General features: G+C 41.5%; 1 protein-coding gene across 2 annotated transcripts; it reads right to left on the reverse strand.

Annotated features, from left to right (window-relative positions):
• Positions 1-543: 543 nt before the first annotated feature.
• Positions 544-50518, reverse strand: myt1la (myelin transcription factor 1-like, a). 2 transcript variants are annotated; one of them, XM_026341466.2, is made up of 24 exons: positions 50382-50518; positions 38153-38257; positions 37267-37321; positions 37012-37045; positions 33690-33752; positions 25218-25708; positions 23262-23889; positions 22363-22778; positions 20264-20398; positions 18037-18127; positions 15968-16078; positions 15215-15435; positions 13127-13416; positions 12483-12707; positions 8561-8712; positions 8114-8182; positions 7944-8006; positions 7752-7835; positions 6379-6600; positions 6006-6097; positions 5738-5841; positions 5223-5366; positions 3923-3985; positions 544-2657 (listed from the first exon to the last, which is right to left on the reverse strand). In XM_026341466.2, the coding sequence occupies exons 3-24, from the start codon at positions 37319-37321 to the stop codon at positions 2517-2519; spliced, it is 3894 nt and encodes a 1297-aa protein (XP_026197251.1). In that variant the 5' UTR covers positions 38153-38257; positions 50382-50518; the 3' UTR covers positions 544-2516. The 2 variants fall into 2 exon arrangements, with proteins under 2 accessions (XP_026197251.1, XP_026197250.1); XM_026341465.2 differs by lacking the exon at positions 3923-3985.
• Between the last annotated feature and the right edge of the window lie 17527 nt (positions 50519-68045).

Raw genomic sequence — 68045 nt, forward strand, 5'->3', positions numbered from 1 at the left:
TGCAGACACAAAGCTTTGGCCAAAGATGTGAAGTCAGGGAATGAGGCTCTGCTGTAAAGTCCCCACAAAAAACATCTTTAAAGGAAAACTCCCCCTGTTAGCAGTTTACTGTTTAATTTAACCTTCCCGTGGAAAACTGGACTGTAATCTTTAACTATCAAACTGCTGTTCTTGCATCACTGCATCAGGTTTTATGTCATTATAGATGGTTAACTCGTGATGTCCTTTTGAATCTCTAATATATTTTCTACTTTAATTTGAAAAGTTTGTTTATCCAAATTACACACATTCACACAAACGTGGTCTCTCCTGTGATAATCTTGCTCGCTTAGTGGCTGGCGTTTAAATTATATTTGTCCACTTTTCAAGATTTGTCTCTGATTCCAACCAAACACAATTTAGAGGATATAAAATTAAAAGATCATTTCATACTGAAGACATAGTCTCTATGAAAACCTGGGATTCACAAATCCAAACGGCCCTTTGAGGACCGGGGTAAATACATATATCCATCTTTGAAATCAGTTTATTTATTAATCTGTGTTTTATCTATCAGTTGTTTTATTTAGTCATGAACAACAATCCTTGGCAGCCTTGTGTCACATAATGTTAACGAATATTTTCACTAACCCCTTCCTGTGTTGATTTTGAACCTGAACCCAACCAGACCACTTTTGTAAACTTGCGTTGTTGACATTTCAGTACTATTGTAAGAAATAGCATCTGTCATTGTGGTGCTTTGTGCCAAAGGGGTGCGATTCCAAAATAAGCCTGCTGCCTTGGAGGAGGTCTTTCAACAAAAGCTTTTTGGGAAACTGACACATGGTTGTTTAGGTTGTAGTAAATTTAGTTTTTCTTCCATTACTTTTAAAAGATATAACAGAGTAGCAGAGGGGGAGTGTTCCTTTAAATGACTAAGCAGCTCAGTAAACTTTGCTCCAAGTTACTTTCAAATATGCATCACCAGCATGTCTTATTAAAAGTCAGCTTCCACAAACTCACAATACAGTTTCTGCTTCATTTGCCACATGATGATACTTTGAGATACTCCAGTAAAGTGCATGCATGATCGGTATTCAGAAAACCTGCATCCTGCATTAATCAGTACTGTGATTTCAGACCAAACGTCATCGTAAGGCCAATTCAGATCATATACTCAGTCAGTAAAATCAGTGCACAGAGATCACTTACAACTGCTGGCTCTAGTTTTCATTCATGTTTTCAGTAACTATCAAAGACAATAAAAAAAAAATGTTGCTTGGTCATCCTGTCGTCTGGCATCATGTCCCACTGTGGCTCAGACAATAAGATGCATGATTGAAAAGACGTTTTCTACAGAACGAGTGCAATATACAATGACAGATGGGGACAATTGACCCTGTAAGTCCAGTGCAGCCATCAGCCTTTAAATCATGAAAAATCATGTCTACAAATCATCTCACCTGCCAAGTGCCTCTTAGTCAACAACAAAAAACATCAAAACATGGAAACAAAGGTGTCCCTGTGCAAAGTTGAACATGACAGAACCAAAGTCCTTTCACCCGTGTCAGATTCCTACAGCATGATTGTAGTAAAAGGTTTATACAAAACGCAATACATTTATAGTTAGTAAAAAGACCTGTCAGCTTGTTGCTAGTTTATTCATAAGAAATTGCATATACCCAAACATTTTTCAGAGATTGCATCCCATATCTAAACAAACAATTGAATATTTATGATACCAATATTGCTGACACATTGTCCTATTAGCTAGTCAAGATTAATGATTAAAATAAATTCAAAATGGCAGATTGTCTCCTCCATTTTCTGTAGCCATTGGTCTTTCTGCTTCATTCATCACATGAACAAAGAAAAGCGACAGTTTGAAACGAAACAACTCCGAAAGGGATGATGGGATTTGCACCAGTACGTTTCCGTGTCATGATGTTTGTAATCTCCTTGCTTACAGCATTGGTTCTTCACATTAATTTTAGATAAACATTTACAGTAATAGTGTGTCACACGGCCCACTTTCAAACATTACAAAAATCAAGAAATGTACATCCGTTTTACGAGCTCCAGCTTTCCAGCTCATCAGAAAAGCCTGTTGAGAATGATTGCTCTTCATGTTTCCCCTCGCTGCTCTGCTCCCTGTTAAACCCGTGATGCCCAGTTTTTCAATGTATGTAAATCGCATTAACATAAGGAATGATTCAAGCTTACAATAAATAAATACATACATGTACACTAGAATGTGCATACATTAGCAGCTATAAACATTACATCACATTATATTGGGTCATATGAAAATGTACAAAACGTGAATGTTCATTTAAAATGTTAATTGTTTTTCAAAGCAAGGCAACAACAATCCAAAAAAAAAGAAAGGATACCCATGGAGTTGAGAGCATAACAGCAGAAGAAATAAAAGAGCTATGGCAGATTACAGAAGCAAAGAACAACCCATTCTCCCTCTTATGACTTTTTTAAAATCGTTGTTTTTGCTTTGCATCTGATTTTTCTGGCCCCAGACAGGGCTAGACCTGGATGCCCTGAACGGCCTGTCTGATGTTCTCCAGCAATGCCTTGTTCTCCGGGCTCTGGTACTGATCCTGGTGGGTGTACATGTCTGTCAGTGTACTCACATAAGTGTCAAAGTTCTGTTCATTCATTGGCTCCTACAAGGGGAAAGAAACCCATGAAGACACAAACAATCAGAGGGTTAAGAGAAGGTGCACATGGGTATATCGTCTGTAAAACAGTGCAGGAAAGGTTTGGAAGACAGGTGGGAAGCAGGGGAGGAAGGGAACACCGTCAGGAAAGCATGGCCCTGTTATACAAACTCACTGAAGTACGCCTCTTTTATCCTATAATAATTCAGTATCTATACCTAAGTCTGCGTAATGCAACTCTAAACCATGCAAAATCAGGAGAGGAGGGATGGTTAGCTGATGAGTCGATGGAAAGTTAATGTTCAGCATATGGAGACAAAATCAGGATGTTTAAAACTAATGGGAGGTTCATGGGTGAATGAAGGACACACAGCTGGTAGATTCTGGTTGTTCAAAACGTGTTCAGGTTGATAAACCTGGTTTTAACTGTGATGTACCTCGATGCTTAAAGTTAGGCCCAGTTCTGTTTGGCGTGTATCTGCCTTCTCAGCACAGTATGTCTGGGATTTACATTCATATTCAAAGGTTACTCATCTTAAACTTCTAATGCCATGGTTTAGTTCCAGTGCTAGTCTAGTGTGGCCTGTATATATATTCAGATGATCACTGATGTTGTTGATGTTGGCCCTTTTAAATTGTCCACTGGAAATTATCTTGCAGATTTGACCAGTGTCAACTGTAAAGTACGACAGTAGGCCTGGCCTTCTGCATTGTTATCATTACTTAATCAGTTTTCCCTGGAAAATGTTATTATACATTATAATAATTACCTAAAAACAATCTAAATAATCGGTTTATTTTAGTTGTATCCATCCACAGTGTGGTCTCAGACCACCACTTCCCTTTGCTCTTCCCTAACCCTAACACTTCACTTAATATCGGTGCTTTTACTTTTTTATCTGACTTTGAATTAATTTACTTCATTATGTTACTAAACTCAATATAATGCACTCTATATACCATATCTACTTATGTTCTCGTTTTTGTAATGTCCTTCTTATTTGTGCCTATTTAAATATACTATTGCTCTTGTTAGAATATTTGCTCTCATTATAAACAAGGTCCATTTCATTAAAACTAGTTGATTTTTAGTATTTGGGACGGGGGAGGTCATTTTAATAGTAATAGTAATAATAACTGAGTTACACACTGCAGTACTGAGTGATAGTTGTAACGTGCTCATACCACAGTAGGCAAAAGGAGTTATAGGAGGGAGGGATGACAGTGCAGAAGAGAAGGATAATTGGATAAAGGATAAATGGATCTCTTACTCTGGGAGGCATCTGTAAACAGCAGTTATGCTTTACTGGGGCCTCTTTCTGTGGCAGCGGTCTCTACAGGAGAGGGTGTACAGAGAAGTCTATTAGCCCGCTAGACACACGTTGGCGGTCACAAGGCTTCGTAAACTACACCGAGAAAAAACCCAACGTCCGCTTTAACAAGTTGTCTTTCCCCTCACGCTCTGTTCAAACTGCAGCTGAAGGTTTCACATTTCTGACAAAGTAATCCTCAAAGTTAACTTTAATAAACGACTTTATCGAAACAAAAAGGAGTCATTCTGTGATTTACTCTGCAAATCAGAGTTCTTATGTCATTTTCTAGATGGAAGGTGAGATCAGAGAACGAAGTCTGCAGTGTGAACAGAGCCGTAGATTCAGTTTGGTATTTTCCTGCAAATAAGAGAAGGAACATTCTAGCAGACACGTCCTCTCTGTCAGATGTAAACCAACGTATTTAAGGCCACTTGATTTAGAGCCTGTGTCTGGAGGGATAAAGATGAACTTCCTTGTTAAGACGGACGTTTCCCTTGTAGTGTTACATGAAGAGATCCCGCTTATGAATGAGAAGAGGACAGGAAGCAGAGAGCCCAGTTATCAAACAACTCAGAGATTATCCAATTAGCCCCAGTCTTCTTTCTACACTGAGACAACATGACGTCAAAACAGTCATGAGGACTTCACTCAAACGGAAAAACGGCGGCTCCGTTTCTTTACGTGAAACTCTGTGAGGTGTAGTAAAGCACAGAAGAAGCACAGCATGGACTGCTGGGAAAAAAGGAAGTGGCGAACAGAAAGAAGCAGATGAAGAAAAAACCTGAGTTTCACTACAAAAAACGACTGAAGACGACTTTAACAGCTCCCTGAGCAGAATTCAAGTCTTCAGTCTCAAGAAAAAAACATTTCAGAGTTGACAGAAACACATTTAGCACATTACATATGAGACAGAAATGTGACTGAAGCCCAGAGTGAACAACTAAATAATCAACTACTACCTGCTTCAAACAAACACATTAAAGTCTTAAGAACCTTTGTTGAAGCTGCTTCCTGACAAACGACAATCAGGGCAAAAAAGTCTTTTCCAAAATAAAACTAAATACAAAACACAGTTCTTACAATCAATAAGTGAATTTCCTGCTGATATATATATACAAACAAAATATTACATTTAAATGTAAAAAGTACTTGGTGAGTGTGTTATTTGCTTTCCTGTAAAAGTTCTATTCAAACACTCAAGTGTTTAGTCTTAACTAACTATTTCCCCTTGGTTCAGTCTTGTCGACTCCCCTCTTACCATGTGTGGAAGCTGGATGTTGGCTAAGCTGTTGATGAGGGACTGGCTGAGGTTGGCCAGCTCGTGCAGCAGCGAGTCGTTCTGCTGCTCGATCACCTTGTTCTCTTCCTCAATGGACTTCAGGTTGGTCTCCATAGTGGTGATCTACAACACATGTCAATCAATCACTGGGTGTTTTTACGCCTTTGCTGGATCACAGGACAAATGTTGAGTTTCTTAATCCCTCAGCAACAACGTGACTCAGTCACATCACAAAACCTGAAGCTGATCACAAAAATGATAAAATCTAATTATATTAAACTAAACTAAACTATAAAAGTGACAACGTGCCCTGAAAATGAAATGTTGGTTTTAGTGCTGGTGACAGTAACATCCAGCTCCAGACTGTGTGATACTCTGTTCTGTATATACTGTATTGTAATAGTCGATAGGTGAAATATAGAAATATTTATTAGGAAACCTGTGAATGAAATCTGAGCGGAGAACGTAAACCTGAACAACACAGCCGGTCTTACTTGTGTCCTCAGTTTTATCATGTCAGACTCCACTTGATTGTTTGACTCGTTCAAATCTTTGATTTCTTCATCCAGCTGTTTGATTTCTTCATCGTTTTCTATTCCTGAAACCAAAAACAAATTATTGGCAGCAACTGATTTTATTTCTTTGAAAAGAAACGTTTCTCATTCTGTTTTTTGCTGTAGTTGATTTCACAACAGCACATAATACGAACTATGAGGCATTTAGGGCAGTAAAGGTTTTTCTATGTGTCTCTGTAGCTCTGACCTTTACTTGCTCTTTGCTTGATTGTCAGCATCTCCACCCCACTCATCCTGGCCTTCTTCATGGCGGAGGTGGCACGGGGACAGCCGGAGAGACTGGAATCAAACAAATACACAAACTGATGAAGTGTTGCTGGTTGATGTTCATAGGAATGAAGATTTGGGTGTAAGTGTAAATATGAGGGTACGATCTGGTTAGTAGGATCCACAGCAGGTAACGTAGTTATTATATATGAAGTTATTAAGATCACTTTTTAAATCAAATCTTATTTAGTTAAATGATGTGAGCTAAAGACGGAGCTCAAGAAAACCTTCGGGAAAGATTTTTTAAAAGTGATTGTAAACCACCAGTGATAAATCTAAATTGGAGGTCCCACCTCCGATGAGTCAGGAAGCTCCCGCTGACGTGTCCCGAGCCGTCGCAGCCGGGGGTCGGACAGGTCATGCCGTCTGTCTTGCCAGATTTCCAGACAAACTGCGAGCCGTTGACGTAGCTGTCCTTCTGCCTCTTTGCAGCCAGAGGGCAGCCAGAAGCGCTGCGGTGGGAGGCGTACTTCCCCGTCACATGACCCTGTCCATCACAGCCTGGGACTGGACACCTGAGAGGAAGAACAAACACAGAGGTCTCACTTTGATCGCTTTTTCACGTTCCAAACACATCATCCCAGCGTGCAGCTACCTCATAAACTGAGGTGACGTAACATCAGATTATACATGACTCTTCAATAAACAAATAAAATGAGCACAGACGTGAAGAAGCTTGATGAACTTCTCATGTCTGAGCTAAAACATCCAGTACAGTTCTTTAGCTGGTGTCCACCAAAGTTCTGTTCAGGACTTAGTCACAGAGTTAAGACTCCACGACCTCCTCACCTACATCCCACTCTCCTCCCCCTTTCTTCTGCTCCGAGGCGTCCAGGCTGCAGCAGTGTAACCATGAGCGGGATAAACACCGCTCCATCTGCATATGACACCTCCTCAGCTTTCAGAAACTCTGCTCTGCCCCCTGCATCCCAAAACGCCCTTCGCAGTGACATTTGGGCTAATTAGAATGAGGCGAGCGTCGGCGGGCTGCTCCCCAGCCGAGCCCAGGTTAAGTTTAATTATTATTCCACTGTTAATGATGATGGTGGATGGAACAGAGGTGGCAGCAACAGCTGGCTGCAGACTGACACCGGCTGAACTTTAGATTATTCACAAGGTCACTGGGCTTAACATTAGAGCTCTGCTTTAACAAAAAAGTGTCACATGTTCACTGGTGTTAACCTTTACTGGTCTCAGCCTGCTGGGACTGGGAGGTAAAGTGGAGGAGCTCCTCTCTAAAATATTCATTCCTAAAGTCAGAAAGGTCAGTGTACACTGGCAGCATTTTAAGAGACAGAAGATGGAGGAATTTGTCAAACGCTTGATGGACACAGTGCCTTCATTCCAACAACACCATGTATCAGACCACATACAGTGTCATGTGTTTATCAGGTTATAAAACTGTCATGTTTGTTCATTTTAAATGACTAAAAACTTTCTATAAATTATTTTTGTGTTCAGAGATGCTCACTCTGTCAGATTAAGTGATCAGAGAATCATAAATTCTGTATACATGTTGGACCCTAAACCAATCAGGCTTCATCAGAAAGGCATAATTAGCAGACTGACTATAAAATGTGCTAATGTGAAGGAATCAGTTCTCTAAATATCCTCCTGACACCTACTGACTCCATAACAGAGCCATGAAGCCCCTCAGGGATCTTACTTGATTGGCTCCTGGTCGTCCTTGTCCTCTTTGCTATGGAGGATTTTGATGCCGCTCTTCTTAGCTCGTGGACAACCCGACAGGCTGCAGGACAATGAACAAAAACAGGCATGGTGAAGTACGGTGTGTGTTTGTTGTGGCTTCCTGTGTGTCTAGAAGCAGCAGTACTATGAATATGTGTTATTACTGTACCTCCTGTGGGAGGCGTAGTTTCCAGTGATGTGTCCAGATCCATCACAGCCGGGAGTCGGACACCTGAGGGACAAACAGGAAGATTAAACAACCTCACATTTATCACCTGATGGTAACAACAGTGTGAGGACTGTTCTCACTCTTCTCATTTACTGACTGCGTAGACTCACTTGAGTTCTTGTGTGTTGGTCGTCATCATCCCGCGGATGTTCTTGTCGCTGAGCTGGCAGCTCGACAACCTTCAGGAGAAGACGAGAAGTTCACCAGGAAAGAACTGACCCTATGTGAATCCTCTTTACTGACTCGATATTTAGTTTTTAATTACTAGGATAGTTTCCATGAGAAGTGCAAACAACAAACAGTTCTTAAGTACCAGCTAGTTAAGTTAATAATAAACTGCACTATATGCAAAAAACAAGTGAAAAACCATCCATAAACAGATCAATATCCATCAGAAATTCCCAAAACTAAGACAAATGTATTCTTGATCAGAGGGAAAATGTTTCACATTTCATGGGAACTTTTGAATGGTAGTGATGTATTTATTCAACATGTCGTCTGTTTAAATGAAGACAGTAAAGAAAAGCTGTGTCGTGTTAATCGGGATGGAGCCTTACGTGATGAGCTCTTTCTTGCTCTCTTTGCAGGGCGGGTACTTGTGGTGTTTGGGGCTCGGCATGGTCACCTCGGCCGGGTAGCGCTGCTCGTCCAGCAGCTCCTGGAAGGGGTCCAGCTCGTCGCTCTGGTGCAGGGACGAGAAATAAGCAGACTACAGCATGTTAATACAAACTCCACGAAACACAGTTTACACAAGGCACAAAACATTCTGTCTATTTCAATTTGAAAGTGTGTGAATTTGAACAAAGAACCAAAGTAGATTTAATTTGCGAGACTAACAGACGACAGAATTACAGCATTACAAGTTTACTGTCATCAAACCATTCATTTATTTATTGTTGTTAAATTAAACAGGCCATTTAAAGAAGTTATACTTCTATACATTTCATTTGTGTATTTTAATTTATAGTAATGTCTAGTTCTAGCAGTTTGATTATCTCATCCTTTGAGTTTAATCTGAAGTAAAGAACAGACCACAGAGTAAATGTAAATTCAGTGTTTGATGCTTCAGCTTCTTATTGTTGCCAGCTGAACACAACATCCAGATAAAGTCCGCATATAAATGTTTCTTCGTTCTTCCAGTGTTCCCATGATCATCTCAACACACCAGCACCAGTTCTCAGGCTTCTGCAGGCGCTCCACCCCGTTCTGCAGTCTACACATCACACCTCCTCAGTCAGGTGCAGAAATCATTCAGGACTGTCTGGAGAAAATCCCATCAGCCGCCGAGCTCCAGGCTCCGGCCTCCTCTGCGATGTCGTGCTTCATTAACAAACGCAATTACTCTCCTGATTAAAACCTTTCACTTCAGCGCTCTAAAGCCAAGGCGGTAAATGTAGCAATTTGCTGCATGGATTGCTCTGTGTGATATCAGATCTGTGAGGTTTTAAAGCGTGCAGACGATCTATCGTGTTTTACTAATGTATTAGAGGTATAATTCAGCATTTTAATGCACCGTGCTCGGGCTCCTGAAGTGTTCACTCACAGAGCTGCTGAGTCTGAGCTGACGCACTGCTGCTTCTGTCCACATGGGAGCGCACTGAGCCTGTTGAAGACTGTCTGCATCTGTTCTATCATCAAACTTCTAAAGGAGGAATTATGGACTAATTCAGAAGCTATTGTTCATTTGATGTGGATAATAAAGTATGTTTTACTTTTTAATTATAATATATTTATATGTATTATTTACCAAGACACGTGTTGCTGTAATGTCCAACTGGAACATTTTAGATTTCAGGTTTAATGTTAATAATTGTTCTCACTGAACTTTTGAACAGTTTGAACTGGGACGATAGTGCAGAAATACAGAGCACTGTCCTCCAGAATCCATTAGTTTGAGCCAAGAAAAGCCTTTTAACTGACTGCACTCTAAGCTGCAGTCATCTGTTGTGTTTCTGTTCCTTTTAACATGTAAACTCTTTTTTAATCAGTAAAGATTTATTTTATTTAACATCAATTTACTGTATAATGTTGGAGCAGTGTCTCCACTTATAGTCTGACTGGGGAACATGTCTGTATGTTAAACCCTCCTCTGTTCTCCCGACTGCATCTCGACTAATACTAAAGGTAAAAAAATATTTTTAAACCAGTGTAATCTGGCACAAATTGTTGGGAAAACATGTATTGTGCTGAAAATTTAGTCCATTTGACAAATACCCATCATTACACTGTAGTCTGTACTATGAGTCTGTACCAACAGTACTGACAGTCTCAGAATCTTCTATTTATCCTAGTTAATACCAAATGACAGAGTTCACGTCTTAAAGAAGGAGATGAAGCATCTGTTACTAGTTAATTGAACTTGTGTAAATCTGTAGGACTTTAATATGGAAATTAAACTGCAATAAATAATAAACAATTTAACCCCTGAAGCAGAAAAAAGTCCTTTTACTTTCCATGTCTGCACACGAGTGTGACACTAGATTCAGCCTGTCGTATTATTTTCTGATGTTTCAGCCAATTTCTCATTAATTCCTCCTTATTTCTATATCATAAATAGCCTGAATGGTTAAGTTCAAGTGTTAACTGCTACTGGGGCTTTTCCAGATTTCACACATAAAATGACCTTATTAAAGAGTTTGAATTACATACGTGTTTTCAGAAAAACATATCACTGAGTTAAATTAACAATTTCGGCTGTTGCTGCTCAGAGCACATGTGTTTAATTACGTGATCACTTGAGAGCTGCTCTTTCAGGTTAGTCGTACACTTCACTGTAAGTAGGAGTAAGTCTCCTGATAAATGGGCTTTATTCTTCACACTTAGCAAAGAACTTCTTCACTGCTAAGTTGTTTTTGAGCAGTCTTCAGTGTAATTAAATTTGATAAATACAGAGCTAGATCTGATTAGGAGTAGCTTCATGCTGCCAGATTGTCACTCAGAACTTTAATCAACATTATTTATCTCCTTGAGAATAAAGTGAACTCATCTCTTACCGCACCCTTTTGTCTCTAGGTTTTCATTATTATTTGGCTGTTTGCAGTGTTGAACTGTTTTGTGGCTCCAGGGTGAAGAAAAACAACAAAAACTCTGCTGCAATTTACAACTTTACCATTGTGTGCTGTTTTCATGGCTTTTGTGAAGGTGCACAATACTACACACACACACACACACACACACACACACACACACACTCTCTGGACATTTCCAAACTCACAAAATTCACTCTTATGTATGTAAAGTGATGCAAAAATTATGCACACCACCAGCAACCAGTAGAACGCCCTCGCAAAATAAGTCCACAATTTCTCTATGGTGCTTTCTGCAATGCACCAGGGGACAAGCATCCCTTTTAACAGCTTATAAACTGTAATCATCTTTCAATCTATGCCTGCGCCCTTTAAAACAAACTCTGGGTTCCTTAAATCTCTCAATTTCATGCTTACTTTGCATGGTTAGCGGACAGGCTGCCAAAATACACCTTAAGTTAAGTGGTTAAAGCCTCATCACAACTGTAAGGACACAGGAGCATTGAGCACGAGCAGAACTGAGAGTTTTTTTTTTGTCACTTTATGATTTATTCAATGTTGGTTTAATGACCAAAAGATAAAGATGAGTGGCGACAACCAAAATCCATTCACTGATGGATGAACGACGGATCTACAGACTGATGTAGACTGATACAAGTTCTATAAACATGAACAGAATCCGATGAAATTTGAACACCTGGTAAACTCTAGTAAATTTAAAAATGTAAACTCAATATTCGTAAGACGCACATAAAAATGTGTAAATTCCTTTAACAGTGTTCAGTTTTGCATTCCTATAATAATATTTATGTATTATTAGTTTTTTTAGAAAATGGTTTATTAAAAATACACAGAATGTAAAATAGCCCTTTGCAATAATGAGTTTAGCTTTGAGTATAAAGCAATAAAGCAAAAACCAATTAGTTGTTATTATCAGATTGTTCAAATAATCAGTGGAATAATCGATTGATGACTGGATTACTAAAATAATTGTTAGCTGCAGCCATAGAATTAACTGCTAGCGTCTCTCATTCACTGCACAGCAAATCAGCTAATTACCCAGGCAGCATTTATTTGAACAAATACAACGATTAACGTGTCGTAGAATGGAGGTGAAATAAAGTAATATTCATTTACAGTTAAATAGAGCAGTGCTTTCATAACTTAGTCATTTCCTGGAAGCTTTCAAGAAATAATTTGAGAATTATTAGGAAAAAAAAGGACATTTAAAAGTGTTCCAGGTAATTTAACTTCTATTACCTGTTAAACTTTCTGTAGTCTGTGACTGATTTTGTTAAAAAAGTATAAATTAAATTGCAAATTCTACATGAAAATGTGAAAAATGTAAACTTTAAAATACTCATTTAAAATTTTCTTTTTATTTTGCTCTGAGGTCTGCAGTTTCTGCTGGATGTAAACTGAATATGAAAAGTGACGTAGTCCTTCCCGTTACCTCTTTGTGGTCCTGCTCGTCTCCCAGACGTTTGATCTTGGTGTAGTCGGCAGGCAGATCCCAGCAGTCGGTGTCGCTCAGCTGGTAGCAGCGGCTGCTGAGCAAAGCCTGCCGCTGAGGTGACATGGGTTGCAGAGGGGTTAACACCGTCCCGCTGCCCTCCGGACCCCCGGGCTGACCGGTCCCATCCACAGCGCTGCTGTCGTCTAGATCGCCAACTGGACTCTAGGGAACAAAGACACAAACAAATGTGATGACTGCTGGACTGGTAAATAATGGTAAAGTCATCATGAGTCTTAAAACCAGTTGGACCTGGTCTCTGAGTATGTAAACTGCTCACAGATTAACAAACATGTTGACTTTAAAACAGACTGGATCTTGTTTTTGTAGCTTTGTCCTAAACTAGGTTTAAACTACGTAAAGACAGCTCACTAACTGTAATACTGCCCATGCTGGTTTTTACCAGCCAGTTGCACTGGTTTGCACATTATTACATTATTATTTTAAGTTGTAATAAACCTGACTCACTCCTGAATGTCTGCCGTGTAATTTGGAAAGCTCTATCTGATATTTATGGAGTGCATCCTAAGAACATGACCTATTAATGCAGGTGTCTTGTGTTCGTGCACCCTCCCTGAGACTACCTGTGTCAGCAGGTCCTGGGGTTTCCCTCCCAGAGCGTGCGGGAGCTCCCGGCACCTCGTCGACAGGTTGAGGATGGCCGTGGCCGCCATGTGGGCCGCCTCCATGTCGTGGGTGTAATCAAAGCTGCTCTTACTGCAGGTGCTGCTGGCGCTGCTTCCTCCTCCACCCCCTCCACCACCTCCTGCTCCTCCACCTCCTCCTCCTCCACAGCTCAGGCTGCTGCTGCTGCTGGGTGCGTAGCTGCTGGTCGTACTGCTGGCCGGGCTCGACGTCTTACAGTAGCGTTTGGCTGCGGGGATGCACACACGTATGGTTAATTGGTTAGAGTGATGCTGGCCTGTGGCCAAACTGTGCAGCAGATGGGTTGTTACTGAGGATCTGAAAGTACAAAAGTAGTTGTTTAAAATATGCTACAAATAGACACACCTGAGAGGAAAGGAGAGACTTTTAAAGTCTGATGATTTTATATTAAAAGGTAAATATATCAGACTCAGTGTTGACATATCACATCTTACTGGTCATTGTCTTAGAGCTCCACTGTCCAAACACACATCATTGATCCACACTGATGCACTGGGTGACATGTTCCTTCATTACTATGAACAAACACACACAGAAGTTTCTTTTTCTCTCAGTCCCACAGACACCATCCTGCTGTGACACATTCTCACCAAACAGACACTAAAACTAGTCGTCAACAGAGCAGTAATTCCTACTGTTTGAGTAAGTTTAATGAAATAACGGAGCCTTTCTAATCTCTATTTATTCCATCCTACCTTTGGTGTAAGTTAACCTACCAAAGTAAAGTAAGTCTTGAAGTGAACATGCCATCGATAGGATGGATTCATCACTACTGACTGGTTCAGAAAATGTGAACATAGTTCCCAACAAATCCACAGTTCTCTCCTGTTTTAGCTGTTTTAAACAGAGGATTTATATGTTCAGCATAGACTAATGGGTCTGAAGTTGGGTGCCAGAGACCAAGTAAGGACATCAGGCAGTATGAGAAGGAGAAGACAGATGGACTAACACACTGTTGGCTGGTGTCGGGTAAAAGATATATAGAATAAGACCAAACGCTGAGATGCAGAGGTTCATGTGGAAGAAAAGCTCAAATTGAAGAGAGGGAGCTGTATCCACAAACAAAACTAAAGACATAGCAATTGCATGATGGAGAGATGGTGAATCTGGGCTCTGGAGTGATGCTGATGGAGGGAAGGATGGTGGAAAGGAGGGAGGGAGTCGTGACGGAGGAAAGCGCAGACACCTCGTCTAAAAAACCTCCCTCCTGCCTGCTTCTCACTAATGGCTTCCAGCCAAAGAAACAGGGCTCGCCTCCATTATCTCTCTCCTGTTTCACAATCCCTCCATCTGCACCTCCTCCCTCCCTCCATCCCTCCATCCACAGCGCAGAGGAACCAGGCTCTTAGCTTTGCATTTCCATAACTCTGGTCTGCTTTCACTACAGCCTTGTGGAGAGGTGGAAAACACCAGGTTTTCAGTGCTATAACAAAGAGAACATACAGAGAGCGTGTGTGTGTGTGTGTGTGTGTGTGTGTGTGTGTGTGTGTGTGTGTGTTATCATGCTTTTATCATCAAGTACAAAATGTTCTCTCCAGAATACAAAAATGAATAGAAATCCCCCATAGTGGGATCATTTTGCAGGTTTTTATTCCCCTCAACAAGACAAAGGCCTGACAGCAAACCAGCTTCTATCTATTTTTTTTATGCTCAGTTTAAATTAAAGGTATAACCACATTCAGAATGGAGACATCATGAATCTGAATACATGCTTTTAAGGTTTGCAGAAGGTGGATAATCTGGTATATCAACAGGAAACTGAATAAGAACTGAATGCAGCTGATTTTGCGACAGACTGCTTCTGCTAGACGTCTTCTTCCTTGTTTAAATTCCAGCACTGTACCTCAGACACAGCCTGTGTATATACAGCTGATACCCACTGTGACATATTTATTTCCTCCAGGAGCCAATAAAAAAGTCTGTAAAAGAACTCCACACCTTTCATTATCATATTAACGTGAGTATTATAGGAGATGGGCCTGAAGATGTGTGTTCATTTTCCTTACTGTCGTAGCCCTTCGGGGAGGTGTCTCGCCCGTGGTGGGACTTGGTGGACGGACCTCTTTTTCCATAGCCGCCATGCTGGCCATCATAGGCGTCGTAGTCGTAGCTGGTCTTCGAGTATTTCTCCAGCTCCTTGGCCAGGTTAGAGCGTGGCGTGCTGGTGGGAACGTTGTTTTTGTAGCCGTAATGAGGCATCTCCAACTGCTTGACGAAACACATCGGCCTGAAAAGAAATCAGAGTCAAGAGAGGCTGCGTTTGTACCTGAGCATTATAAACCAGTCTGTGGAAATGCGGAAGTAAAAACTGGTTCCAGATCGTAGGAAATACTGAACAAGAACTCTCCAGACCCCTCAGAAGGGCTACATCTATGTGCTAGGGACAGCTTCGCACAATTTGGCATCATTGATGCTGAAGACAAAGAAATCTAAATCTGAAGCCTTTTTGTTGGTTTATTCTTCATTTACATTTTACTACACTCTGGTCTCAAATTTAGAATTTTAGCTGGTTGTGTTATTCATATTTGGCAGCCTGGCTTTAAGACATCATGTCTGAACTGTCCCTGATTGCATGTTGGCTTCCCAGACAGCCCAGAAGACAAAAAGACCTGTGGTAATGGGCTTCCCAAATGGAATCTATGGACATTACCCAAAGCCTTCATGTCATATACAGTAGAAATAGGAAGGCCTGACTTATTGCACTATTCAGCTTCCCCATGTTATAAATATGAATATATGTAACTCAGAGTGGGCAGTACCTCAGGACGCGGTCTGATGTCTGACTGGTCTTGCTGCCGCTGTCAGTCAAGTGACTCTTCTCATGGACCTTTGCCATCTTCTCTGCAGCAGCGATGGGACAGCCAGACAGACTGCAGGGGGAGCAGGGGGAGACAACAGCACAGAGCCTGGTCACAGACTGTACTGACACACACACAGCGACACAGACACAGCATCTGGTTCCAAATGAGGAGAGGTTCAGCTGTCAGTAGCAGCAGTTCACAATGAATTATAGATTTCAAATGGCCTAGTTCACGATGACTGGTCTTCAGACTGAGTTGGACTCGTCTAATAACTGACTGACTGTTGACAACAAGTGCTGGACTGTTTCATGGATGGTTTTACTGTGGGTGGTTTAAATTAAATGACAAGCTGACTGATTTACTGACTGAGTGTTTTACAACCCAAGACTGGGTTAAACTGGTTCAGTGACTGATGTATTAGTAAGATGTACCTAATAAACCTGCTACATTCATTTAGCTCCTGGTCTTAATTACTGATCTCATCAACGTCCACTAAAACACTGACTGACAGCTGAAGGAGCTTTGCTTTGTCAAACTGAAAACAGACACACTGACCATCTGCCTCTACCTACACTAGTTGCTGGTAATGACTTGATGCTTTTCTCCCACTGAACAGACCAAGAGTTTCATAGTCAGCACAGATCGGTTCAGATCTGGGTTGACTGAACCGATCTTTGCGTAAAGTTTCTGATGTGAAGCGCAGGGTAAAGTAATTCCAAGCATTTTCTAATTACTTGAACAGAAGGGATGAAGCACTGTTATTACAACACACATCCATTCACACACATATGAAAAGGATGGTGTGTGTGACAGATCGGTGCTGCTGCTGCTGCTATGAAGGTGTTTCCATGGCGACTGCCAGACATGAAAGCTGTGCAGGCTGGTAGCTAACAGAAGCTAAGCTAGCTAGCAATTGCTTTGTTTCCTCTCCCAGTGGAGCTGTGCTACATAACACACCCTGCAGCCACGTCTGAGCCTGTGAGAGTGTGTGTGTGTGTGTATGTGTGTGTGTGTGTATGTGTGCATGCTTCGGTCTGCCAGCGCACGTGTGCTGCTGTCTGTGAGCTAATTTGTAAGTGTCTGACTGCGTGTGTGTGTGTGTGTGTGTGTGTGTGTCGGAGAGCAGTGCGTCTACATATGTGTGGGAAAATGAGAGTGAATCCTAATCACTTTACATAATTTTAAAATATGCTGGTGTGTGTGTGTGTGTGTGTGTGTGTGTGTGTGATCTGCCTGTGAAGCAGCTGAACTGCTGATGTGACGCAGACACCCCACCATGCCAAAATTCAAAATTAAGCTCCTTTCCCACATTCATCTAAATCTGGAATCGTTCCAGCATTTTGTATGTTGGTGGTGAAGCTGAGACAGTTTGATCCAAAGGAAATTAGTTAGATCAGCGTCAAGGAAACATCTCCAAATCTTTTTTAAACAAGAACTTGACAGGTAACAAAGATCCATAAGACTTTATGAAAACCTGCTTCTATTGTAAAATCCACACTATTTACTCAGCACAAAAACGTATTTAAAAGTTAACCTATAATCATACATCATTCAGATTAGTCACATTAAGTGGACATCGTCCGTAATTGAAGCCATTTCATTACAAAATTCCCTCTTTCTATTACTTCCTCTACACCAGAAGGGAAATAATGTATTCATGACGAGTAGGTACAGGTACTGGATACTGACTCAGTATTCATACGGACACCTGACTGTTGTGGAGATTTGTGAAACTTTTCTTTAAAGACTTGCTAAAGAATGCAGGTGCTGAGTTTCATTTTCATCATCTGTGTTACTTTTATGTGTCAAGTCACATTTCTTCAGTCTGTAAAATAAATGGGACTGACTCTATTTAAGTGCTTTGACATTCTGCTTTTGTGGTTGAAATCACATCTACTTGTGAAGCTAAACATCACAAATGTTCCTCAGACAACACAAAGCCACAGCATTGTACTGTTAACCAGCTGATTTATGTGTCGGAGGCGGGACTCAGCTGTTAGCGGCCCGGCTGAAGGCCGCTCACTCACCTGCGATGCGAGTTCCTGTTGCTATTGACATGACCCCGTCCAGAGCAGCCAGGAGTAGGGCACTTTAAAACATTTTCATACATGGCAAGGACTTTGACAGACAGGAAAAGATGAGAGAGACAGCGAGGGTTAGGAACAGAGAGGAGAGTCACCGGGCGTTCAGCTACGATCGTTAGGCGTGCAGAGACTACAGCTGCATGACCCACACAAATATGGAGCAAAATATTCAGAAAATGAGCACGAACACTGATTTAGTGCTGTTGCGATAATGTGTGATGGCTCCATTTTTCACTTTAGCCACTTCAGCAGGTTCACTTCAGGTTTTGACTATCAATAAAAAGAAACGTCCGTCACAGTAGAGAATATTAAAGTTAAACATCTTGATTTCTTCAATCTCAACCTACCAACTTTCCATCACAAACTACTTTCTGTTTCTACACTTGTCTGCTCCATGTAATCCTTTGCTGCTGGGGAAACACAATTCCCATTTCCATTTTGATCACTGTGCTCATTTCATGAAATTTCATGAGACAATAAGACGAAGAAGAAAAGCTTGTCATGCACCGTCAACATCAACTGATGACTCAAATGCAAATGTAAAAGGAACCGTGTGTGGGGAGAAAGATGTATAGTGTAGGGTTAAGTTAGCATATAAACTAAGAATATCGGGTTAGAACAAAGGTTATTGTACATTAATATTAATTCTATTGTTATTACATTTATCTACAAGATACCTTTCTTCAGTGTTGTGATATAGATGCTATTTCAAATCAATCAACCAATAATGGAACATTAGGCGTAAACTTGGCTTTAGACACAAATAGGCATGAGAGCCATAAAAAGAAAACACTTTTCATTATGTCCAATACATCAACACAACTGTTGATTCTATTATTCTTTCATATTTCATTCGGATCATCTTTGTATTTTTATAATCTATAGGTTCAACAGCCCTATGACCCATTATTACTAATGTAACACATGCATTACCTGTGAGTTTAGTGCCCGATTAAAGTGGGTTGGGATGCTCAGAGATGTTCTCATGCAGGTTGTGTTGTGAGAGTTTTTGCAGCCAGCAGCTGGATCACACTGATTCTTCATGCTGTTCACGTTACATCAGCAACACAGACACCAAAACCAGACATCAGGCAGGTGTGATGAGGAAGAAAAGAAAGTAAAGGAGGACACACAAGCTAAAGCAAAAAGAAGAAACACTTTGTGCTGTGCCGCAGTAAACAGAAGATGACCAACCTTAGAGACAAGCTGATTTGCACTAGATGAAAGTGAAATTGTTTCTGCAGATATCGGAGTTCATCTTGAATTTCACTCTTCTGATCAGTATAAAGATGTTAAAACCAGTCGTCCTAATGTACTGCACTCCACACTGGGTTCATTAAATTCAGATTTATAATATCCCAAATCCTTCATTTATAAATGAAAAGGACATTTATACCTCCACGTCAAACCCAGTGTACGTGTACGTATGAAACACAAGAAAACACAAATGTCATGCAGGACAGATGCATGATGGTGGACGGCTGACATGCCCGACACTGTCCTACTCTCACTGCTGCACGATTCACCCAACAAGTCATTTAAAGTCAGTATTAATACAAATCAAATCAGATCTTCTTTCAATATTTATCTATAAACTAACTTATGCTAAAGTAAGTAAGTGATGCTGCTAATTAACTTTTTATGTAAAGATTAAAAGGACAGTATTGCTGTGTCTGAGCTGCCAGTTACTTCCAAGCACCGTCACATCAGACATTTGCTTCTGGGCAGCTTAGTTTTTATTTATTCATTTTAAAGGGAGATCTTTATTCAGATTTCTGCAAACATTTCACAGACGCAGAAATATTCTCATTAGTTGAATAAAACCTCAGCAGCTACTTAGCTGACTGACTGAATGTGGTGTCTTGTTGTTACAGTGTCAGAAGTACAGGAAGACGTGTGTTCACACACATTAACAAGGTGCACCAGTTACTGTGATCTCCCGATTGCTAGGTTTAGTAATAATGTACAATATTTTTATGTAACTAATAGTTGTCACTTATTTATTCGCACTTTTGTGGTTGTTTTGGCCAAATGGGAGTTACTGCATCTAGAAATAGTATCTAGCAATACATTTAACCAACCATCAAACTGAAGTACTGGCTGAAATGACTTGTTCTTTTAAGTCTGGATGTGTTTTCAGTGCAGCAGGACATCAAGCAGAGGGACCTACTCTCAGGTGGGACTCTGTCTTTGTGGGGACACCCTGACAGGCTGCGATGGTGTGGGTACAGACCAGTCACGTGGCCCGTCCCGTCGCAGCCCGGCGTCGGACACTTGCTCTCCTTCTTCTCTCCCCTGGAAGAGTCTGGAAAGAACAGAGGATAAGAAAGAGAATCAGAAGGTGATGTTCAAGGTGTTCAGCAGGTCACCAGCAGCTGAGTGAACAGCTAGATTATACTAGTCTGGTTCCACAACCGTGAATCCCTGCCAACATCCACACTTTGACTCGCTTTATGAAAGTTCAGCCGTACTGAATCAACTGGACGACGGTCTTCCTACAAGCTTAGCTTCCTCGCTTTATTCTTTTGCAACCTTACAGTTAGTACCCAGCTCCACTTTGACTAATCACGCTAAAGAGTATGTCTCATGTATTAATACATCACTAATAAATAGCATTTGTAACATTGAGTGAGTACTTTTCACGTCTGTATGTTTTATTTATACCTTTTTCCACTTTTAGCTACTTCATTTATCCCCATGTTGAAAATATTGTTGTACAGCTGAACCACAAATCAAACCATCAATCTAACTTTTACTTTAGTTAAACTCTGCAACTCTAACTTTGGTTCGATTGAAACAAAAATGATGTGAACTCAGTATAAGGTTGAATGAATGAAGTGAAACAAAATGGCAGATTACAACTTTGTTAAGTTTTGGGCTGAGAATCAGCTCCAGTTAGCAGCACTCAGCTTTGGGGCAGGAACTGACACCTTGAATTGCCCCGAGTCACTGTACTCGGACATCATAATGAAAGCCTTCCTGTGGACTTGTAAAAAACTCTTAACAAAAGCATCTGCTGTGCTAATGAAGAAGTCTGAAGTCAGTCCGAGTCTGCTGTGAGGCTGATAACTGCACGGTGTTGGCTCCCTCCCAGCGGCGGTGGGGTTGTATTTGAGTGGATTTAGAGAAATAGGGCGCAGATAGCGTCCCACAGATGAGATTTGCTCTCCTAACGGGCCGTGCAGATTGCCATTACTCATGCCTGACAAGCTGGCCGTCTGATGTTCCCACACCGGCCTATTTTAACAACATAAGCTGCTGTCAGAGGAAAACCATGCCTCTGCAAAAAAAAAAAAAAAAAACTGTGCAGGCCCTGAATGCAGAAAATGAATGCCCATTATCTCATCGGCGGCCATGTATAGCATCTCAGAAATAACACAATGGGGTTTTAACAGGTTTTAAGAAACCAAAGGTCAGAAAACTCCTTCAGTCCACGTGCGGAGAAACGCTCGACTGAGAGAGAAAAAAGACATTGAAGTTACTTTTTTACTGCTACAGCACTGCTAGCCTCAGGCTACTGCAGTATTGAGGGTTATAATAAGTCATGCAGACAAGTTCAACTTCCTCCCTGCTGATCTGAGGTCAGATTTTTGGAGTATGTGCTGCTTCAGGTCAAATGTGATGCGAAGAGGTGATGTGAAATTGGCAGAATTTGGAGAGGAAACGTGATCTGATGATGACTTTGTGAATATGGTTCAAACACTGTCAATTTTCAGGAGTGTTTGTTGTTGAAAACCAACTGTGTTTGTGCTTTTATTGTCTAAAAGAGTGAATTTCCCTGTTAAGATTCTGTACGCTGCAGTGTAACTTACTACTACATTAACTGGATGATTTCCTCGGCTGCTTTGTTTTGAAACTGTTACAAAATGGTTTTGTTCAGGTGCTTTTATTACTCTTGTAGGTTGACGGCATAAAGCTCCACACTGACTGACTGAACTAAATTTGTCGCTGGAAGTCCAGCCAGCATGTAAAAATAGCCCCACTGAGAAAAAGATGTTTGTAAAACATTTGAGTGTGGGACCATGATGATGATAAAACACAGAAAAAACAGCATATATAGCAATAAGAAGTGAATTATTAGCTCTCATACCATAAATGTGTCCACAGAGACGATGATAACCATAGAGAGTTATCAAGGTGAGACAGATTTATAGAGCTGGAAATGTTCGTCAGACATTTTTTTAACTAACACGGTCTTAAAACTTTAGACTTGAAACTAAAATCTGAATCCAGATCAGCAGGGTCACCATGTGTGGGTTTGCTGCCTACCTTTAGGGTAATACGCCCTCTTTAACCCATCATGGTGCATCTTGGACTTGCGCTCCTCTGCAGCGCTGCTCAGCCTCGGGCTGTGCTCACCGTGGCCGCGATGATGATGGTGATCCCGACGGGGCACCGAGTGGTCTGAAGCCATGCGGTCTCTCATGACCTTGGCTCTCTCCGACTCCAAGGCGATGGCCTTTTCCAGCAGCGACAGGTTTCCCTTGGCCATGTCAAAGGTCTCATCCGAGCGGTCAGAGGCCACAGAGGTGGTGTCCTCGTCGCCCTCCTGGCTGCAGCTGGTTGGGTAGCCTCGGGACGCCGGGCTCAGCTGCTCCTCCAGCTTCATCAGGTTCACCATGTCGGAGTAGCTACGCTCCAGAGACCTGGGCTCCTCCTGTGCACCTTGCTGGCAGCTGTCATACCTGTAATGTATACAGGTTAAGAAGTAAAAGTTATCTGTACAGTATATCAACAAGAGCCAAAGAAGAAGCTGTAGTAGTCTGAATCCCAAACTACAACTGACGCTCACACGTGAATCATATACTGTATGATTCTGCTGCATTTTTTACTCTTTATACAAAAATACTAATACTAGACTTTTACTAACTTACTCACTAATTCACTAACTTTAATTGGTGGAATTTTTACTTTCACTCAAGAAAAGGAATTCGATTCTTCTTCCATCACTCCTAGTTCCAGTGTTTTTAAAATCAAGACTAATTATCCCTTCTTTAACCTGAACAGATAAAAACGTTTTTGTTCCACAACTTCTGCAAAATCAGAAACTACTAATAGTTGAACTGCAACATTTCATCAGTGACGCAATCTTGCAGTCTTAAATATACAGTATATAAAATAAACACGTGGATTAAAATAGAGGCAGCAAGACAACAAAGGTGATGTACCTGTTCAGGTGATGCAGCACCTGCTGGTCTGCTGCGTTTTGGAGTTCGTGGTGAAGGGCGTGCAGGCCGGGGCGATCAGACGGCTGTGTCTCGCTCAGTTTCCGAGCCAGGTCAAAGCACTGGTTCCTCAAACATTCCAGACTGCTCAGACACACCTCCTCCTCGCTCTCCTCTGCCTGAACCCTGACCCCGATGCCGGGCCGCCCGTTGGCATGGCTGCCGTCGTCCACCATGGTGCCTTCTGGGTAGCCGTCCTCAGGCAGCATGGCACCGTGACCCTGCGCAAGAAGCTTCAGGGAGTCCACCGTCTCCCTGACCACGTCGCTGTCCAGGTCCACGCTCAGTTCGCCCTTCCTGTCGCCCTGCTCACTGCCGTCGTCGTCTTCGTCATCTTCATCCTCCCCAGCACTGTTGGAGGAGTTGCTGTTCATCTCTGACTCGGTCATGGCCTGGTAGGCAGCGTCCTCTGCGATCTTGCCCAGGTTGAGCAGCGACTTGGCGACCAGCTCGTCATAGTTCTCGTACTCCTCTCCGGTGCCGTTACCAGCGCTGCAGCTGTTGTTGTTGTTGTCGTCCTTCTGAATTGAGATAAGCTTTGATTGTATGCTGGGTTTGTAGTGGTTCTCTACTGCTGGGAAGAAAAAAACAAACCTCTCAGGCTTTGAATTGTTTGGATTTTAAAACTAAACCCATCTAACATAATGTAAAAGCCAGTTTTTACCAATCATAAAAGTTTCATCAGTATTTTGCATGGTAAACAACATAAACAGAAGGTGATTGGCTGATTGGTCAAAAATAAAAGAGGAAATGGAATATGACTTTTGGTTCATTTATAGAATCAAAATCCTGCAGATGAAAAGGAAATGAAGCTTTTACAGCCTGTAATCAACTCAGCAACGCTGATCAAACCAAGTTTTTCTCATATATTTCTGAATACATTAGCTGAATCCCTCCCAATTATCATCCACTGTTTACTCACAAAAAACACACAACCAGGAGCGGTGCAGAGCAGCACCGCTCTCCCCGCTAAGCCTCTCTGTTGATTTTGGGGACAGCGACAGTGAATGAGAGCAGAGAAATTGAAAAGGGAGGCGTGTGAGGTGTTCCGATTCAGGAGCCATAAATATCCTCAGGAGGAGAAGCTGAGGCAGAGCGCATTTGACACGTCCGCCGAGACAAGGAGCTGGGAACTGGGAAGGGAGGGTGGAAGTTAATAACTCAGCAGAGCTCCTCTCCCGATTATTAGTGAAGCGCTGTCAGAAGCGATTGAGGACACGGGGGGTGTTGGGGGGGAATCGAGGGAAATGTGTTGGGAGGGAGAGCACAGAGCATCTGGTCTACCAGTGATTGGGCTCAGCAGCTCTCATCACTTTCTCCTCTCCCACTGCATACTGCAACCACGAGTGGACACCAGCTTTACTGAGAACAGGAGAATATGAGCCCCTTCCAAACATGGAGTCTGTAACATCACTTAGCGGTTCATGATTTATCCAGTTGCCATAATGTTAAACTGTAGGTGTCCTTAACAAACATGATGTAACTTTTATAGATCAACCTACAAAGCTCACAGGATATTTAAGCATCTGGCACAGACAGAACAGAAATGACAAAGGCCTCCATCCGTCTTAGTAATGATCACATGTGCAAATGAGTAAGTTGTGTGACTCTGAGCCAAAAAGTCTGCAGAGAAAGAGAGTGTGCTGCTCGTGTGGGTTTTAATCAAACCCTAACTAAAGCTTTCATCCTACTTCAGTAAGGGTGCATGGTGTGTACATGCACTTCTATACAATCGGGATTCTGCATGTCTGCAGCTCCTGGACTCAGGATGAGGAGCACGTTGTGTATGCGTGCAGATGATAAAACACTGGACAAACATTTTGTTGTAGAAAGGTGAACATCTATGGAAATCATTCATTAATCAATCGCACAGAGCAGCGTGAAGAACAGCAGACTCACCATGCTGACGATTCTGTTCCTCCTCTTCCTCCTCCTCTTGCTCGTCTTCCTCTCCCTCGTCCTCCTGCTCCTCCTCATCATCACCATCGTCCACTTCTTCCTCCTCCTCGTACATCCCCTCTTCCTCCTCCTCCTCCGCCCGCTCTCTTCCCATTGTCGTGTCCGCTCTCTCCACCTCTACCTCCTCTTCTTCCTCTTCGTCCTCTTCCTCCTCTCCCTGCTCCTCGTTATCCTCTGAGAACTCGTCCTCCACCTCCCCATCTTCTTCCTCATCTCCTTCTCTATCCTCCTCCTCCTCGTCCTCCTCCACTACCTCGCCCTGCTCCTTCTCCACGTCTCCCACCTCCATGGCTTCGTTCTCATAGCTAACATAGGCACGGGCGTCCTCTTCGCCAGGGCAGGAGGTGAGGAAGGACCTTCTCTTGGCAGCTGGTTCCAGAGGCTGTTTTTCCAGAGCTTTCCTCTTCTTGGCCAGAGGGCAACCGTAGACGCTGAGACAAGAAAGAGGGCACGCACATGATCAGTGGATCAGATCTTTGTTTTTGTATTTAATAATTAAACATTTCAGCAACTTCATCTTCAGCTTCACTGGCCTGAAGCTCACCCGTCCACTGGTAACTCTACTCTCAAGTCAAATTAGTCTGAGCCTCAATGTGGCAGACACACACACACACGGACCAATTTGACTTGAGCCAGCTTAGATGGCGAACTTGCCCGTCTATTTTTCATTTAATGTATTTTATAGTGTCATTGAGCAACTTTACAACAATATTGCCAATGTTAACTATGGAACAGCCTTTTGTTTAGTTCAAATGCTGGCAGAGAATGTAGGTTCTTTTACATGTAGCATATCATGAATAAAAGTCATTAAAATGAGAATAGATATGCTACCAAAAGCGCTGCATGAAAAGGTATTTGCATCTACTGCTATGCAAATATCTTCCCGTTATTTCAGTAAATTTGACCACATGACAGCAAGAGAAACTCAAGATGCCCTCTAGTTGTGGGCGCCACATCTGAAAACTACCATTCTCATTAAAGACATTCTAATTGTTGGTGGACAGATCCAGACCCTTTGGAAAAAGATTATTTAGTCATCACAAATCTGTATGAATCTTGTCTACAGTCATAAAATCTTGAGACTTTCACGTTTCTAATCATATAAATTATAAAACTAAGACCTATCTGCGTGTACTGTATAGTCCTGAGCACCAGCACACTGTGTTACTTTGTGGACTATGAAATCTAAGTGTGTTTGTTCTGAGTTTCATCAAAGCGCACCAACCACTGTGAATTAATGACCCACCACTGTTTGACACTATATTGCTATGTGTGATGGCACTTATTGTGAATGTTTCAACCTGTCTAATCACTGGCAAAAACAGGAGAAAATTACAGTACCTGAGAAAGAATTAAGTAAATGTCACATTAGAGTGCAGTGAAATTTCATTTTGTGTGTGATTTAGTTCATTCAGTGAATTAAAAGACGATTAAGGAAATAAACAAAATCTTAACAACACAGTGTCCTCGTGTCCATCGTGTGTCCTGCCTCTCACCCAGTGACAACTGGGATTGGTTCCCGCACCCCAGCAACCCTTAATGGGAAAAGTGGTTAGGATAATGGAGGAAAACCGTTTTGCTATTTAGACATACCATAAAGCACTGCATGTTGAGACCCGACGTCACCAAGCTGAACACTAACAGCGATATCAGATCTACATGGAGCTTGTGATTTGCCTGAATAATAGTGTTTTTATGTTGAAAGATGTGTACTAGCTCGAAGAAAAACTGTTTTTATTTCTTTGTCTGTTTCTGTCCTCTGAGGTCACAATGACTTTGGTAGCCACAAGAGTCATGAGAAGGAATGGCTTTGTGAAAGTCAAAGGTCAAGGCGCTGCGACTGTCTGCGGTGCATCACATGTAGACACTGTAGTGGATTTCTAGTTTCTCTCGCTGAGCAGGAGAATCAGCCTCTAAAAAAACCAAAGCTTATTCAACCGGGGCCTCAATTACGCAAATCCCATAATAGTCATTAACTGTTGGGAAAATTCTACTTTAATTGCTCCAAAACAGCAAGCACAATTATACAAGGCTCTAATGTGGATTTTAGGAAATCAATTAGTCCATTTCCATATGAAAGAGTGTACTTTGTGTTTTGAGGGTAAGCTGGAGGAGGTGACAAATGTTTAACATTTTACTGAAGTCAGAACATCCCAGGAAAGAGAAGGTTAAAATATGGGAGAGACAAACAAACAGCAACCGACAAAAAACAGTAATAATAGAGTAAAAAAAAAGCACAACAACACTTTAGAATATGTAAATAGTTTTAAAAAAATGGTTGAAAATGTTTAAATACCCCTTCATCTTCAGATGTAATGTCTGAAGGGATCAGTATGCATCAACCAAAGTGTTTTTGATGAATCTCTGCTGCTAAAGTTTAGGAGAAATTAGTCCTAAAGATGAGAATGTCTTGTCTGGTCTGCTGAAAAAAAACAAACTATATTTTAAAACAGTAGTTACCTGACAAAAAAAACAATAGAGTACTAAGACCTGTTTCTCTATGGTGGAACTCCACAGGACAGGCTAGACTTGAAATATTTTAAAGAAAAAGCATTTAAAAACACACTGCATCCAATTCGGATAAAACTATATCACCGTAACTGAAATAATAATAATAAATGGAAAATATATAAACAAAGTGCTTATTTGTATTATTCTTATAATCCATTTATCAGATATGCCAAACATAGAGACAGACAACTGGTCGCACTTTCATTCACAACGCTGGTGCTCACATTTAGAGTTGGCAATTAACCTGACCAACATGTCTTTAACGTGTGGAGGAAAACCAGGGGAAAACCAGACCTATGAGGAACTTGTGCTAACCACTGTCCACTGCTATTAAATGTTTTAGATCAGGATGCCTTTGCTTCAGGAAAAGAGTTCAAATTTCAAATATATTTTCTGTTTTTATGTGTGGCCTATATTTACATGTTTCCTATTCTTTCTAAGAACACATGCATTTGACTTCCTATAATTAAGACAACAGCAACACTGACAAAATGAGTTAATCAGTTTGAAAATCACAAATGTGTTAATGTAGAGCAGCAAACATGTCTTCGGTGACGTCTCAGAAATGCAACAGCAGCAGAATAACTGGTGTTAGAGAGGCTGAGAGGATTCTTCACATCATAATGTTCGATAAAGATAAACTACTTCTAAAATGCAACATAATAAAATCTGTGATTATGACATGAATAAAGCAAAATTAAGAATGAATAAATTTTTTTATATAATTTTTTAAAAATAACTTCAACTGACAGTTTCAGAGTTGTGGTTCGATTGACATCCAGCAGTGAATAATTTCTTGTAGAGTAAATGGATTACTTGTATACTAAATGTTGTATACTAAATGAATTACTACATGAAGCATAGAGTATCCAGTTAGTAACTAGTATGGATTTGGTACAAAGCAAATAATTATGTGTACTTTGAATCCCGTGTTGGAAATTTAGGCTCCACAGTCATAAAATTTCCGCTTTATCTTTTTATTCACTCGGGTTTCTAACAGCCAGCCTTCTGGTTTGAGGGACCAATCACAGCATTTCACCACATCACCCTGCAGGGATCTATAACTTCTTCAGACACAGTTAGTGCTGTCCCTGGTAATGAATGAGTTGGGGAGAGGGGCGGTGGGCTGGGGGTGGGATGGGGAGTTCAAAGTCACAGTTTCTCTCTCTCTCCTGTTTCTCTTTCTTCCTTCTCTACCTTTCTTTGTCTCTCTCTCTCTCTTTCACTTTACCTCTCTCTGCCTCACGTTCTCTCTCTCTCTCTCACTCTCTGGAGGATGTCACCATGGCGACAGCACTGTGCAGTTGCTGCAGTATGAGGACCAGGAGGGATGCAGCCTGTCTCCCATGGCAACCACTAGTATAGGATGTGAACATTGTGTCGCTCAACCCCCCCCCCCCCCCCCACCGTCTCACTGCCAGCACCCAATCTCTCAATATATATTTCTGTACAGATATAGATATATGCAGATACACACCCCTTCAACTTCCCCCGCCCTGGTGCCAAAACGTTACCACGGTGATGAGTGTTGGCATGTGGCGTTGCCAGAGGCAATGATCTCACCTAACCACACACACCTATATGTAATTATCACTCTGTCGCCTGTATCGCTCTTCGTTGACACAAAGAATCCAGATTTTTATAGATGGTGTTTCAAATTACTGCTAATCAAATCCTTCAGCCTGTGTCCGTTAATGAAGAAGTCGACAGCAATTTGACAAAACTAATTTAAACTGACGTCTTATAACACAGTTACACGAGGTGTTGGTCTCACATGTAGTTCTTGTTTAAATAATTGTTCAAGGTAAATGAAACTGCACGTAACCGTAGCAACAAGACTGATGCTTCAGGCTCTCATAGCAGTTAAGTGACTGGTGAAATTGACATGACCATGGGTTAAACTGACTGCAGACACACTCTCTCTTTGTTGGTTGATAAGTTGAGGTGGTATAAAAAACAATAATGGACACTAGATGTACTCATAAAGTAGGTGTACACGTAGAAGCACACATTGATTAAATCTGTCCACTGTCATGTGTCCATGTAGACTAAATGATGCACTTCCAAGTGTCCTCATAGAGACATCAATGAACTCCAGTTGTCCTTGTCAAACCAATTGTCCAATAGAGATGAAAAGAACTCGAGTCTTAGTAGAAGCAATAATAGACTCAGTGTCACAAATGCACAGTAATGTACTTCCAGGTATCCACAAAAAGACAATCAAGTGACCACACAGAGAAAATAGGGAATTAGATAAAAAATGGGGCTCCAGCTGTCCACATAAACCTAATGATGTGCCGCCAACTGTCCATGTCAGGTGTCTACCAAGAAATTGCACTTCCATGTGTTTGAGGAGACAAATTGATCCCAAGTGTCCTCAGAGATCTTCGTCACGACATTTAATGGCAGTGGTAGTTTGGCAGCTTTACAGATGATTCAGTTCACTCTCTGTTTGTGCACTAACGATATAGAGAAACACATTGAGCTGGTTTTCTCAGGGTTAACTAAGGACCGTTTGAGGTGACTAATTCTGTAGAAAAACAGAGCTATAAATGGACTTGAAGTAACTCACTCGCGCTCTCTGTAGAAGTCGATGTAATCGTACTTTCCTCATTAAATGTTGGAAAAATGTAAATCTTAAAATAAAATGATCTCCACCTTTTAAAACCCAGTTTACTGATAATAATATTGTTACATGAATGCGATTGATTAAACACACAGACATAATCATTCATAATGTATCATTTCACACTGCAGCAGATCAGTTTAGAAGAAGAGAAAATGTGATGTGTGAACCCCCCCTCCCTCTCTCTCTCCACATAATTACCATGCGTAGTCTCTCGCCCTTGTCTGCAGCATTCCCTCGTTTCTGATGTGCTTTAATTACCACTGGAATTTTAATTGGCGGGAGAGAGCAAGGTGGCCGAGGTCACACACACATACAAGCGAGATGGCAGCCTGACAGCCTATAAGGTAAAAGATGGAGGGATCATTCCAGGTGACGTGTGTGTGTGTGTGTGTGTGTGTGTGTGTGTGTGTGTGTGTGTGTGTGTGTGTGTGTGTGTGTGTGTGTGTGCAGCACAGTCAAACCTGAAGCCGTGTTTCTGTTTATTATGTAGGTTACTTGTTGATGTCAGCATTAGCATGTTGCTAAAGTGGCTAGCTTCCATTCAACACTAACAGGCTTCAGAAATATTTGTAGCACTGAGGAACAATCAGACCTTTTCACCACATCATCACTGGAGTTGTTGGATGATCCACTTCTGTCACCGGACTTTCAGCTAAACACATTCTGAAGGAACGGTTGTCCATCTTTTTATCTGACTGGGAAGTCGTTTATAAAAATGTAAAATCGGAATTCTCAGTAAAATCATTCAGACGTATTTGATTTGTCTGTGGAAACATGTTTAGTGCTGCACAGACTGATGCAGCGTTCTGCCTCTGCTGTGTTTTTGTAAAATCAGACCTTTGTTCACTCTACACGTCTGTGATCAGCTGATGAGTTGCTGATTAAGTAATTCAGCCGTCTGCCCCCCAGAGAGGAACCAGCAGACGACCTACTTCTCTCTGTCTGTCTGTCTCTCTGTCTGTCTGTCTCTCTGTCTGTCTGTCTCTCTGTCTGTCTGTCTCTCTGTCTGTCTGTCTCTCTGTCTGTCTGTCTCTGGCTCTTTCCTTTACTTCCCCTTTCCCAGATTTTCAGATGATGCAGAGAAAAACAGTCCTGAGTTGAGTCTGTTCGTTCTGTGTCCAGTGTCGATAAGGAACTTTAAAGCCATCACAAGGTTCTAGGTTCTAGATTTGTTGCAGCCCTTTAGCCCACAGCAATAATGTGAAGACACACAGTATAGAAAATGGATTAAAACAGTTTAAATCAGCTCTCACTCCTTGTTCTCCCACTGATATCATGTGTTATTCTGCAAAAATCTGCATATTTATATGAAGGTGTGATTTTTCTTCTGGGTTTTTAAGCTCTTATTTTGGAGCCTGACGTTGGAGCATCAGTCTGCTCTGCCAGCGATTCGCCATCCTGCCCATCTCGTTATGTTTCTGTTACCGCAGACGTCAAACCGCCGCTGTCTTGAGCCGTACAACCTCTATACTCCAGCCTCTAAACTGAAACCAATACCGTAGAGATACTCCAAAGTAACCTCAGAACATCTCAGCAAGCACTTTGATTTTATAATGGATGTTTAAATCTGAGTCTTTTTTACCTAAATAATGAAAAATACTTCAATTTTCTCCTCCACTGTCTCAAAATCAGGCTTCCAACATTATTTTAGTCGAGTGAAAACCTCTGTAGACCACTTCTGCTTCAGTGCAACTACGGTTTGGATATATATTTAATCTGTTTTATACAGTTTTAGTGGATCTACGTTGTTTTAGGGGGAAAATGGACCAATATATTATAATGAATGAATACGATATTTACTTTAGTACTTGATGAATTCCTTTTTAGTGAATACATATTTCTGTATACAGTGTATAATACCATGTTTCCCACCTGCACTTTTACCCCACAGACTCCACAGAGTTGAACGTTCAACACAAGCTGAAATGACTCATACAGAGTGTCCCTTCTTGCAGTGGTCCCCTGCGTTGTTGGTAATTCACTGTTTCCGAAGGCGACAAAGATCTGAGGCAGGAGCGATCCATCCTGCAGCCTGGAGCGCTGGAGCGCGGCAGGATGGACATCACATTCGCTCCGAGCTTGGCCTGATTGGTTTTCTATCTGTGGTCCTGCCACCGAGCGGTGGATTTACTGGGCTGGAGGTTTGAAACCGTGACATGTGCTCATTTGGTTTTGTGGCTTCAGATTGAGACGTTTGAAGCCCACAGCCAGGACTATAGCCAGCCTTACCTCCTTAAAAAGGTTTTTACAGTCCAATAAGAAAATGTCTGTACTTTCTTTAACACATTACATTCATCATGTTCATCTAAATATTAACTTGTATTTCCTCTGATGTTTTATTTTTATTAACATTATGCTCTATAGACTTATTGCAAAGAAAAGATAAATCATTCCTTTCATCATCATCTTAATTTTAAATTAACGGTTTGAAGCTGGTCTTTTTAATATTGATGTCCATCCTGTCATGTATGTTACAGAAGGTCTGTAACCGCCTCTTTCTTTAAACACGCTCGTCTAGAACATGATTACACTGGAAGGAATGGAGGCCAACATGCACCCCAAAGTTCAGCTGAGGTTCAAACGTCGTCAGTCAAGCGACGAGAGTTACAGCGTACAGTATTTAAAATTAATTCCTTCTTTGTGCTCCTCTGATGTTCTGTAGTTTATTTCTTGTGAGCTGCAGCAGAAGAATATTTTGCACTGTGCAGCTTTAGTATGTTGACAGTCTGTAGTTTAAAGACACAAAAAACTCGCTCTGACTGTGTTTGGATTACTTTTGTGCACATGTAACTTCTCAGAGTCACTCAGTGTTTCTCCTGTTGCCGTTCACTTCCCCAGAGAAATAAGACCTAGAACATGGTTCACATTTGTATTAAGCCATGTTGTTCTGAAAGAAAAAGTAATGACTGCAAGTGTTGCATGGATTTCCCCCGAGACATCCTGAAAGAACCAGGTTCTGGTTACTTTTGGACAAAATAGACATAAATACATCTTTTCCAAAGAGACAGTTACATGTATGTGGAGCTTTTTCTCAGAGGACGATCACAGTAGATTTGCTGTAAGAAGAAGTTAGAAGCTAAATCTGATAAGAAGGTAACACGCAAAGAAACATCTGGCGTGTCGGGTCAATGCAGATGTGTGTGTAAGATGTTTTAAAAGGTCACAATGACTTCATGAGCATTAGCAGCTCAAATAGGTTAAACAAAGTATTAGATCTTACAAATATCCAGCACGACTTATGGATTAATAACCAGCACATCCTGTGTTCGTACCTGCGGTGTCTGGCGTATTTCCCACTGACGTGACCGCTGCCATCACAGCCTGGGGTGGGACAGCTGAAGAGGAAACACACAGTTAAAACATGTACAGCAATACATACAGTTAACTGCACAGTATCTATGAGATGCAGGTGACTTGGATCCATCTTTAAAATCATGGCTCTATGACTAACCGTCCGTCTGGATTGTATTCTACTGTCTCACTGGTCTCGTTTCTCAATTCTCTTTCTGTCGTTGAAACCTTGAAGCTGTTTTGTGTTAGATTAGCACAAAGTGAAGAACTTCAAGTCTTTAAGACTTAGAACAAGACTGTGTTGGGGATGAAGATGAACTGCGTCGATTTGAACTTGGAGAACATCAACATTCAGCTTTCATTCAGCAGCAGGTTCAAGTGTTTCTGTCTGGATAGTTTTTGTATCGTGGCTGCAGTCGGCAGCAGAGCTCTCCAGAGCTCTGAGTCACGCTGCTGCAGCTTTCAGGCTGCTCTGCCCTGAAGTCAGGCAGACCATCGGCCAACGCACGCCGCTTGGCTTCAGGGACTCCGCACCCACAACCTCTGACCCTGAAACTGAAGAGCACCGCCCACCCTCCACCCAACATCACCTAAGCCAACTGATGTATACACCATGTTACTGCAGGCTAAAATGAGAGCTGCACAAAGATAGAGGTGAGCGTCACGAGTGCAGGGAGGCAGAGGAGGAATGGGTGGAGGAGGAAGAGAATGATGATGATGGAGATAAAGAATGTAAAGAGAAGTGAAGAAGATTAAAGTACAGGTAAAGGAGGAGAGGTGAGGAAAAAAGAGAGGAGGACAACAAGGAAGGGGAGGAGAAAAAGGTGGAAGTGGACATACTGTATGAAGGGAAGGAGGAAATGTACAGTAGAGAAGGGAAAATAGGTGGAGAGGTGGAGAGTTGACACGACAGCAGGGAAAGAAAAAAGGAAGAAGAACAGAAGAAAGTGAAGAAGGAAAAACATGAAGAGACATAGGAGGAGAAGGAGGTGGTGCTCAAGGTGAGGAGTCTCATCAGTTAGTGTGGAGCAGAGACCGATAGTGCTGCTTTGTTGATCTCAGGTGTGTGTGTGTGTGTGTGTGTGTGAGGACCAGCATGAATTTTAAACAGACATTGTTACAAAGGTTTAGAACTAGGTTTAGGTTTAGGTTAAATTAAAACAGAGTAGATTAACACGGATTATGTATCAGTAGGGGGGAAATGTCAATGAGTCTCCTCACACTGAATGCCATACAAAAATGTGTGTGTGTGTGTGTGTGTGTGTGTGTGTGCCGTCTTCACTCCCTCAGTACGATGTCAAACACTCTTTACAGTCACGCAGCACTGTAATCTTAACCCTAACTACCTCCTGTTCTGAGTCTTTAAATCCTTCTTTTCTCTAAAATACAAAATGTTTTTTTTTCTGTGGTGAGATTCTTCAAATCAGGAAATCGGACTTCTCTATGTCAATATCCTTAAGGCCAGAACCTGCTTCCTGCAGTTAGAGTGCACAACCTCCTCTGCAGGAGGATGCTCGCCATCCACAATAATCAAAGTGCTCATACTCGTGTGTGTGAGCCTAGTTCTTGTTGCTCTCCAACACTGCAGTGGGCACTGTGGACAAGAAGAAGCCAGGCAAAGTCAAAGGTTACAGTACACATACATACTTTAGGTATATATGTGTATCCGAGGCACCAAGGACGACCCTGGGGGTCGGTCCCGAGCCCATAAAAAATGGGAGGGTTGCAGCATCTTAATGATTTTGTTGGTTGCATGGATCGGTCCTAATTAAATGGGAGATTCCAATGAAATCTAACCAAGAGGTTTGGACGAATGTGTTGACTGGTTTATGGTCTCTCAGAAATACAACTAAAAGATTACTAACGATGCTTAGGGGACCTTTTATGTCTACAGTAGGTCTAAAGAAAATCTGGCCTCTAGTCTTACTCATTAGTCACCTGAGTTAGCAGGACAAGAGCAAGTTAGAAGCAAAAGCTGCAGCACTGACTCAGAAGAGTATTAGTAGAAATTTAAAGTTATAAGACTTTTACTATTACAGACACTTCTTCATTTTCCAACCACATTGACAATGTTGTATGTCCTCGCTGCAGATTAGTCAGATTAACATAAGGAAAAATAAAACTGATGGAGATATTTAATGACCGCTCATGAAGTACAGTACTTACAGCCTTTCACAGTATTTACACTATGACTCATTTGGATCATTACCACTAACTTCAAAGCTTCTCTGTCTGTGTCTGGCCCTGAGTGCACAGCGCTCGCCACCACCAGTCAGATTTGAATTCCGGGTGAAGCATGCTGAGTTTTCTCCTCCTCTGTTTGGGGCTCGTGCAGCAGAAACAGGACATGTTGTTTACAGTAAAGCGCTGACCTGGATCAAATCAGGTTCAACCATAATCTGCTGCACGTACCAATATTTGTCAGTTTTACTAAATGAGATTAAGTGAAGCAGAAACTCCCCCTTCACAGACACAGGTAGCAGTGAAACTCCGTTCAGCAGCGGCTGGTGTGTGTTTCTCCAGCCACTACGCTAAATGTAGTAAGTCATCAAAATGTAATAAATAATTGGTGGAATTTGACTGGCAATGTAATGAGCTGCTGAGTAGCATAATAACATGGCCCACTGCTGACCCACTACTGTATGTTATAATGTCATGCTTTTCTCTCAGGATTACAAAATCCATTTACCCCGTTTGCCCTCATGTTCAGCTCAGGAATCCAGTGTAGCGTCTGTAGTATATGTCTTTACGGCCCTACAGTATGGCTTGTAGACTCCATTGTCTGAATTATGAGCAGCCTACATAATAATATGAACATTTCAATTCATAATTCTCACTCTAAATTGCAGTATGGGTACTTTTAGGATTGTCTCCACCTTTACTGATGCACTCCCAGCTGTATCTGCTGCAACATCATTATCTCACTTGACGTCCATCTCACTTTTCCCCTCAGTCTGTATCTGTAGGTTTAATAAGGTGCCTTGGTCTCTTCACTTTGCCTGATTAGCTATGAAGCCTGCAAGTTGTGGGACTACAGCAAGCGATGGGACACGTCCTTAGCACAGAACTTCTTTCTAAATTTGGTGGCACCTTAATGGGCTACTTAGGTTGTCTATGAAGTGGAAACAGGACTATCTCATGCACCACAGATTAGCAAAAAGACTCAGGGTTTCTCCATCACTGCAGTCGCTTAAACGGACACATGTGCCTGGAAACATACTGGAACACCAAGTTACGGTAGGCTCACATTCCAAGAACTGACTGAAGATATCATGTTAATCATAATTAAAAACAGTGGCCTACCTGAATAACTCCTGTGTTACTGCTTCCACAGCGGCTGCAGACAGAAGACAGAACAAAATGTTTGCTCAGAACTTCAATTATATTTTAAAGTCGGACAAAGATTAACGTACTGAATGTCCATTTGGTTAATCATCCTACATTTTGTACAAATGAGTGATGCTGTAATAAAAACTGTGAATAATACCTGTGGAAATCAAAATAATGTTGTTTAAACCAAGACAACAGAGTAATGTTGTAAATAAAACAGGGTCACACCTCGGACTCCTTTGGATCTTGTTCGATGGCGTTTTTCAACTGCATTCACCTCCATCTAGGAAAAAAGAGCCATCAATCCAGACTGTAACAGCTGCATGAGAAAATACATTTTTATTCATTACAGACCGAACCCACAGTACATTAGCCACTGGAAAGCCATATCAGTGACAAAGCAGCCACTTGCAAACCATTACCGTACTGCAGTCACCTTAGAGACCACCAGATTAAAAATTACATTTATCATAGCAGCGCACATTAGCAACCAACAAGCTGCCACTTAGGAATGAGTTAGAACAACTTAACTACTTCTAGTAACCACCAACTACCCGTCATGAAGCCTCCAGGCTTTGTTCTAACGGCCAAACCTATAAAACCCATGCGGCAGATGAGTTTTATTAAATAAGAATTTGCCATTGAACAACTTACACAGTGGATGTTTTTTTGATCTGATATGCAAGTTTCTCATCCATGCTCTGAACTGGTACTTAGCAACCAAGTAGTCACTTAGCAACCATTGTGAACAACTTAACAACACCCTAGCAACTATCTTACCCCTAAAACTATTTATTATTAAAACTTTTTATTTTCTCCACTGCCTTTGACTGAAATATAATCACATTTTTCACCAGGCACTTATTTTACTCAGTATTTTTCTACTTTTTCTTTCTAAATTTAACTTCTCTTAAAATACAGGAAAAAAAAAAACAGGAGACACAGATCACACAGGTACAGTCACAATAACCTTAATAAAAGCATGTATGTAGGTTTCAACCTGCCCCTCATCGTGTGTGTTGATGTATTTCTCTACTAGTTTATTAAAGATCATTTCTCGTACTGTTCTACTTTAACAATACATGGAGAGAATTCATTCAACTGTTGAATGTACCTGGTCGGAGCTCAGTGCGGCACCACCTCGATCTGTTGCTGGTCTTGTAGCTGAAGAGTCTTTATACCAAACAAAACTTCAGAAGCCTTCTTCCAGAGTCATGATCTGCACAAACAGAAAACACAGCAACTTCTTACATCTGCTGGACGTCAGGTTCCTGCTGCAGAAATCAAATCTGTCAGCAGCTTTTTGTTCTGCAGTTTCCTCGGGGCGAGACACTGAACCCTGGCCTGCTCACTTCTCGCGGACATTATTATCTCTCTGAGATATATAATTTTGACATTCTAATGACATTTAAACACTTGAGTGCCTCCTGCCGAATACAGTCGACATATTTTTACTGATATTTACAAATGTGACATTTCATTCATTCAGTCAATTAGGTGTTACTCCGGAGAGATTTTACAGATTCACAGCTAAGCACACTTCAGTAACCTGCAAACTTAACCTGCAGATGACACATAATAAGACCAACAACACCGATAAAAGAAGTAATTTGCAGCATTTATTAACTTGAGATTGGAAGCTTTGTATGCTACAGTCAAAGTGGCTTTATGTGGAAATAAACAGGAAGTAAGAGTGGATCAGCAGTTCGCAGAGTGTTGGTGTCAGAAATGTAAAAATCAGTTAGTTCCAGTACAAAGAACACATATATAGATGTAAAGTAAAATAATTATTCGGGTGTCAGGGTCATTTGGTGCATAGGAAAAAGTTACTGTTATAATGTGATACTGTCCTGGTTGAATAATCACAGCAACACTGTGACTCTAAAAGGTAGATTTCAGCAAACATGGCATTTAGTTTATTAATTAATGCTAAAAATGTCTTTTAATTAACATTTCCATATTAATGTTCTTAATGCATTATGTAAAACACCTGAATTCCCTTTTTGTATGTTTAAAAAGTGCAACGAGGGAGCGACTCATGGTGGAAACAAAGCTACAAGCTTCACTTGAATCAGCTACGTTTGTTTAATCCCAGCTACAATGGTGAAGTTCTTCTGAATTTCCAATAACTTTTCTGCATAGTAACGGAAGTTGGGGCTCATCGGGGGTATTAGAGTATCTAAAGAGTCACAACTGGCAGAAAAAACTAAGTTTCTCTTCTGTCAAGGTTTCTGCTGTTACCTGCTGTTAAATAATCCACGAGACACACGACCATTTTAATCTGTGTTGACATTCACACGAGAATAAATCGCTGTTTTGTCATCACTGATGTAAATTAAATGTAACGGTGTACATTTCCACACTGGTGGTTTTCACATCTTTGTCCACTGTGGTGCCTCATATTTTAATTAAATATCAGGTAATTAAAAAAATCAACAGGGAGTTAACCAACAATTTTTAGTTTTCCTGTTACTTTTGAGGTTAATTAAATAGTTGGGTGTTTTTTAATGTCAGTTAAACAAAACATGACTTTTAGAGATGTCTCCCTGGGCTTTGGGAATGCATGATGCATATTTATTGTTTCTCTTTAGTGATGATAATGTCATGGAAATATGTATATATGAAGCGTACACTACATTCTGCTGACAATCTGCGTCAAAGTCCATAACTGATCTGTTTTGGGCTCCAACATTTACTAAAAGTTAACCATCCCTCATATAATCAGCAACCCAGAATAAGTAAACTAAAATAAGAATAAGTATATTATGACTAATTTAATGTAATATAATAGTTGTAAAGTGATTTTACATGTTAGGTGTATATAGGTGTTTCTTTACAGTCTGATAAATATGATCAAAACAAAATTACAGTTTTTTTATTCTCATTTTAAGCTGAAGTAATCACAACAAACCTCAATGGGAGCATTTCAATGTACAAATAAAAGAGAATAAGACAACAACAGTTTAAGGATAAAGACGTGAACACAGCAGCGCTGTGTGCTCCTCTCCCCTCAGCTGCACTGCAGCTCAGGGGGTGGAGGTTTGCAGCGTTAATATAAATGTAAATTCTGGACAGCCTCGCCTGAACTCCCAGCCATTATGTTCCCACAGCATACCGAAGCTGGGTGCATCTGAGGCCGCCACTCCACTGAGCGTGCTCCAACACACCCTACATCAAACACAGTCTCCCCCCCCTCCCTTCGCTATGAAACGCTCAGCCGATAAAAAAATCTTCCCCCTCCCTGGAAAGTATATGACTGAGTGGGCCGCTGTGTGTGTTACAATGAGTGCATACATGTAAGTGTGTGAGTGTGTGCAGATGATGTGCTAATCTCATCACCGAGTGTGTGTGTGTGTGTGTGTGTGTGTGTGTGTGTGTCTTCATGAATGTGTGTTTCTATAGGCTGGGGTCTGCCTCTGCATCTCTGTGTCTTTTCTATTCTTGTGAGGACCGATTTCAGCTTTAGACCTTGAGTGTGAGGACCTGTGAGGATTGTCAGGACATTTATGCAAACTAAGGACATTAATGGACATTTTTGGAAAGTCATGATGTGTTACTGAACTGAGGACATAGTGGACAACCAGTGCCTTTGTCCTCACAAGGATATTTTTTAACCCTCTCGTACAACCCATAGAGTATTTTTTAGAAGATAAAGACGTGTTTGCTACAGGGCAGCGAATCTGGGGGCAAACTAGAAAACGTAAGAAAAGTGTGGACTAGGTATAATTTGTCCACTTTGAGGGTGTTAATACTTAGTGTGTATCGTGACTGCAGCTGATGTCATCAAACAGTAATATGTATGTATTGATCGTTTCCTGTATAATCTGCAGGATGTTGCATCAGAACAGAAGAATCTATAAAGCTGTCTTTCACAGGAGATCAGTCTTTTACATGTGTCTATATGATAATGTGCAATACTGCTATGTTTAGTAATAATGACTTCCAGAAAAGGAAGCTATTCATTCCCAAGCCCAGCCCGAAATATTGAAGCAAAAGAGAAAACATAAGCCTAAATACTTCGTGTGTGTGTGTGTGTGTGTGTGTCTCACACTGTCCTATGTGGCTGGATTGCCGCTGTGTAAAGAGGAGCTTCCTGTTGTTTAGTATTCAGCCCGACACTCTGCCTGTCTGGTACAATGTGATTCAGAGCGCCTCTATACTGAGACACACACACTTCACTATACAAGCATGTATCCTCACAGATGCACACAAATATTACGCACACAGACATGTAGAAAAGCACATGTGCAGAGTTTTGCACTTTTCTAGAGAAGCGTAAACATGTACAAGCTGTACTTGGGTCATTTAATGTCTGCACAGACACCTGAGAGCTGCAGCCAACACTACCTCACACTGGTGACACAAAGATGCTCTGATGTCTCTAACTGATCGTTTCTTTTGAGACTTGTAAGTAAGTGATGATGCACAGAAAATGTATTATTTGCCACATCTAACCAGTTTAACAACGTCCAGGTAAAAAAACCTGGAAGAAAGAAACTTAAAGCCTGTTGCAACAGTTTCTGTCTGAATCAAGCTTCATGCATGATCTTAAGGAGACATTTCAAGGTGCAGAGGTTTGTGGATTGTGCTTTCTGTTAACTGTAGGAGCAACTACAACAACAAGCAGGTGGATAAAGTTAGTGACTGATGGTTATAAGGTGAGAAACACACATTCAGTGTTGTTGGAAAATGTTGAGCCAACAGTCATTTTGCTGACAGAGTCTCCCTCTGCAGACTGTGGTTCTATAATAAAATCACTTGACTTTGTTCGTTACTCCCAACAAACAAAAGTCAGGTTCATGTCATTCTGAAACTAGAGGACACAACAGTTCCAGAACCTCCAGGACAAAAAGTCAAATCATTTACAAAGCTGCAACATATGTTGGTTTAAAGAAAGGATATTTCCCATTTGGACATAATAATTAAAAAAAGATCCAACAACCTGAGGACCCTGTTGCCATCCTGAAAATGATTCCTGGTTTTATGTCACAGCTCCCACAAATATTCTAGTTTCAGGCCTGAAGAGTCTGCTACACACAAACAAACACAAAGACTCACAGGCAAATGTTTGTGAACCCAGATAAACACACACACACACACACACACAGCAGCCAGGTGAGCTGCATGTTTGCGGCAGAGTCAGACAGCAGTTCGGTGTTTTATTACAGCAGAGAACTTTTATCAAGGCCAACAAACAGAAACACCTGGTGTGTGATGTGATGCTGCAGCAGCGCTCAAACCAAACACCACAACCGAACAGAGGGAGGGAGGGAGGGAGGGAGGTGCAGTGCTGCAGCAGCTCCGTCGTTACATCAAGGAACAATTTGTGTTATTCTGGTCATAAAATGATTTTTTTTTCTGCTGTGTCTCTCGAGATGTTGGCTGGTGACTGCTCCACAGTCCAGACTGGAATACATAAAAACACTGTGCAGGCATTTTTCATCTCCGGAGAATGAATCCTAATTATTTTGGCGAGCTCCTGACTTTTCATGCAGCTTACGTTTTGCTACAAACACAAATGATTACTCGCCAAGTTACTCAAAAATAATTTTGGGTGTCCCGCACTGTCCCAGACCTGAAGCCTAAAAATACACTTTGTGACATGCATGTGACATGCAAGACGACCTGAGCACAGACGCAGACAGTGACATGATTTAGTCCTGTTTAGACAGAAATAAAAACCTATTTGATTCATTTATGTTGAACTATATAAACATTTGTGTCTTTTAGCATAATTACTGTGATTCTACAAACTGTAGTAGATTCCATAACGCTGTTATTAGTTTTCTTTGAGGTGCATAAGTTCAAAATTAATTTAAAATGACTTTACCTAAAAAAACATTAGGAGTATTTTGAGTATTCAAGTCCAAAGAGGCCTGGCAGGAGCGGCTGTGTGGGGGGAACTCAAGGCAAAAACTATTCCTGGCTATTTCTAAACTCAGAGGAGATTTTATTAATAATATGAAGTGCTGACATTTGACATATGTAGTAAATTTAGTTGCTAATATTTAAGTGTAGAATGTAATTACTTCTTCCACCACTTAAAAGTACAATCAATAATACACTTGAAACAGCATATTAGCTATACCAGCAGCTAGAAAATGACAGAATAGTCCTTTAATGCCTTTAACAGTCCTGCAGTTACTGGTGTAGACATTAAATTAAAGGCAGCAGCAGCAGCTAAGCCTGGTGTGAAGGCACCAACTCCTTCATGTACGTGAGCCCCAGTCCTGGTTTCCATGGAGACTGGACTGATCGAGTGATTAGCCGCATCAATTAACCTCTGACCAATCACAGAGAGAGCCCCCGAACAGCAGCAGCTGACTGTGATCTGCAGATACAAACAGTGTTCAGACACGTGAACGCTCACGCACAACAAATGGGATCGATGACTTCCACCAGTAGAAGTCAATGGTAGCAGCACAGTAACACGAAGAATGCCAATAGGAGCATAGGAACCCACATTAGAGTGCTAAATTACAATCCTACATGTTTCTGCTGGTGTGATTGTGTTTTAACGAGTTCCACTTCAACTGTTTATTGTGTTTTTAATCTGGAAAACTAAAATTCATTTGATTATTTATCTTTGTTTTGCTGTTCGTATCTAAAATCAGGTAACATTAAAAACCAGAAACCCCAAAAGCACCAAATAAACATTCTGTGTTTCTGGTATTTTTAGTGCCTTTCAGATTTCTGCATTTCCATTACAGACTTTCCTGCAGGGTCTAGTGGCCATAATGATCCCTTAGCCCACTTCACGTTTGCCCTCTAAACCTGGTCAATGTGGGAATGTGAAGAAGCCACGCTGCAGATTTTCACGCCTGGACACAAATACACCGCCGGCCTCTTACCCCCGGCTCATTGAAAAGGTCTGTGGAATCATGTCAGCACTTCAGTGGAGATAAAGTCCTCTCAGCCCTCAGAGCATCTTCTGTCAGAGGAGATTCACCTTGTACAGTGAGCGTCTGCACACCTCCTCAGTTTTAAACACTGAGTTGACGATGAAACCAGATGTTAGTTCAGTTGTCTGAAGTGCAGCCAGTTTTGATTGTGTTTTAATGATGACTGCAGCACCTCTGGAAGGGAGTGGGGCCCACAGGAAACAATATGGAGGACTTGAAATGGAAAGGCAGCCTGTACATTTAGTTTGAACTAGCACACGAGCTGCAGGAAGGTTTTCCATTTTTTAATGTGCAGTCGTCCTTCATTTCAAATCATGGCTGACTCCTTCCAACATTTCACCAATGATTCCATCAGCTTGTTGCCAACAGGTGCATCAAGTGGTTGCTTGTAATCAGAGGTGTCCTCAGACCTCCTTAAAACATCCAACCCCTGTGTTTCTGTGTCTTTTTAGATCTTTAACGATTTACTTTCTTTAAATTATTGAGCAACAGCAGAGGTGATTTCTTCAAGTCTAATGGCTGAATTAGAGTCGCTGATGTTTGTGATAGAAGAAATCTTTACTTGAAATAAAATTTGTAAAGCACTTGTAGATATGAGAGCGTCACAGGCGAAACTTCATTTCCACTTCATAGATTCCTTCTACAAGTCCAGGTTTCAAGATGAACGACTTCCCATGGTTGTTATTCTGATTCTGTGGAACAACTTCCTAAGCATTTCTAATCAGAGATGATACGACTGGAAAGGTTTGCAAGTATTTTAAATGTCTAGTCTCAACCAAAGTGAGGTTTTCACAGTGTATATGTGGACGTGGTCTTTCCTGGCCTCTCGCCTTGTCGTCATTCACCTCTGTCAGTGCAGAGCAGAGGGGCGGGGTGGCGTGATTGACAGGTTGGAGCGGCTGTGGTCAGTGTGTAAAGCTTAAATCTTCTGTAACAAGCAGACGAGGCAGGTCATCAGTGGCAACAGATCCACAATCATTATTCTTGCTTCAATTAGAGTGTTTGAGACCAGACAACTGATGCAGCCCAGCAATAAATCCTCCTCCATAAAGGTGATAACGTTCATTTATTGTTTTAGAAATGTTTTTATTTAAGAGTGTGATCTGATTATTCACAGAGGGGTTTCTGCTATCTAGCCTAGCCTCAGTGATAAAACATAGACCAACACAACGCAACATCTTCCAAAATGATCAGTAAAGCAGCTTCAACATCAACAGAACATTATCACCTTCATGGAGGATTTATTACAGCACTGTTGGATTATTATTAGCTTGGTGGGAGTATGATGAATAACGTGGAACTACAATTAAAAATAGAAATAATTCACCACAAATGTGATTACAAACAGATTAGTGATGCGGAATAAAATTTCTAAATCTTTAGATTTTGAATGTCTCTTTCAGAAGCTAAGGCTTTATTTATTTATTTTATTTATAACTACATGATGGCAGCCATTTTACGATGCAGTGGACGAGCAACAATTCTGAAACCAAGTCCGAAACTGCAACACACACTTCACCGCCTGCAAATTAAATACAATATCCCAGAAATCTGACATTTATTGTGTTGAGAGAACCTGTCACTTGCTTTTTGGGCAGACTTCATGTTATAAAAGTAACATTTAGTCTAAACAGAAGGTTTAATGTCAGCTGCAGGCTTAGTGTGCTGCATTCAGGGACAGTAAAGACTGTTGGTCATTCATGGTTTGAAAGTCCCCAACCATCAAAAAACGAAAAGGTATGAACAGAACCACGGCTCAGAAATCACAGGTTTGGAGAAGTGTTACAGCCCTAGAACGCAGTAAAACATTAAAATTTTACATTATAGAAATTCTTTATTTTTATTTATAGTCCCTGCATCATAAATCTGTTTCTATGAGTTAAAACAAAATCCGAATCACTTGTAAATTCAGTTACGAAGGATTTTAATTGATCCTTTCTAGACAAACATGCACCAGAGAGCAGGAATCACCACAGTGAACAGCAGTGGTCATTCGGGCAGTCGCCTCTATCCACTGTGAATTATTGAGTAAGGTACAAATAAATCAAAGAGTCGGAGAAGACAGAAGTGTCACGAGAGGTCATGTCAGACATATCAGTGCGTGACAAGTTAAAGTTCAAAGGTCAAGTAGACGGAGCAAATTAAAAAAGTTTTTTATTAACCAAAGCTCTGAAACTGTCAGTCCACCATTCACATGAAGAATTTTACAAACAGATGCTGCAGAACAGGATCTACCCTCAATGACTCACTGAAAATGTGCGAGCGTGTCCTTAACTAGCATGTGTGTGTGTGTGTGTGTGTGGTTTTTCTACTATGAGTCATTCGAACCTCCAGAATAGATTGTGGATGATGCTTTGTGCTGACTGCGTGTGTGTGTTACTGGGCTCCATTGATCAGAAATAGATAATCAGATTGATTCGTGTCCTGGCAGCAGCTCAGATTTACTGGACCAGTGGCACAACGACTGACAGGCAGCTCGGAGGAGGTGTCAGCGGTGTCGGAGGTTTGACAGTGATCAGCTGAGCCTCCATCATGAAGGAGCCCTGTCTTTTTAAACCCACTGCAGACATGCACAAGAGATTTTCAGTCAGCCTCATGTTAATGTCTCACAGCTTACTGAGCTGAATTTGGCGACACTTCCATAAGGAGCAGATGCTGTGTGGCTAAAACCCAAATTTCAGTCCCGGATGAAACGTCTTCCAGAGACATTTTAGAATAGAGGTGGATCACATGATTTACAGACAGCCAGACCAATCAGATTGAGGAATCCATCCGTCCATTATCCTAACCGTCCGCACTTCTCCTAATGGCCATGGGCGGGTTGGATGTTGGAGCCTATAGATTCGGGTATTTTTATAGTTATTTCGTTTGTCCCATTCTGAAAATGAGCTATGCTGCTTATACGAGTACTTATACGCCGTCTCTAAACCAGAAGCATCACTTAAGCAGCACATTGAGTTTCTCGTTTGTGTTGTTCACAGTCTGGAAGCACAATGAACACGTTGGTTACGTATGGTAACCTTAGCTCTGTGAGTACATACGTAGTAGTAGTTTAATTATTCTGTGGAGGGTTTTAGACACGACCCAAAAAATAGAACTGAAGCATAGAAATACACAATTTTAAACATGTGTGGTCATGACAAAACAATAAATAAACAATATACCAACATCCTATTTGACAAATCCTTCATTTTGTGAATCCTACGTGGCTCTAATTAGGGTAAAATCACACCTCGCTTATTGCATATTTGGTTAAACAGTTCTTTGGTGCAAAGTTAAATTCATTGTTGTTGCTGCAAATACATATTTAATAACTCAGGTGATTAATAAAAAGTTAAGATAACTCTCAATAATTTAAACTTAAGGGCTCAGTTGATTCCAGAAAGCTTCTCTGGGGCTGAGTTGCGGTGTGAAAAGACCTCCAGGTGTAAGAGGAGAATTTATCTGTGACCAGCAGTCTGCTGTGACTGGTCAATTGTAAGCTGAACCTGTATTTAATATCCTCTGTGACACACAGGTGGTGCTGGGCTGCACAGACGAGGAAGGTTTATTCTGTCCCGCAGTTATGAACGATCACCAGCTCGGGTCTGTCTCTGCAGAGAGCAGACAGGAAATAAAGGAGTTTTTCTTTCATTACTTTTCAGCTGAGTTCACCTCATGTCTTTGTTTACACAGCAAAACATCTAGGAGACAGTCCTCTGTGATTCATGCAGAGCCATAAAACCAGGTCTAACAGAACCACCTCTAACAGAGAGATAATATATTGTCCTGATTCCACTTGTTCTCCACGAGAGCTGAAAAGAGGATTGTTTGCTCCAAACCAGACAGGCTGCACAAAGATCATCTACAACTGTGGGTCCCTACTTTTCGTAGCCAATTTTCTGGGCCAGTACCAAGTCCACAGACCAGGAGTTGGGAACCACTGGCCTCGTCCATCACCAGCAGTGCAATAAAACCATCATTCAGCCAACGTTACAGAGGCTGGTGAATTCATGTCTAGTCCCCTGCAGTCAAGCATTAAGACATTTAAAATTAATAATTCACTGTTTGTTTGTATGTTTTTCACAGTAATTCAATTAAACTCGTTAAATAATAAATTGTCAAAGTGTAACTGTTATAATAAGATTTGTCTTTTGCTTCATTATGGCACCATAGTCCTCGTATTTGTGCAGGAGTTAGAAACCTTCTCTGCTTATTAGACTGGGATCAGCTGCCACTAGTCATGCTCACACATGCGCATCTTCAATTTTTAATGAGAGCCCAGAAAAACTTTCCTTGTTGTGTGTGACACAGCACAAACGTCATTCTGATCACAAACCACTCTCCTCTAACACTTCTACCACGGTCAGGGAAACACTTGCCTCTTACGACACGCACACGTTGATAACAACAGCACCTTGTTATCAACACCTACATTGTTCACACACTTCTGTGCACAGTTTGTGCATGTTTGGAGGATTACAAAGGTTAACCATGAGGGGGCAGATAAGAGCCTGAGCCTGAGTTTCTTCCCTGTAAACTTCTGCCTTAGCAAACAGAAGCCGTGGTGACAGAGATTAATGTTGGAATTAGAACAACATCGATGGCAAATTGTAGAAAAGCTCATTAAGTTTTCTTTAGACACTTTTGATTTAAAGTGTTGCTAAGTTTCATACGGGCTCACTCGTTATTTATCAGATTCAATCTCTACCTGTAGCATTAATTTCAGATGAAGTCCTATGAGAAATAACCCAGAATATATTATCAATCGACATAAAAGAAGCTAATTATTGATGTGTAAACTTATTTTACACACAGTTTAAAGAAGGTTTAAATATCTTTACTATACCTGAATATTTACTAAGTATGAATGGCTCCAGTCTCCTGGGATTACTCACAGTACTGCAGTTTTATCAAGTTCATTTTCAGCTGAGAAAATCTGTGAATCGTTGTTTATAAGAAAACCAGGTAACATCCACACAGTCTAAGACTGTGTAGTTTCCAGCACATTTACTACGTCAGATAATAAACAAATTAAAACATTTGTATATTCACAAAAGTCACTCAGTGGATTTACTCTAATTTCATTTTAAAGTACTTAGAATACTGTGTATTACTGTGTTTTACTTCACTACGCTTCAGACAAACATTTTACATTTGATTCCACTGAACTGATTCAAATTACAAATACAAATTAGAATAAAAGATTCTGTGTTATTACAGGTTACAATAAGATGTTTCACTCTCCAGTGGAAATTTACTACTTAGCAGTACACAGAATAATTAATGACAGTAATTAATAATAGTATTATCCAATAATATACCTTCTGCACAGTTTGTTGGTTTCTAAGTAAAAGATCTGAGTACCTGTACATATCCATGGCTGCTAGATATAAATGAGGGAGACGGAGTAGTAACAAAGAAATATTTCTCCAAACCTCTTTTATTTTATTAGAGTTTTATTTGTCTGTGATGCTAAATCTAAACCAGATTCCATTAAATCACTGCGTCCTAGTTGAAATACATCTTTGTTGCTCTTATAATTTAATGTACTGATATTTTGTCACTTTACAGAAGCACTGAAATAAGTTGGTGTTAAACATGAAGCATAATGGAAGTAAAACACATAATGTGGTGATGATAGTGAAGTACTGATAGAGGTGCTGCACATATATAATAAATACTCTAATGAATACAGAGGGGATCAGCTTCATAAAAAAGGTGCCTTAGGGTCACTGCAGATGCACTAATTAGCAGCACAGACACACTTCACTGTGCTCAGGAGCACTGAGACCCTATAGAAATATAAAATGTGATCCACACTGGTCCCAGCGCGGATTTTTAAGGTCCATACATTCAGTATGCGCAACAATACAGGCTTCATAGCACCCTGTAGGAACATAATGGGAATATTACAAAGATATTACACAGCACTGGGAATCACAAGTCACATCCCCATAATTATATGTGACTGTCATAATGACACATGAGGATAAACATAATCAAAAGGTGGCGTAAGGTCACGACTGCTCACTGTGGGAATATCACAGCACTAGAACGCACTGGAAACTAAATAGAAGACGTGAGACAACAAAGGCACACCAAGGCAAAGGCACACACTCCAGCACCATAGAAACACTGCATAATGACATAATAAAATGTAAAAATATAATAAGGACAAGTAGGAAACTCAGCGGGAGCCGGACTGACACGCTACAGGAGTGTTGGAGGAATAAAGGCGCATACAGAGCGGTGCACAAACACTGTCAGAGCCCGAGATTATTGCAGGAATAAAATAAAAGACTGTCACCAAAACTGAGCCGTGAAACAACAGAAGCATGACTGACACGCTGTGGGAAGACCAGCACCATCAAGACACGGAGAAGGCGCAGGCGCGTAAAAAGGCGCATAAAGTGCGTCAAACCGCCACAGATTGTTAGAGAGAAAGAAATGAAAACATACTGAAATGGCGAAGATGGAGACTCCTCTGTCTCTGTCTCTGTGTCTGTGTCTGTGTCTCCTTCCTCCTCTCCTCTTCCTCTGTGGTCGGAAAGTCTGCAGCCTCCTTCTCTCACTCTCTCTCGGTCTCTGTCAAGGTCTCTCTGCCAATCTCTCTCTCTCTCTTTTGTCGCTGTGCTATCTGGCCATGCCTTCACTGGCGGAGAGCGGGATAGAGGAGGAGGAGGCGGAGGAGGAGGAGGAGGAGCGGGAGGGGGGCAAGACAGACAGGCAGGAGGGGAGAGAGGAGAGGGTGATGATGATGATGATGATGATGAAGGCGGCGGAGGGAGAATCAGACACTGCAGCAGAGGAGCACGGCGGGTTTACCTCTCTCTGTCTTCTCCTCTTCCTCCTCTTCCTCCTCTTCCTCCTCTTCCTTCTCCTCGTTTTTATTTTTTTTATCCTTTATTTCTCGGGGACGCGCGCGCAAACCCGGGCGACGCGCTCGATTCGATGGCGAGGCAGCGGGAGCGCGCACATGCAGGCTCCGAGATTCAATGGCAGCGCGTTCACTCCGTCTCTCCACCACTCAGCTCCCTCTCTCTATTTCTGATACGCGCGTGTGCGTGTGTGTGCGCGTCCAGCCCGCAGACTGGATCACGCACGCGCGCGCACACAGAAATGGAGAGATGCGTCAGAGTGTAATTCTCTTTGTTCAGCTCTGGATGAACATAAGGACCAGAGTCTAATTTGAATTATTAGCAGTATCCTGTTAGTATTAATACTTCATTTTCAGATACTTCATTAGTAAAAGCTCATTAATTAGTTCTGGGTTCTTTAGTTCTTCTCTGAAACTTTGATCTTTTTCACTTCAGGACTTAATGAACTGTTTTATCACTTGTATCACAGATGGACCGATGAAGAGAAGTAGATGACTTGTTTGTAAAGTACTTTGAGGAGCATGTACTAAGTTTAACTCGACTAAATAATAATAACATGATGATGATGATGAACTGTAATACTGACAAATGTTGCACAAGCAGAAATAGTTCAGATCATCTGATTGGTTGGAGGAGAGAGCCTCACTGCTGTCAGGCTGGTCTGAGTCACAGGAGGCTTCGACAGCACCTCTCCAAAATAAAATGCATGTTGGAGAATATTTCTACTGCAAGTTTAAAACTATAAAAAGCAGGACACTGTAGCTTTAAGGGCTGTGACACAACAAACCATAATCTGAGACCGACTGTAGCGTCGCCTTCATCTGGGCTAAAAAGTGACACTAGGAAATAACTCTGTGTACCAGCAGGTTGTGCTAGTCTTCGTTCATGTCAGACTCCAACTAACCCACAAGATGCAGCAGCAGAATCTCACTGAATGATGCTGAAAGTAGCTCCTGAATCGTGTCTCTGACGTTTTCTGAGGACACTGGAAACAGATATTGGCTTTGCTCTGCTGCAGGTTCTGCCGGCGCTCACCTGGCTGTAGCTCAGTGAATCAGACGACTGCTGCATGAAGTGGAGTCTTCCTCTCCGTGTCCCCTGTTGTGCTCTGAAGGGGCCACTTGGCTGCAGAGCCAGGTCGCATTCACAGCAACGAATCCCAGCTGCTGGTGGCTTTTTGATCCATATGTGTGAACGCCCCCCGTAATTGTGCTAATTGTTCTTGTCCTGTCCATTTACACTTGTTTTTACAAGTATCTCATCTCCGTTTAGCAGCAGAGAGACGAGACGAGACGAGATGAGACGAGATGAGACACTCTCATTTACAACTTCTCTGTTGGTCAGATCACAAATCTAATCTGCACTTTATCACAGTTACATGTTAATCAGGGTGAGAACCGCTGCAAACGGTCTGGTTTCATTCAAGACATGAGAGGTGGCAGAGTTGAAGCTGCAGTAAATATGTTTTATTATTTTATTATTTCAGTATCAGAAGAAGAAAATGAAAACGACTGGAGCATATTCATTGACCTGCAAATAATAATAAGATAATTAGTGTTTGCTTGTGTTGTCTTTGTGTGTGTGGCTGTGGCTATTTCCAGGAGTCAGTGGTAGTGAGGTAGGTTAAAGGCCCCTCTTCAGTGTTTAGGACGTCCCCAGACTCAAAGAGAGACAGAACAACTACAAACAAGGCAGTTTCATCATTTCTGGTCATTTTCCGTCTCATTTAGTTTCTTTTTGATCGTTTGTGTCTTTTTTATTTGTCAATTATCTTTTTGGTTATTTTTAATCATTTGTTTATTGTTATTTTCTGACTCTTTCAGTAAAGTTTAATCTTCTTTTGATCATTTTATTTTATTATTTTTTCTATCTTTGATCATTTTTGCCTCATTTTTTTTATTTTTTGTCTCTTTTCAATCCGTTTTCTCTCTTTTTGGTTATTTTCTGTCAGTTTTACATCATTTAGCCTGAAAAAACACTTCCATCTGTTGAGATTCTTTGAGATAGTGTTTGATTCTTTTGAACAACAACAATAATAAATTAATAATTAATACGTTCTCTCCCGTTTTTTATTTTTGTCATATTTATGTTTTTATTTTCATTCAGCGTCCGTTCTCAATCTTCTGTACCTCGATCTATAATCTCCTTCCCCACATTATTCATCACCCTTTCAGTCTTTTCACTCATGTATTTCTTCCTCCTTCTCTCCATCTTTAACTCTCTCTCTTTTCATTCCTCTCTCCTACCGTCCATCCTTCCATGGTTCCTTCACTGTATTCGTAGTCTTTCCCACCTCGGTGAACCTCCTTCTGTTCCTTTGAGTACTTTCTCTTTCCATCCATCTCCCTGTCAATCTGTGCACTCATCTAGCTCCCTTTGTTCTTCTCGTGCCCTTTTCTTTTTTCTTGAGCATCCCTCTCTCTCTCTCTCTCTCCACTCAGTCGTCCCTTCATTTTCTCTCCACTTCACGTCACACCGTCTCTCTTCTTCTCTGCTCTGACAGCAGACCAGAGTGAACTAAGGACACAGAGACAGAGAGAGTAGTGGAGCTGACCTAGTTAGACTCTCCCTTCAATAAAATATTGAGACTGAGAAACTCTGGTCCTCTGGTCTCTCTCTCTCTCTCTCTCTCTCTCTCTCTCTCTCTCTCTTTCTTTCTCGTTTGTCCAGATTCACATCTGGAAACTCAACAATTGATTTCAGCTCAAACACAACCAGGGGTAATGATTAAATATGTCATTTTAACTAAAAATTAAACTTGAATCTGCTTTTTTTATGTGTAATTGAGAAGTAATCCAGTCAGCATCTGTACCTGTATCCCAGTCTTGGAGGTGTCCAAAACAACACCAGCACATGCAACACAGAAAAACGTGACATCAGTATGAACGGTGCACACTTCTGAGCACGGTATAAATTTTGTGTCAGCCATATGGCCGTGACAGTCATTGCCCTTATACTCTAAATTTATACACTCGTACGGCTGAAATGCACTCGTCAGATCTGACGGAGCTCTCAGCTTGTGTCAGCCAGTGTGTCATCATTCACAGAAACTTTTAGACTCATCACAATGACATGCAGCACGTCTCTACTTTCCCCTCACTAGCATCTTTATGTGTCCCACGTAAATCACAAGGATGAGATACGAGGAGCAAACAATCGAGGAAACAGATTTTTAGATAAGAAGACGTCTTTTCCTTCATCCTGATGAAGCAGGTGTTAAGATCACTGTGCAGATGATGACATGGATAGTTACAATAAAACATGCACCGTTAATACTACTGCAGACAAACTGTAGCTGTGTTAACGTGAAGGCATCTGCACATTTTGTTTTCAGGTTGTCCATCTCTCTGAATGGTCAGTCGACAGTTTTCGTGAACAGAGTGAAGAAGAAGGCTTGGAGATAATTCCTTTAACTTGGTGATCAACAGATTAGATCATGGTCATGTATGTCCCATTTTTATCAAAGCTACATCTCAGAAACACCTGGAAGGAATTTCATTACATCTGGAACAAACATCTGGAACAAACTAGAATTAGAGTCTTGACAGAGGTGTAGAAACTACAACGTCAATGGTTCTTGGAGCAACACGACCGTAATGCAGCAATTCTATGTTATACTGTGAACAGGTCCATCAAACACATAGAGTGCTGCTCAAACACAGTGGTCACATTGTCAGAGACTGGACGTGAACAAAAGTTTGATATGAGAAAAAGAACGATTTAGTTTCAGAGACACTTAGTGGTAAAAAGATCAGATTCAAGCCAATTAATTCATTTTTATAAAACGTTGAACAGAATTCAACCGTAACGACGGCGACTGCCGTTTTTTCCAGTGTGGCCCTCACTGTCAGACATAGGAGCACACATATTGTTTGCTGTGATAGATTACAGAAACCTGAGCGAGTTTCAAGCCTCTGCAGGTCGGTTTTGTCTTGAAACGTTCACACCTTCTCACACACACACGCACACACACACAGATCCGTCATCCTCACACTGATCTAAGCTGGTTAATCAGATTTCTGCCGCTGCTACCTGTTTGGATCTGAACCAACAGACACATGCTGTCGACTTCTCTGGATGAATTCAGAGACACTCTCCTTCCTGCTTCTCTCTATAGGTCTGCAGTGTGTAGGTGTGCAGCAGTGTGTAATAGGTTTTTCAGTGCAGCTCTGCAGCCCGAAGCCTCCACCAGGCTCAGTGGGAGAAAGTCAATTACAGCAGGGCTGAGCCTGGCCTGCGGGGGGGGCGTATGGGAGGGAGATAAGAATGTAAAGATGGCTGCTGCTGAGTGCTCCCCGGCTACATGCATGGGCGGCGAGTGCTGCACTTTGCCCTCCTGCGTCTGTCCAGATGCAGAAGCAGAGATCTGCAGCAGAGCGAAGAGGACACGACGTGACTGTTAATCAGTGATATCATCTATTGTGTCCTAAAGTTTGTTATTAACTCTGAGTTTAGATAATTCAGTGGTTTTACAACTCATCTTCGTAGCTTGGACCATAGTTTCTATCAGACAGTAGTGAACAAGTGTTCTGATATTTTTCTGTGAAGATACAGAAGCTTTAAGTAAAGTGGAGGCAGCTTCCCCAGAATAGCCACAGAGATAATACGCTAGAACTTTTTCTGAATTACTTGGCTTTGCTGCTTGCTGTTTGCATGCAGTAGCTAATATATGTTATTTTAGTAGGAGAGACGAAGCTGAGACACTAATCAGGAGCGACAGCAGCCTCTAATTAGGCTGCAGATTATAGCGACCGGCGTGGGAAGCACTCCCAACGTTTGGTGACCTTGAAATTCGCTTTGCCCGTCTGTATATTTTGCTGCCAAGCACAGCACGCGTGGTGCACAGGTAGAGGGAAGCTGAACAAACAGGTGGGAGGTGTATTCAGACAAAGAAGTCCAAAACGAGCTGTTGGTGTGGCTGAGAAGAGACGATTCAGAAGCAGGTCTGACGCCACACGCTGGCACGTCTGGTGAGTTTTATCAACAAGAGGAGGAAATTACATTTTAGCATCAAATGCACAAAAGAACTGACATTTTAGAGCCGCCGAGTAAAATGAACAACAATTAACTGTAAAAATACTTTAAAAGCATTCTGCAGTATGGCTCAGACTGTGTGTTATAATAAAGCCCCAAAGATGCTGAAAGTTAATATGTTTCAGGTAAAATTAACAAAATTATCTAAGAAATTCGATTTCACAGATTAAATTCAGGAACGATTCCAAGATGATTCACAACTTTACTACAACATTAAAAATCATAATTTCGCGTGAATCCCAGAGTTTGTAGAACTACAACAGCTTGAACAACTTATTTTGTGGAAGTTTTTGTAACTGAGAAAATCTTAATATATAAACGTGATTTGCAGGAGCGTAGGTTCCCTCTGTGTCTGTTTTTGATTTGCTGAGGAAAATATCTGACTCTGAAGCTGCTCCACCGTTTTCACCAGCCAGACTTTAACTGCAGCTTCCTGCTGCAGCTGGAAACAACGAGCTGAAACTCACGTCGAAGCTCTGAAAGATGCTGAGTTAGCTGCTAATTCTCTTCAGGTTCATCACACACGTTCTCTTTTTCACACTGTCATCTGATGCAGCGTTATTAGAAAAATATTGATTAGAGCTGCTTTAAAAACCCACACTGAGGGGAACGACGTGGTTTAATGGCAGAGTTTCAGTTTAAACTGAGGTTGGGGGCTACATGATGTCAGCTGAAGGTCCTCACACGGCTAGAAATGCACCGCTGTGCATGTGTTCCTGAAAGCCTAAAGCTCCCGGCTGCACAGGATTAGCAGTCTTGCATTTCAAACGGTGAACGAGGGAGAGTGTCAGACTGACGCTCTCTGTCTCTCTCACTCTCTGCAGAAGCTAATAAGCTCCACTGGTTTCCCTCCTGCAGTGAGCTGATTACAGCATTATACCTCACATACCCCTATTCACCTCCACATACCCCCCCATCAACCCCCAACATACTTGACCTGCATAACTGAATATCTGCTACCATGAACTCCTATAACTAGACGCTTTATGAATATTATGTGAAGTCTGATGATGTGTTTTACTTTCTAAACACTAACTTGCTCCCACCGTTTATTTTGATCCGACACCTTCCGCTGCTGAAAGTAGTCCCTAATAAATGATGTCCTGATGATGAGAGCCACAGGTTGGGCTCTCCAACAGAGAATCAGTTCGTGTTTATGAACCAATAATGAAGCATTCCAACCAAACTACATTGATTTCTCATCCAGGATTCTGGGTCACAGCAAGAACCAGATGCCCTGTTGGATCCAAACTGAAGTGTGCTGTCTGTTCTTCAGCAGAAATAAGACTAATGTTAAAGCTGATTTAAATTTTTCTGGTTTATATCAACTAACTGAAAAATAACTGAGAAATGTTGATCTGACCTGTTGCTCTGTCCTGTCCAACTAAACTGAAATTACAAATATGTTTTATGGGGAGTGTGATTTTATGAAAGTGACTCTAATTTCTAACTGATTCATTCTGTTACATCCAACACGGTGTATTAAAAAATTCTAAAAACTATCACATCAGAGCGTAATGAGAATGAAATTAATAAATTGAATTAGCTCTGGAGGCCTAATTAACCCTCGTACTGCTCCGTGAATCCAAACTTTTCTGATGAACAGAACAGTGATAAACGCAGACAGACGTTAAACACACGAATAATAAACTCATCAAAAGACGCCGACTTGCTAATCGCTCACTTCAGTTGTTGTTGTGTCGAAATATTCACACGCGATGAGATTATTTGACCAAATTACGACTGTTGAAGATCAAACACGATGATTTAACACGTAATCCTGTGTGTGTGTGTGTGTGTGTGTGTGTCTGCTTCCCTGATTTATATTCTGCTCCTCACACACACACACACACACACACACACACACACACACACTGACTAGCATCAGGATTGTTTGGATAGACGAGTCTCCTCCTCTTGTTTCCTTCTTGTTCTGCCTTGCTTCCTTAGCTCCTTCTCTCCTTTCCTCTCCCCTCATCTCCTCTCCTTTCTTCCACTCACGTCCTCCCTCGTTTCCTCATCTCCTCTCCTTTCTTCCTCTCACGTCCTCCCTTGTTTCCTCATCTCCTCTCCTTTCTTCCCTCCTTGTCTTTCTCCAAACAGAAAGTTTCACCTGTGGTTTATGAGCGTTGGTGCCTCAGGCACACCGCTCCCCTCCTAACACCTCCTCAAAGAGCTAACACCTCCTCCATGACACACACACACACACACACACACACACACTAAGCTCCATGTTTGAATTCAGTTATCTAACGTTATTGAGGCCTGTCATGTTGCAGTGGGATGTACGTTCAGTGTTCGGATGGGGAGATTTGGGAATCGTGAGTGTGTGCGTGTGTGTAAATTATTCATCAGCCCTTGAAATGCAAATGACAGCCAAAGCGAGGGAGCCGCCACGCTATGTAGGTCACTTCCTATCTCGCACGGCCGCAGCGTTGGAGGAAAGAGAGCGAGGGATTGAAGCAGAGCGACCGGCTGATGAAGAGGAGGCAACAGTGAAGATTAACTTCTTCTTCACTGGTTTTCTCTGAGGGACGCACGTCTCTGTGAAGGTTCAGAGGTAACTTCTACTGTGGTTAAACTTCCGTTCCTTAAAATACTCACAAATAAGTTGGGAAACTGGCGGGAAATCGTTTCAAATCACACATGTAAGTAAAATGAGTCTCTGCTGGGCTGTGGAACAGAAATTCAAGACTTGTTTCTGACGTCACCAGCTTTTTGTTGCATGTGCAAAGTTATTATTCTCTAAATTAAATCAAATGATTCAACAATCACCAGCAAAAACTAGATTCCAGTAAGTTTTAATTTAAAATGTTAATATAGGGAAGTTCAAAGCATTCATATGTCGTGTACAGGATGTGCAAGACTCTTGTTAATTTAAAGGATCGTTTCTGTTTCTCTGAAGTTTTGTTACATGTTTGTGTCTGTGACATAAATTAAAATGAATTAAAAACACATCAGTGGGCAGATCTGCTCTGACATGTTTCCTCTTCTGGAGCTCATTCAAGTACATTTCTGTGAATCCATCACATCTGGCAACCTCTGCTTGTATGTGTGTGTGTGTGTGTGTGTGTGTGTGTGTGTGTGTGTGTGTGTGTGTGTGTGTGTGTGTGTGTGTGTGTGTGTGTGTGTGTGTGTGTGTGTGTGTGTAGCACATGGGAACCCGTGTAAACAGAGGAAACACTGTAGAACGTGCTGACAAACAGGTGACCCAGCACAGCGGTGAGGCTCACTGATGTGTTCAGAGCAGTTTGAACGGTGGAGCTCGATGGCACCGACAGATACTCTCAAATTACAGAGTGAGACGTAATTCAGTGTTTTTATCTCTTTGAAAATAAGAAATTTGGACAATCACCCCCTCCTTGAAGTCATTTTGACTGCTGAGAGAGCAGCAGGAGCTCCAACACTAAACGTTCCTCCAGTGAACCTTCAAACTTCAGATCAGTCAAAAATCTTCTTCTTCTTTTCTACAATCAAACCTGAGACCTCCACCTCTGTCTCTGTCCCTCATGGAGGAACGAGAGCTTTCATTCATTTCCGTGGTGGGGGGATGTCTGTTGTCTCCGTGGAAACAGGCAGCCATTTTGGATTCCCACAGGGAAGCTGATGGCACGAATGCAGCATCCATCAATCAAACTGTGGTTCCCCTGTGGTGACGGAGCTCCTGATCCAAGCTGCAGACACACACACACACACACACACACACACACACACACACACACACACACACACACACACAATACAATGAATTTAAAGGCAGATGGTGATGTTAACATGTACACACACAGCATATCCTGACATTAGCTTATGGAAACCGGTCTTGAAAACCCTCTGTCCTCTACCTGCCCAGTCCCAGACAGCAGACACTCACAGATAGAGACTAAATGACCGTGAGTTTTAGAGTATTAGATTAGCCAACACGGTCCTATTGGAGCTAGCATCAAAATACATCTGTGTGTGTGTGTGTGTGTGTGTGTGTGTGTGTGTGTGTGTGTGTGTGTGTGTGTGTGTGTGTGTGTGTGTGTGTGTGTGTGTGTGTGTGTGTGTTGTTCAGATCAAGTAATGCAGCTTTCATTTTTTATTCTGCAAAAGGCAGGGCCTGAGGATGTTTGTGTAATTCTTCTGTAATTCGGTTCTTTTGGTTTAAATACCTCAACAACCAGTGGCTGAATTAGCTAAATTAAATAAATAAATCAAACCAAATAAAATAAAAATGCTGTGAATGTTTTCAGTCCCCTGATGATGACTCCTAATGATTTTGGCCTGACCTTTCCTCCAGCACCATCAGTGCAAAGTCAAGAAACATCAAAGTGAGCAAATTAGCATAGAATGGACTGAGAGCCTTGAACCCCCCAGAGGATGAACCCTGACCTTCCTCTCTGGCCACTGTCAGGACAAACTTTACATTTTCTATTTCTATAAAAGCTGTCTGTCATATTTTGGGAGCTTAGCGTGTCTCACTGCAGGGTTTTTTTTCTCAGGGCTGATCTTTGCATAAAGAATGAGGAGAAATTTTAGAGCTGAATTAAGAAACACGAAGCCGGAGCGAGAGCAGCCGAGTCTGCAGGAGGTTGATTAACATTTAATACAACTGAGAGCCAGACAGACAGAGACGGGTGCCGTCCGTGTTACTGAAGGAATCCATACAAGGCTTCTTTTTCTCTTTCCTTACTGCTACTGAATGAATTAATGAATAATGGATACGTGTTGATTATTTTTAAATGCTCAGTGCTTTAGTATCGCAGTGAGTTATATATGGATCTATGAGAGATCAGTAAAGGCTTTGATTAACTCCATTTTATGGAGTGCCAACTCCTAATGTCAAAACAATGGTGAATATTATGAATGTGAATGGATGAAACAGTGAATGGAAACACATTAATTCCAGTTTATCTTAAAAACTCATAATTTAAGATACACTTGAATTAAAACTTGTCTGGTTTTACGTCTTTTTTGCCCTGAGCTTTGCCTGTCAGGTGTTTTACAGACTTTATGCCTTCTGAGCATGTCCAGTGTCATATCTTATATGTGGAGGTTGTTGGGCTGTGAGCATCCTGCAGACTGTTCAGCACTAAATGTATTTAATTATTTAATTAACAGTTCATCTTCCCCTACAAAGACACTGGAAATGAACGTCTGTGAGCAAAGACCCATAGCACACCAAGCTGACGTCGAAGAGCACGAGGTGAGTCGGTCCAACTGAGGTCGCCCTGACTCTCTTTGCCAGCAGGTGGCAGTAGTCGGTATTCGTCATTCAAAGGGGGATCTGGTCTCTGACACATGGGGACCTCGGCCGATTCCTGCCAACAGTGTGGACACACCACAGAAACTAGGTCGACAGACAAGCATCTGCGAGGCCTTAAAAACCAGAGCTGCTGTCAGTGAAGCTGTTTGAGGTGAAACTAAACCAGGAGTCCCCTTAAAGTACCAACGATATATAACAGTGTGATGGTGGAATGAGGGGTTAACGACCTGAAAGTTCCCCTGAAACTAGTGGCACTGGCTGGACCCATTATTAATGATGCAGCAGCAGTGTTAGCAGCACTGACAGGAAACACAGCCCTACGTCATTCAACACTACATCGAGTTAAAAGAGCTCAGACAGTAAGATGTTTTGTCCATCCTCACAAAGCGTCACCAGCAGAATGCAAACAGGTTGGCAAGGCTGTGGTTCCCTTAAGTATGTACTAGTACATAATGTACAGCTGCACCATAATCACTAGAAGGTACGCTGTACATTAGGTTTATTTACGCAGTAGGTCGCAGACTGTGACTGTTACCAAACAACAGAATTAGAGCATTAAAGTGTAGAGATTCACATAATATAACAAAACCCGATCACTGTGGAAAGAGCGGTTTTCGTTTTTCCTACAACAGCAGCTTGACACAATAAATCAAAATCAAAACAATTACTGAGCTACAGCCTGGAAAAAATCCATAAAATCTGGTTTGACAAGTGATTTTTTTGGGATCGGACTCATCAATACATTTCCCGCAGTACAGTCTGTGGTTCATTTCTATTCTGTATGTTTTAACATCCCTGCAGCATGTTTGAGTTTCATATTTCTGAGGACAGAAACAAGAAGAAACAAAGAACTGGGGTTTATACGACTAAAGCTATCAACAATTAGTCCAGCACAAGGTGATAGTAATAAAAATAGTCCCTGTCTATGACTCACTGCCTCATGAAGGAGTCTTTGAAAGACTCAAACACACTGATATCACTGAGAGGTTAGTCAGCCACAAATCATAGTGGAGATATTTTTCATTTCTTAGTCAATTACAGCACACCCACATGCTGATAATAATTCCTTCTATCACGAGAACAGATTCAGAGAGAAAGCCGAGGTTCCCCCGAAGCTATTGATGTGAGACAGTTGAATGTGAGTGAGGAAATGAGCCAAAAACAACTAATTTATGGAGAAAAATGCAGAAGCTCGCTGGCCTGTGGCAGAACCCACAGGGCCTCACATGGCTCCCTGTAATCAAGTGATACAACTGGAGCAAATCAAGACCACATTTCCCATCATCCCTCTTTCCTTTCTGATGAGGATGGAAAGAAATCCAGCAGATTGTGATCCAGTGTTTTCTTTACTGTCATTCTGTCTCTACTTGACGGGTTAGTGATTCGTCGATGGTGAACCGACCGGCTCCAGTGTCTGGATGAAGACGTATTCTGCGGAGGCAGGATGTGTGTTTGGGATTCAGGCTGTCTGCCTGCGCTGCCGGCTGCCTCTCTGGATCTCAGTCTGCTGCAGACCTGAGCAGCATTTTAACAGCCAGCAGGCAGCTCACAGCACCACAGTGTCCCATTTCTACCACGTTCAGTCCTGGGAGCAGAGCAGCACAGTCCTGAAACCCTTTTAAAACAGAAACACTGCACACGACTCAACAACACTTCAGTTTATCACTGAACGTCTACATGAGGCTCAGTTGTACTTTGAGTTATGTTGTAAATTAGCACCTGGTTTCCTGCTTACAGGCTAAACTAACCCAGAGAAGATGATAAAGCGTGTTATGTGATTTCCTGAAGCACTGAGGCTTTGCAGCCAGCTGGATCAACACTAGATCCGCTGTTTCAAGTTTCCCTCTGCTCTTCTTTCCTCTTTTCTCGCTTTGCTTCCTGAAACGTCCTCCGACTCCCTCACCGTTGTCATTTCTTGCCTCCTCACTCCTCTCCACTCATCTTTTCTCCGTCTTCTCCGTCACGTCTGTCCTCTCTTTTGTCTCCTTCCTCCTGTTTCCTACCCTGTGAAACATCAGCACTCACAGCAGGCTGCCAAACCACCCACAATTCACCTCTCTTCATAATGAGGACGCAGGGCGCTCGCAGTGCTGAGTTCAAACACTGAAAGCGGCAATTAAGAGGTTTATGATTCAGGTTTGGAGAAGAGGTGAAAGTGAGAATGTGGTGTTTGATGCCGCTTTCAGACGAGTGTTTTCCTCTGATTTAAAATACTTTTATGATAATTTTGACACAAAAACTTTTATTCTGTTTCACACGCAGCATCTTGTCAGAGCGTCTCTGGACTTTCTGTCTGTTAAACCACAAAACTGTGTTAAAAATCAAGACAGACACATCAACACCCGCCTGTTGTACAGATAACAGTACAAGGCTCTCTCCGTGTGCTCGTCCTCCATGTCAGAAACACCCAACCAGAGACGGTTTATACTCTCCAAACAAACTGTACTCCACCACTGCAGATTCACATGCTCACAGTGAGAAATATGCAGCGTAGTTGACCACAGGACAATTTTCTACTTCCCCTCAGAGAAGGCTGCAGCATCTCTGATCATGTTACGTATTGTTTGTTCTCTGCAGGTTAGAGTTTTATCTTTCTCTTTATATTTATATCTTCTTTTAAAGCCATTTCAGTGTTTTCTGTCTCTTGCATCCAGAGGTTTGTCCTAATTCTCTGAATTCTTTAACTTTTAACCAAACAGACAAACACGAAACAGTTCTCCACAAATAAAACTAAAAAACAACATATGAAATCTGAAATAGACAAAGAAATAAATGTGCTAAAATATGCTGATTTTAATTATAATGAAGATGATGATGATAATGATCTACCAGTGATGGAACGTCTGCAATAACTGCTTTGAGTTATTTCTCAGATCACCTGCACTTAAACATTTGAAGAAAGTTTGGTTTTAGACTTTGAACAGCCACAGTACCAGAAATAAATGTTCTGCATGCGTAATTTAGTGCACATTAAGTAACTGTTGGAGGATATACGAGGTCACATCATCTGGTATTTTACAAAAAGCAAAGATTAGAGACACATGTAGTCTTGATAATTAAGCACAGTAGGATTTTGAATGCAGGACTTATTGATCCGTGTGTGTTTAGAGTCTCTTTTTGGGTTGTTTGTGTTCCTTTTTGTTTGCAGACTTGCTGCCTTCTGTTGCTCCTTGAGCAACAAATAAAGCATCTTGAATTTAATTGAATTGCATATTTTATGGTAAACCTCTGAGCAGCTCTAAGACCTGAAATACAACCCTACATCTGCCTGCGTCTGTTTATATAAATAGACAGCAGCAGCCTGCACGCTGTGGAGACGGAGCCTGGTTTTACGCTCTCGACATACTTCCACACTGGATGAAGAACACAGCAGCAAATCAAACGTATCTGGGAGCTTAAAGCCGTCATATGTGAAGCGTATTATAGACACGACTGTTACCAGCGACACTGCAGCAGATAATAAACACACACACACACACACACACAGTGTACATTGATGCAGGCTGACAGACAAACAGATGCACACTCTCTCGCTCTCCCCTGGAGCTCCATCTGTGTAATGACGTCTCGTGCTTGGTTAGGACTCTGTTGCATAATTAGAGCTCTGGCAGCTGATGGATGGATCTGCAGCACTTCCACCTCGCCGACCTTGGCCTCACCTCGGTCGGGCACAGGGACACAGGGAACTGTACTCATCCACAGACCAAAACAAGCACACGTTAACATGTACTGCTTGCACGTGCACCCGTAGCAGTGGGTTAGGGCTTTGCACTTTGGACTGGAACAAAACTCCAAGTCTGAAGGTGTCTAAGCTGCAGCTCTTTGTATCTCGCTTATAAAAACATTTCAGTACAACAGACACAATCTCTAACATGATGATAACATAATGATGGTAATTTGCTGTGTTATGTTTGGCTGAATAAAGAACTAAGGTTTCACATCTTTTCTAAAACATATATAATAGAAAATTAGAAAAAACACCTGCATTATATCTGTAATAACAACCTCTCCTCAACAAAAGCTGCTGCTCGTTCAGTGGCGCTGACAGTGAAGCTGCACATCATGAGCCAATTGCAGATGTTTTAACTTGTCATCACAGAGATGGTGTCACTAATAACACTAATAACATTAACACTGGCTCTGTCGTGATTCGTGTCCTTTTGCTGCAGCACCTTCTACCACCTACTCACCTGCTCCTCCTTTACTTCAGCATTTACACCGGCTCATTTCCACATCTGCTGCTTTCACTCTTCAGTCTGAGTTTGTTTGCACGACCTGTCTGTCGGTTGAAAGACGACTTGTTCTTGATCCTGACTTCACCTGTTTGTCTGTGAGCATCTGAGGTTTCGTTTTCCTGGCCTGTCAGTTGGTCTGTTCTCTTTATTAAAGTACATTTCTACTTCCTTCTTGTCTGTAAGTCAGTGAATCAGCAGGACTGAAGCCAAATTAGCTCAATTCAACACCCATCATTACTTTTTATTGTTACAGTGCAGTGATTAACTTAAACAGCTGGACAAAATCATTTGTAAAAAGCAGGTAGATGGGAGGAAACATTGCATTTGTTGGGGACTCTTGGGGTATTTGGTGCAGCAGGACAGTGGATGTTGGATGGAGTCCAAATAAACTACAGTGTGTGTTCGTGGTGATGAAAGAACATGTCGTCCAGTGTAATACTGTGGCTCAGCGATGTGTTTTAATCATTCTGGGACAACAATGGAGTTCTGTAGCTCAGAGGAATTAGTTATATCGGGCTTTGATATACACGCTGTTTTCTTTGGCTATTCTGCTCTGTCCCCCACAGGACCGCCCCCCCACCTCCCTCCCTGCATTTCTGTAACACCCTCTTGCCGGTCTGCATCCACCCACCACATGTCCACAGACTTAGTCCAGGTCCCTTTAATCCACCTCCACCTGTTTTCCATTCCCCATTAGCAGACCTGCCTCGCCTACCTGCACACCTGTTTCCAGTTCTCTCATCAGCTTCCTGCACATAAAGCAGCTCAACTTCCCCGATCAGTTCTCTGATCAAGTTCCTCCAGTCTTTCCTGCCTACTTGTGTTTTTAATTATTTTATTTAAAGTGTCTGTTTGCAATGAATCCACTGACATAATTCTGATGACACTAAAGAAAACCTAAAAACACGAGGTTCCCTGGAAAGTTCTACAGTTTAGGGTTCGGAGGTTACGAGTATTCTCTTTTTGTGTTTGTTTGTTTTGTCTCTCAAAGACAGTAGTTTAGTTAAAAAGAGCATCACCAGACTGACAGTGCTTCTGATTGTGATCATGACTCAAATTATGATTAAACTCATCCAAAATAAATGATTATGGAATAAATCATACTCATTAAGAAAGTAAAAAGACTTCACCTGTGTGTATTTCACTCTCCTGGAAGCCGTCTCTCCGTTTGCAGGCAGAATCTATGAATAGTCAATAACTTCAGTGTATTTCCATAATGACTTTACATTCATGCCAATGTTTGATTTTTTTTTTTTAGAGTAGGCGTCATGTAATTTCCAAATGCTCAAAATCTCATTTTGGAGTGAAACCTCAGAAATGCAGAGATGCTTTAAGGTGCAGAGTGCGTCAAACTTTCCACAGGGGTGCAGACGGATTCATATGTTTCTGTGCATGATGTAAATCAGGAGGGAGACGGGATAATGAAGCCGCACATCACAGGAACCTGCAGAGCTGCTGACAGCGGATTGGTTAGTGTAAAGAAAAAAAAATCAGTGTGATTGAGGTCCATGGTGTGTTCAGTGACCAGACTCACTCATTCTTAAGTCTAAAAGCATTAGAAACGTAGCACTGCCAGTCCAACATGTGATTTTCCTGTCTATGTTCTTATTGCTTAAGGCTTAAAGGGTCATTTCACCTACAATAGGATTTTAAAATTACATAAGTTTCACTTTTATGAGCCACAATGCATCTCTGAGCCTCCTAGAAACCAGTTTCCTCACCATTCGTCGTATTAAACATGTTGGTAGCAGAGGACGAGGAGGAACTGGTTTCAGGGCTGCGCATGCAGACAGCTGTCATGGAAACAGATGCTGCTTTGTTCATCTCACCATCTTTTATTCTGTGTAAATACCATGACTGCATTAGAAGAAGAAATAATTACTGGAGAGGAGAGGAGGAGTCACATTATCCCTCTGAAAAATAAAAGGAACAACTTGGAAATCTCCCTGTCTGTGTATCAGCTAATGTTCTGTGAGAATCTTTACGGTGTGATGTTCTTCTTAGTAAAAGGTTTTAAATAGAGATAATGAAACAAAGAACCAGAAGACACCTTAGAAACAGAGACATTAACTCAACAACTCGAAAGAAAGTTGACTTGGACAAGATCTTAGCAACTGAGATGTAACCTCAGCAACAATTCTGACCAGTTTAGACCACGTGACTCGCACCTCCTCATTCACGAAACTCAACCTGATGCAGGAAACGGCCTCAGCAAAATCAGAAGTCTCAAATTATATTGTGTGTATAAATTGATTGAGTTTACAGACTTTACATTTTTGAGCTGTAACATTAAAGACGGTTACGTTTGCACTTTGTTAAACCAACATGTGGAGCTGCACTGTTTTACGTACTGTCATCAAACACAGGACCAGAGAACTGGACATGACCTCATGAACTTTGACACAATGGTTTGTGTGAGACACAGACGTCACTCAGATACGACTTCAGTAACTTTAAAATAACTCAAGGACGTGAATATAGCATCACATGATCAGAAATTATCCCATCAATTCAAATATCACTCATCACCAACGTGGACATTAACTAAGTGGCTTCAACCACACGAACATGACCTGAGCAACGTGGAGTGAACTTGGCAACTTCAACCTCATCGATTCGGACACAAATGCAGCTTCTAACTTTTCACTTGGACTTTGGGACTTGGCTACAACAGCAGCACAGTCTCTTCTTTTCTGACAAGCAGCTCAACGTCTGCATGAAGTTTTCTTTC

This window comes from Anabas testudineus, chromosome 24 (genome assembly GCF_900324465.2).
Source record: "Anabas testudineus chromosome 24, fAnaTes1.2, whole genome shotgun sequence".
In the NCBI taxonomy this organism is placed as follows: domain Eukaryota; kingdom Metazoa; phylum Chordata; class Actinopteri; order Anabantiformes; family Anabantidae; genus Anabas; species Anabas testudineus.

Bases quoted from the DNA above. Each gene is read 5' to 3' on its own strand.
- myt1la (XM_026341466.2), bottom strand. From the start codon at position 37,321: ATGGAGGTGAATGCAGTTGAAAAACGCCATCGAACAAGATCCAAAGGA. The intron at 18,128-20,263 runs GTAGGTCCCTCT...TGTCTGTCAAAG, and splicing joins AGACAGAGTCCCACCTGAGA to TCCTTGCCATGTATGAAAAT. The intron at 5,367-5,737 runs GTAAGACCGGCT...CATGTGTTGTAG, and splicing joins TGATAAAACTGAGGACACAA to ATCACCACTATGGAGACCAA.